We start from the raw sequence: 72,089 nt of genomic DNA, 5'->3' as shown, positions 1-72,089 counted from the left end.
AGCACATTATTTAATTTCAGGGGAAACATTATGGCCCATGGCTCTTGTTGAAGGGAGAGGTCTAGTGAGCAAGTCTAAGTGTGATGTGCAATGGTTTCCAACCCAAAGGTTCACAAAGGACCTGTGACATGACCTGGTATGCAAATAAGTAGGGATAAGCAGAACTTCCTTCATGGGAATTTAAATTAAGACAGGTAAGAAGATGATTCTAAGAAACAGGAAATTAAAGAAAACAAATAGCAGAAGCAGGAGATTGAATCCCAGCTTTGATGCACATAATGCTATGGAGGAATTATGAGGAAGAAGAAATTTAGATGTAATGAACAACAAACAAAACAAAAACAGAGAGAAACAGAAGTCTGATGGAGTACTTGTGTTGGGGGGAGTGGACACTAACAGGGGCTGGGCTATGCTGATATGGGTCACCAGTGTTAACAGACAAGAGAACTTTCCATTTAACTCCTAGCTCTGTGTGCTCAGGCTCAACCATGATGTGTGCCTCCCTTGATACTACACATGTGATATTGTTCACCAATGTATAATCCATGAGCTCTGTGGTCATGTTTTTTTTTACTCTTTTACTCAAATACCTAAACAAAACTTGATAATTCCTAATTGTTTCCTGATCAAATCAAAACAATTGAGAGGTCCTATAAATTCATCTTCACACAGAAATCCACAAATTCTAATTTATAAAATTGTTATTTTATAAATTGTGGAACATGTTTATTTCCCCCTTTTGTCATTATTATTAGGGCTTGGCAATAATAATTCAGCATAACTGGAGACAAGTATCAAAAGAGTTTAATCTGTAGGTAGCTGAATTTACTAAATGTCAAGAACTTATCAAAGATTGTTTCTACTGAAACACAAACAAAAAATGATTGAGATATAAGAAGAAGCAAGAGTGTATAATATTTTTTTCATTTGATTATTGCTTCACACCACCTGCTTTTCAAATGGAAGAAAGCCAAATACAAATTCACAATTTTTAAATGAAAAACATAAAAATTAGTATTAAAAGAGTCAAACATGAAAGTCTCAGGAAAATGCCAGAATAATTTCTTGGTAGTTTTGAACTCTATACAAATGGATAAAACAGAAGTACTAGTCTTATTGAAATTAAAGCCAGTTATTAAGTTATCATGCAGTATCTTCTTTTGACTAAATAATTTTAGCATCCTTAGCATTTTTAGACAAGTCCTTTTTCCTCCCTTGAGTCATTTGGTCAGTTTTTTATGAACCAGCCAATTTCTCCACATTCTTATCAAGTAAATTCTATGACTTTACAATAACTTGTGTTTAATGGCAGAGGGGACCCAAAGGATCAAAGATTTATTTGGCTCTTGTTGGCTTGTATCACAATAGCGACAGAATGTTCTGGCTTATAGACAAGGAGGAATCAATAAATATAGCATGTCTGACCTTCAGAAAAGTTTTGGATTCTATTATAAATGCTACTTTACTCAGAAAACCAGAAACCTAATTGTCTTCATTACACAACAGATGGGGGGTGGGGCGGGGCCAGGAGGCCTCAACTTTCCCTTTCAATTCTCATTACCCTGAACCAAATAGTTGAGCCCTTTTGAATATTTGGGGCAGGGACATTTCTTTCGGTGCTCTCTTTACATTGTGGCCTTTCTGGCTTATCTGTGAATGATCCAGATGTACTTTTCAGCACTGCATCTCCCTGCTGTTTTTCCAGATACTAGCATTTATTTTTATAAGTTTCACATAAGTTTTGCCCACAGATATATGGGTACAGGGTGGTGGCAGATGATAAAATAAATAGTTAAATTTTAAGACTATTAAGAAATTAACTCAGTAATTTAAATTTGCAACCTGATAATCAGAAAATTTGTCATTATCTTGATCTGCACCTAAAATAGTCCCCTTTGATATCATTGCTGGTCCAAGACAGAGTGCTGAAGAGAAATACAGGTGAGGGATTGAATGGAGACTTAATACACCAAGGTTATAATACTTAATTTGAATTGGTAACTAGGCAACTTTTCAGTTTTCAAAGTTTCATTCAATTGAACAACATACATGGAATAACACATGCACCATATAACTTCCTAAGCAGTTGACCTCAACAAATAAAGAAGTTGACTTTGAAGACTCCAAAGTTCTTTCTCTCTTGAAAAGTGCATGCTTTTTGGCCTTACTGATATTCAAGGCTAAAGAAGTTGCTTGGCATCTTCATTTTTTTTTTTTTGGTTATTTAATTCACTTTGCTCCTATTCTGAGGTGTTTCATTCTACAATAATCACAGATTCTTAATTGAACACATACTTCTAAAAGCTTACTCAATTTACATAGGTTCTCTTCAACTAAAAACAGATATGTGTCCTTTACCATATCCCAATATACCTTGCATTTTTATATTCTCTATATTTAATGATCATGGGTGTTATGGTTTGGATGTGAGGTGTCCTCCAAATCTCACATATAAGATGATGCAAGAAGGTTCAGAGAAGAATTGATTGGGTTAGGAGAGGAGAGCTTAACCAATCAGTGATTCAACTCTGATAGGGATTGAGTGAGTGGTAAATAAAGTGGTAGGTGTGGCTGGAGGAGGGGGAAATTGAGACATGGCATTGGGGTATATATTTGTATCTGGTGAGTGGACTCTCTCTGCTTCCTCATCATGTGAGCCATGTCCCTCTGCCACACTCTTCTGCCATGATGTCCTGCCTCACCTTGAACCTAAGAAATGGAGGTGGCCTTAGATGAACTAAGACTCATGAAACCATGAGCCCCAAATAAACTTTTCCTCTTCTACAGTTGTTCTGGTTGGGATTTTAAGTCACAGCAACAAAAAAGGCTGACTAAAACAAGTGTACTCCAAAAGCTCATGAGAAAAATTATTATATCTTACGTTATTTGACAGTCTGCCTATATACAGTCTATTTTGTATTGGTCCTATTCAATAATCTAGGGTACAACAGGATTTAAATCAAGGCTGCTAGGATAAGATTTCACAGCCTCTAAGGTGAAGGGTTAACCTGGGTTTTCACAAGTTAGTCTAGGCAATGAATGTTTCCCATATATAGGTACAGTAAAAAATTTTTTGCCCTATTATGTGCTGATGAATGAATTGAAACTATTTCAAAGTTAGTTTAGACGCTTTGTGCAACTTATATTACATGTAATTTGCAAGAAAAAGAGAACTTTTGGAGTCACAAAAGTACAAATATGATGGCAGAGATTGTTTGGTAAGTTTAGATTAGAGGCTGTTTGCTATACCACTTGTCATTTTACTTAAGGATATATTTAGTATCATGCAAAAAATGCATATCTCACCCTTTTGATGTAATAATATTTCACAAAAATTTGATTTGCATGAAATCAATACTGTAAATAAACCATGTATGTTCTGCTTCGTTTTTTTAAAGAGTGATGAATAGCTTTTCTTGAGCTTATTTAAGTTTCTTGAATTTAAAACTTATATAGCAGGATAAACTAGCATGATGGCAGATGTCAGAGAAAATTAACATTTTATGGGCATAGAAGAGAGCTCCACATATAGCATGGAAATAAGACAAACCACAGATTTTCAAATAAGTTGCTAATCTTATTCTCTGTTCATATCTACTCTCTGTTTATCCTGACCTGAAATGTTTATGAGGTTCCAGTTTTATGCTTCACTAAAACAAAGACTGGCAGTAATGCTGAATCTTACCATATTGTATTATATTTCATTTAGTTAGAAAAATGGTCATAAAGGACTAAAATAAGACGAATTCATATCTTAGAAAGCTACTATGAATAGGATTACTAACCTAAAGACCCAGAATGGAAAAGTCAAAGATAAATAAGTTTGTGTGTGTATGTATGTGAAAGAGAGAGAGAAAAGAGGAAGAGAGGGTGGGGGAAGACTGAGAGACAAAATAGGGCAGGGTGAATGTAGTAGAAGTATGCTTCAAATATACTTGATCTAGAGGTTCATAATGAGAGAACAATTAGTGATAGACAATAACTGCAGTCATGAATCTCATTTCCTTACTAGTTAATCAAACTGTTTAAAAACACAAAAAGTATTTCATGTGCCAGAAAAAAATTGCAAAAGCTAATAAATTTACAATTTGTGCGTATTAAGAAATATAGACATATACAAACACTTCATGTTTCAAAAAATTTAGAGAAAAATAAGTTCTGAAGTATATAAATATAATAAAAATTGTAGAAACCAGTGACTAAATGACTTTGTGAATCAAACAAAAAGAACTTTATGTCTCTTTCTCTGTCTCTTTCATATATTCATAACCAATGCTCTCTGACAAAGACACAAGCCAGTATAATTGTCAAAATGTCAATGATTACTTTAAACCAAGAAACAGTATGTTTCATTCATTCTAACTAAGAAAATAAATTATTATACTTAAAAAAATATAGTAAAGCCATGTGTAGTGGTGCACATCTGTAATCCCAGCAAATTGGGATGCTGAGACAGAAGGATCACAAGTTTAAGGCCAGCCTCAGCAATTTAGTGAGGTCCTCAGCAAAGTAGTGACACCCTATCTAAAAATAGAACATAAAAAGAACAAATAACAGAAATAAAACTAAGGGGATATAGCTCAGTATTAAAAAACACCAGTAACCCTCCCAAAAAAGTATAATGACAGAATGAATTAAATTCCCTTCAATACCTCATTTAATTGCTGAGGTAATTAAAGCTGGAATGTTGAGTAACTTATCAACTCACATAGTTAGTAAATGACTAGTGTAAGATACGAATTAGTGTTCTGTTATTCTGGAATTAGAGTAGCAAAGTGGTTGATCTGAGCAATTTGGTAAGAAAAAAAGCTCAAGTTGCCATTCAAATGTTTTAAAAGAATGAAGGCAGGTCAGTAAATACACTTTGCTGAATCCCTTCCAATTATTGATCACTACATTAAATATGACTTCAAAATGAAATTTCTTGAAATCATTGAACATTTTCTTTTGCTCACTCTTTTACAGATCAGAAGATCAGAAAGTGCTCATGTGGGTGGTCACCTCTTTTCCATTTGGCAACAACTGGGGTCACCTGATGATGGAAGATCAACTTCTGAGAAGGCATTTTCATTCTTATGTATAGCACCTTAGTTTTTCTTGGCTTTTCTATCCCTAATGTGGCCTCCTATCCTCCAGGTCCCTCCACTTAAGCTTGGGTATGGGTAGCTGCACTTGATATATGGTGACTACTTTATGACAGCCACTTAAGGGTTGTGTTCACCACTGTCAGTCCTGCATATTCTACCGGTTCAATAGACACTAGGCCATCAGAGTCAAATAAGTATAAAAATAACTTCTGCCTCTTGATGGGAGAATTGTAAGGACTAATTTGCAGATGGAGATATTTTGTGGTGACTTTGGAAGACATGCTGTCACAGGCCTCAAGCCCTGACATTCCAGATTGCTTTAATTCTAGCTTCTTCAGACATTTAATACACTTGCTGTCCACAAAAGGACTTAAGCTTCTGGTTATCTACAAAAGCGTATTTTAATATTTACTACTAATACATCTACTCCTAATTTTAAAAGCTAACTATGTTTGGATAAATCAACCTTGAAAATATAAATGATAAAATATGCACAAAATTACAAAACATTAAAACATGAAAATTACATTAAAAGATTACAACATGAAATATTAACAAATCATTAGAAGTAAAAAAAAAATTAAAGTTTTGGATACAGGGATAACAACAGATTAAGAATTGTAATCAGAAAAACCAAGAATTCTGTATTCTAAATGCTACTACTAGAAGTTTGAACTTGAATAGTGCCAGACTTTACTATGATGGAGGACCCATGAAGGAGATAGTACATACAAAGTTCTCATAGAGTGTCTAGCACAAAGTTAAGTTAGGGCCTAACAAATTTTAGTTATATTTACTTTTTCACGTGGAGGATGGTCTGATACTTTTCAGTTTTTTATGCAGTATTTTATATTTGTATATATAAACTTGTATCACCTAATTTTTAAAAATTTGTTCTAATTAGTAATATGTGACAGTGAAATGTATTTTGACATATAAACTTAAATGGAGTATAATTTCTCATTCTTCTGGCTGTACATGATGCAGAATCACATAGGTTGTATAGTCATACATGTACAGTAGGTAATAATATCAGATTCATTCTACTATTTTTTCTACCTCCATACCCATCCCTCCCTTCACTCCTCTCTACCTAATTCAGAGTGATGCTATTCTTCCCCCGACATGTGAATTAGCATCTTCATATCATACAGCCTTTGGTTTTTTGGTCTTCAACAACCAGCAAGCCAGGTCTACAATTCTTTAAGTAGAAGTACTGGGTTTTAAATTTCATGTCTACCTTTGTACTTACCTTACCCTTTATATTTAATTGGGCTCAGTATTAGTACTGAGAGTCAGACTTACATCTTCTCTGTCCTATCAATGAAGGCCTAGCATTTCAAATTAACTCAGGTTGTTATACTGAAGGTTGTACTTGAGTCAGGTATCAACCGAAAATATTATGAAGTTTACAAGAAAAATATAAAGTGATATTAGCAAGAGTAAAACCATATAGAGTTTGTATACTAGCTACAATGCAGAAGCATGAAGCATTTTTTTAAAAAAATATTTATTTATTTATTTATTTTTAGTTTTCGGCAGACACAATATCTTTGTTTGTATGTGGTGCTGAGGATTGAACCCGGGCCGCACGCATGCCAGGCAAGCGTGCTACCGCTTGAGCCACATCCCCAGGCCAGCATGAAGCATTTTTAAAATCACAAATCTTTACTTCAAACTTCAGTTTGAAGAACAACAGCTTGGTGATATACTCTTCTAAACCTCATATTTAAAAGATTGTATACTTGAGAGAAATAAATACATCTAGTATACCAAGAAGCGAGTAACAGCACCACAATTACACTAATGTTCTTACATTAACCAAGTTTAGATTTAAAGAAAAATTCAGAAAATTTAGTGTACTGTAATCCTCCAAACTAACAGTTGTTCTTTAACCAGAGTTGTAGAAAATAAAATTCTTAAGACTAGTTTCTCTAAATAATAAAACTTAACACAATAAATTATCTTGATAGATAAGAGCAGATTAATATTTTAAAAAATCCTTGTTACTTTGACAAATAGAAAATTAAACATTGTTTTATATCAGGTCATTAATATTAAACTTTAGTCATTAGCCTTAAAGAACTTTAAATGATTGTGTTAATTATATATAACCAACTTACATGCACACAAACTTTTTGAAATTTACCCTTCAAAAACCTTCTGCAACTCAGTTAGACAGTCTATAACATTTCACTTTACCAAAAAAGATTTGCTGATCCAGAAACATTCTTTTCTTGTACTTTCCATACTAAATATATTTCCATACATAGAACCTATTATATCTCTTCCCTAGTTTTTGCTCTTTTAAAATTCATATTCTTAAATAATATTTGTGAAATTTCTGAATTTAGACAAATTATTTGATGGAATTTAAGAAGTCAAGAGAACTTGATTTTATATTTAGCAGTTGCTGTTTTAGCACTGTAACTTTACAAGTTAATCAGATGTCTCAGCTAACCAGTACATTTATGACTAATCATATTGATGTTAAATCTAATTTACTCATTTTTAACTGTAAAAAACAAGATATTAGACAAGTGTACTTAAAAATATTAGCCTTCTCTTCCCTGTTGAGGAAAAATGCTAGAAGCAATGGATATTATATTCTAGACATTTTATTGAAAGCAACACTCTGTTAATTGTCTGACTACCTAGGAACTTATGAGTTAGTAATTTTTTTCTTTTTCTTTTTTTTAGTCATAAATGGGCACAATACCTTTATTTTATTTGTTTCTATTTTTATGTGGTACCAGGGACTAAACCCATTGCCTCACACATTCTAGGCAAATGCTCTACCACTGAGCCACAACTCCAGCCCCATGAGTTAGTAATTTTAAAGACATCTTTCCTCTCATTGGTTTACCTAATTTAAATTGAACTTTTTTTAAGTCTTGTGAACTTAAAGGTATTTGGATCCATCTTTCTTTTTTATTTTGATTTATGAGCACTCATTTATCTGTATTCCAATTTGAATACAAGGTACATGATGTATGAACACACACGCATATGTAGACACACAATACAAAACACAAGTGTGCACATATGCATAAAACAGACAGGAAACAGAAATCTTGTATTTTTGTAGGAGATCTTCACAGGTAGGAGAGAATGATACAGATATTTATTAAAGCTTCTTTTAGATTTAACCTGTTAGAAATTAAAAGCTTATCAGACATTTACATTAGATCTTAAATTTAGGGCAGGCCTGTACAGTTGGCATAAAGTCTGACAACCATGGTGGACACTGAAATCAAGGGTTCAGGTGGCCATCTGTTCTTTAGGGCTACCAGATTTACTGCCAATATCACCATGTGTATGTGGGGGCAGAGGAAGTTTGCTCACAGAAGTCACTGGAAACAGCCAGAGCCCCCATTCTAGAACCTCTCTGATGTCACACTTGTCATCATGGCACTGTGGGTACAGACCCAGAAGAGCCATCTGGTGGCTTTCATTTGTTTGAGAGCAGGTGACCGAGCCATGACTGTCTCAAATGTTTTCTCACCCCCACCCCAAACACCAGCCAGACATGTCTGGCTTTTCCCAAGCCTTTTGGTTTCATCTAATATGGCAGCACTGGTCACTTTGAGTGGCATATTTTTCACATTCCCTTGAGTATCCCAAGCAAGCTGTCAGGTTTCTTTCAAAGAGCTAGAAGAGAGAATTGACAGTGATAGTGAAGAGGCAGGGAAGTGGAGAGAGAGGGTCAGGAGTGGGGAGAAGGATATATAGTCAGAAGCACAAAGATCTAGAGAACCTGATGCATTTAGGAAACTATGGGTAATGCTAGTGACATTTGGTGGAATGTCTGTGATGTGTCTCTAGCCTAGATGTTTAAATCTGTCCTTAAGGTGTGTGAGTCCTATCTCAGATGGGCCAGGTCTCATGGGGCACTCTGGGTTGCCCCAGATTAGAACTGAGTCTGGCTCTGTTTTCAGCTGCCGAGCCCTGGCCCAGAGTGGAGAATGGGCCTTTCCAGTGACCACAGGGCTTCTCTGTCTCCTCACTTTCTACAGCCTCATTTCCATGAATATATTGGACCCAGGCATTTTGCACAGAGGTAAGGCCTCAGAACCTGGAGAAGGAGGTGGAACCCCCAGGGCTGAGGCCTATAGGGGTGATTTCTAAAGTGTTAACTCCACCTATGGCCTCAGATTCCCTCCTCTCCATGTCATCATTAATTAGGCCCTAGAACTTCATTTCCCAAGCCACTGAGGTATGATAAAATACAGTACTGAAAGTGTTCCAGTTGCTTTAGAAGCAAGGACTGGGCAGGCTGGCAAGAGAGGCCAGCTCTTCCAAACCACGCAGTTGACTCTTCCTCCTTCCCATTTCACATGTGACTGCAATCACTGATCCCTATTCCAAACGGTTGAGCTCCATACAGAGCTCTTCTGGCTGGAAACCTCCTTCTCTTTTACTGCCAGTCCATGTGAGTGGTCAGCTTGCTCTACAAGGACCAGGATTCCTGTGTCCACCTCCTCCCCACCCTCTTGTTGCCCAGTGATGCTATGGGGCTTCCTCAAGCAGCAGAGTTCTGGAAGGGGCTCCTGCCACTGCCCAAACGTTTTCCCATGCCAGGCTCTGTCCAGCAGGACCCAGAGGCACCCTATATGGCACAAGTGAACAACAAATCTTTCCCAATGCCAAAGTGTACCAAATGTAATTTCTACTGCCTGCCACGAATCTACCACTGTAAAACTTCTGACATCTGTGTGGAAGTGAGTACTCCTCCTCCCTGTCCACTCACCAACCCATCTATAGGTATCTGGTCAGGACCAGGAACCCTCCCATAATAAGGGGCCAGGTGTCAGTATGAGACCATCTTCCCACACTGCTAAAAGTAGCACTTAGACACTGTTGGTCACTTACATATGTCATCAGCTCTATGTCTGCACCTGTCCTGACAGACTGGCCTTGCTTGTGCTGACATGCAAAGGGCATCCCATCCGTGCTGACCTGGTGGAGTCAAGGGGAGGAAAGGCAGAGACTGTCCCATCCCCTGGTTTGCTAATACTATAGACCCCGACCTTTAGGCCAGATGCTGGGTGTGTCCACCTCTGGGTGTCTTTGTATGTCCACCTCTGTTTGCCCCAGCTGGAGGATTTTCTGGGTTCTGAGTGCTTTTCTGTCATGTACACACCCTGCACGGGTTTACAAGTACACAAGGCTGGCTGGACAACAGTTTTCTTTCATCCTTATCCAGTATCTGCAAAAATAGAGGCCCAGATTTATTCTACTTCCTGTTCCAAGTGACACCGGGCAGGTTTGTCTCTAAAGACCTCAGTCATGACAGGTGACCTGATGAGCCACAGAATTCTAACTGTTCTCTAGCAATGGAAATGCCGCTTTCTCCCTGGAGATGGGAGCCCATGTATAGGGCCATGAGCAGGCGGCCTAGAGGGCTGGTTTGTGGGAGGCCTCAGGATTTGGGGGTGCTGGAGGCCAGGTCAGATAGACCCTCAGTGCTGCCTCCTCTCCCCTAGGAATTTGACCACCACTGCAGGTGGGTGAACAACTGTGTGGGGCACCGCAACATCAGGCTCTACATGCTGCTCCTCCTCTCATTGTGCCTCTACCTGGGTGCTGTGCTGGCTAGCTGTGTGGTATTCCTGGTACACAGGAGGCACATGACCTTCATGGACCGAGCCATGACGTATCCATGCAGTCCCAAGAGCCCACACTGGGAGCAGTTCTGGTGGAGGGGAGGGAGGGGCTGACAGCCAAAGGACTAGGTAACTGAAGGCGGAGCTGACTGGGCAGGGGTATAGGGAGAAGTCAGTTGGGAGGACCCTTGGTGGACACCCTTGAAGACCAGTGGGAGCGGGGCAGGACATGGCCTGTGGAATTGAGAATCCAGAGGGGAGGGTATGGAGTGGGGGAATGAAGGTTGAACAGGGACAGGAGGGACCACAGTGAAGTGGGGCGAGGTTCAGCTTGCGTGTACTGGACTAAATGTCCAGTCCAGGGAGTAAGAGCAGGTGGGCTTGGCTAGGTGGTGCGCAACAGGGAGGGAGGAGTAGGTGGAAAGGCGGGGCCAGGGAGGAACTGTCCCCTGGCCTGGCTTCTTAGCCTATGCACAGCTTCATAGTGGCTGTACCTTCCACAGGTCTCCTGCTGCCACTCCTCCTGCAGCTGCTCATCAAGACCAGGGCAGTGAGCACTGCAAGGCGCCCCTATGAGGACCAGGTAAGCTGGATCGGTGTGTGTGCCCTGATACCTGCCTAGGAAGTGACATCTTGCACCTCTGCCACTAGGCACTATCTGTGCTTTCTCCACTGCCCTTGGCCCTGGTGGTTCCCCCGAGTCCTTCCTGACCCACCTCTTAAGATGCAGCTCAGATCTCTCCTCCCCCTGGATCTGAGTGGCCATGCTCCCTCTTAGGCGCATTGCATTGAAAGCCTACTGTGAGCTAGGCTGCATGTTATTTGAGGGATGGGTATAGAGGTGAGTAAGTACATCCTGCCCTCGTGTTGATAAGCAGCTTGCAATCAGAATGACACCAGCAGACACCCAGGAACACTCGAAGAGATGGGGTTGGTCCTGAATGTTGTAGCATACAGGAAGAAATTGGGAGTTTGGCGAGGCATGTGCTGGGAGGGAATGTGCTTACACTCTGTGTGACCTAGGTGTGATTTTGGATTGGCAGAAGGCTGGATGGCATTGCCTGTGAGAGGCACACCTATGCAAAAATGCATGGAAACAGGGAAGTAGGATGTTAATAGAATGATGAAGAAACGGATCTAATTCAAGCACAAGGTGGCATGGGCAATGAGGTTAACCCATAGGGTTAAAATTAGAAAGGCCCAGAAAATCAATCTTGGAATTTAGTTTTGATGAAGTACAAACCTGGAAGTCATGGTAAAATTTTGTAAAGATGTCATTTATTGAGGAATAATTTGCAAACAGATTTCCTTTTTAGACTATAGTTTGGGAATTTGACAAATGCATACCATTGAGTACACCTCACCATGATCAAGGTTAAACCAGTTTCATTATCCAGAAAACCCTTTCATCTCTTGTCAGTTTCTCTCCCTACATCCTTGTGGGTTTTTGCTTTCCAGAATCATGTATATATGGAGTTGTGTGCTTTTTAATCTGGCTTCATTCATTTAGCACAACACATTTGAAATTCATCTATGGTTGTTGGTCATATCAGTAGTCTATTTTCTTTTATTTCTGTGTAGTAGTGTATGGATGCCCTACATATTATTATATATTCACCATTGAAGGACTTTTACAGTGTATCTAGATTTTGGAAGTAGTTTGTTGTTGTTGTTGTTTTGTTTTGTTTTGCCTTTATACATGTGCTTTTTTGGGGGGGAGGCATTACAATTCTTAATACACATATATACCACAATTTTTGTAGTTCTGTTTGTTTGTTTGTTTTTGCACCAGGAATTGAAACCAGGGGCACTTAATCACTGAGCAACATTCCCAGCCCCCTCTATTTTTTTTTTTAAATTGTTAAATTTTTGAAACAGGGTCTCTCACTAAGTTTCTTAGGGCCTTGCTAAGCTACAGAGGCTGGCTTTAATCCTCCTGCCTCAGCTTCCCAAGCTTCTGGGTCTACAGGCATGGACCATTGGGCCCAGCTAGTTTTGGGGCAGTTATAAATAAAGCTGCTACAAACATTAGTGTCCAGGCATGTGAACACAAATTTTCATTTCTGTTGGGTAAAGTTTTAGGGGTTCAATTGGTGAGTCATAAAGTAAAAGGTGGAACTTTATATGAAAAAAGTGTGCAATTTCTTCTTTCTACCAGCAATGTATGAGAATTCCAGTTCCTCTGCATCTTCATCAACACTTGACACTGTCATTTGTTGCTATATTTTGTTTTCAAATGGTAACCCTTCCAATAAATGCGTAGTCATATCTCATTAGGGCACCAATCTGTGTTTTCCCAATGAGTAATGATATTGAGCATATTTTCATGTCTTATCAGCCATCTGTATGTCTTTGGTAAAGTGTTTTCTCCAATCATTTTCCCATTTAGAAAACAATGGGTCGTTTTCTTATTGAGTTTCAGGAGTTCTTTATACTGGATTGAGATCCACATCTTGCAAATCTTTTCTCATGGCTTATCATTTCATTTTCTTCATAGCATCTCCAAAGAGCAGGCGTTCTTAGTGGTGTTGTTTTTCCAGTACTGGGGATTGACTCAGGGGAGCCCGACCACTGAGTTTCTTCCCCAGGATTTGTTGTTGTTGTTTCTCATTCTACATGGAACATCATGTCACCTGTGAGGAGCAGTTTCATTACTTTCTTTCCAATCTATGGGTCTTTATTGCTTTTTCACTTGGGGGTTGAACAGGAATGAGAAGGGTGGTCATGACGGCCTCGGGACTCCTTTAGTATGACAACAACTCCTCTAAAGGCTCCTTCAGGAAGACTGGTGGGCAGTACCAATGGGGGAAGGGGAAAGCTGCAGACCCAGAGACAGCTGAGAAGACAGAGGAACCTGTGGGCTCAGCACTTCCCATCCTTAGTCACCCTTTCACCACAGCCATATCTGGTCCCCTCCCCCCTATGACTCCTCTGCTTAGCCCTTACTCTTCAGCCCTGTGGCCTGCCCCCCTCCTCCTCTCTCCAGCTTCAGTTCATCATTTAGTTAACTTGGCAGCATTTTCCCTTCCCCCATCCTGTGGTTCTTCTAGTTCCAGGTCAGGCCTTAGGCCATTGCCCTTTCTCCTCTGCTCTGCTCAGAATGAGGCCCTCCATGTCCAGATTTCCCAGTCTCAAGGGACCTAAATGTGGCCTGCACTCTGGGATTCACCAGACAGGGCTCTTTTCCATCATTTGTAGCACCTGAAATAGGCACTAATTCCATGCTCCAACTTCCAGTCCCTCCCTACTCCATTCCCTGACCAGAGCTCCTCCTAGAGCTGTGAGCTGGGTTGCCTACATGGGTCCCATGATACCCTCTTGCAACACTAGCTTGGCCACTCCCCAAGGTGCCCAGGGCCTCATGTTGAAGCTGCCCTCTCGACCCTGAGTGTACGCTGGCCATGCTGTTTGTAGTGTGTTTTCAACACCTGCTGTAGTAACTGGAGTTTATTTTTTTGCTATTGGGTATTGCACCCAGAGGCACTTTACCACTGAGCTACATCCTCAGTCACTTCCATTTTTTATTTTGAAAAGGGGTCTCGCTAAATGGCTGAGGCTGGTCTCAAACTTGTGATCCTCCTGCCTCAGTGTCCTGAGTCACTGGGATTGCAGGCATATACTAAGATGTCTGGTTTGACTGAGGCATTTTTGATGCCCTGAAATATTTCTGGCTGGAGTGTATCTGAGTGTAGAGCATGTACTTAGGATTCACAAGGCCCTGGACTCTTCAATCCCCAGCATACAAAGAAAATATTTAAATAAATGAGTGAATCAACAAACAAAAGAATCAACATTTGAGATGGAAGAAAAGAGATAAAGGAAGAGAGAATCCTGATGCCCTGAGCCCCCAACTTCAGGGGAAGAAGCAGAGGGAGCACAAAGTTGGGCAGAAGATAAACAACAAGAAGATACCACTTGATTTTGGTCCTGTTGATTGTGAGGTCTTTTGAGACACAGAATGTGATCAGGAGCCCAGGAGTGGAACCAGCATGAGAGGCTGCTCTGCCTGCCTCAGAATTGTTTGATTCTCTTCATGTCTGATAGTATTCCCTGGGGTGGGAGTGGGGGCAGTAATTGAAATTTAGTGCTCAGTTCTTAAAAATGTATTATCATTCCATTCAACATTTTTCTATACATTTTGTGCAATCCACTTTTTCTATATTTTATCCATATTTAATTACATTTTTCTCTAAATTTAAAAATTCTGTTTTTTTAATACTCTGCCTTTTTTTCCAGCAAGAAATATTACTTTAATGCAAAGGATTTCTTCTTTCCTACATGGTGGGTACTATAACATTCCCTGGCAATACAGATATAAATAAAGTATGTTCACTTCCCTCAAAAAGTGAATAGACTGGTGGTGGGGAGTAGTTGTTTAATTACGATAATAGCTACAAAGAAAAAGCCTTTTTTAGAAGGCTTGTCTTAATTGATTCTTATAGTCTCTCACCCTCTCATCTGCTATCTGTCTTTTTTCTCTTCTTTTAAATTTTATTACATGAGCTTTATTATTATTATTATTATTATTATTATTATTATTATTATTGCCTTACAATTCTTAATACACCTTTATACCACAATTTATCATATCTCTGTATACAAGATTATGTTGACACCAAATTCACATCTTCATACATGTATTTTGTATAACAATGAGGGTCTTATTCCACCATCCATACAATTCCCCTTCTCCCTCCCTTTCCCTTCCACCCCTCTTCCCTATCTAGAGGTAATCTTCTTCCCATGCTCTTCCTCCCTACCCCATTTTCCCATTTTGAGTCACCCCCCTTATATCAGAGAAGACATTTGGCATTTGTTTTTTGGGGGATTGGCTAACTTCACTTAGCATAATCTGCTCTAATGCCATCCATTAATTAATTTATTTTTTCTGGTAGTACAGTTTGAACTCAGGAGTGCTTTACAACTGAAGTTACATCCACAATTCTTGTTATATCTTGTTTGAGATAGGGTCTCACTAAATTACTGTGGGCCTTGCTAAGTTGTTGAGGCTGGCCTTGAACTTGTGATCCTCCTGCTTCAGCCTCCCAAGTAACTGGGATTACAGGGATGCACCACTGGGCCTGGCAGGATATTAATTTCTTTAGTGCTGTGACTACCTTAAAGGAGGCAGAACTTCATAAAGCATGATGGTCCATGTTGCTGTTTGGACACATTCCAGAGGTGTTCTGATGTGGAATCCTCTTTCCTTCTTGAGCAGAATAGTGTTGAAAACCAATGTCTTCATGTGTGGGCAATGGAAATTTGGGGGTGGACAGAGGTGCTGCTGGGCCATTTCCCATTGTTCCAGAATATTTGCTAGCTAAAGCTCTTGAGGTAGGGATGAGACTCAACCTGGTCTTGGAGCAAGAAGGGGTGAGGCTGATGGATAAAGTCAAGGGAAAGAGGAAATAGAATAAGGGAGAGTAGAATCCAGTGAATGTCCAGGGGAGGACTTGACTTTGAGCTTGCCCTTTACTGCTTTGAGTATTGAAGGCCTTCAGCCCAGGTTTTCCTGGACCATCTAATTTGTGACTAGGAAAATATGATTGAGCGTTCCTGCTAATACCGCCTTTTCAAATAGTGAAATTCAATGAAGGTACATTTTTAGAAAAAATCAAGAGGTGAGAAAGTAAAGTAGAAATGGGGTGGAGAAACCATCTTTGCATCAGTTGAGCAGAGCAGCACTAGAAATGTCTTGAAAGGTATCTGGAAGGACATGGTGGGAGGACATATGTGGCCAATGGACCTAGAGCAAGGATGTGGCAAAGGGAGGTAAAAGGTGATGAGGGAGCCCTGAGAAGGCAGGAGATGTGGGTGCAGTGTCAGCACTGGTCTGAAGAGAGCTGCTCACAAGTGGGTCAAGGGAGGTCACTCTTCCTACGAGCCTGGGAAGGCAGGAGACCCTTGGTCACTCTTGGGCTCCCCTGCTCTTGAAGTCTTGCCACAGGCCTGGGTTGAGTCCTGGATTAACTGACCACATTAGGGAGGGTCACTGGGAGATGAACTTGCCCACTCCTGCTGATTCTGAGCTCCTCTTTCCATCCCCATCTCCCTCCAGCGTGACAACCCCTTTGACAAGGGCTGTGTTACATCACGATGTGTATGCCACTGGGACCCAAGTAAGTTTCTAAACCAGGGGCTCAAATGGTGGACCCTGGGTTTGGTATGGTAGATGAAGCTGGGTCAATTTCCCGTGGTCCTTTACCCTAGCTCCCAGGTCGTGACACTCATGATCCTTTCCTTTGGGGTTTCTACAGGGAACTCTGGGAGCTTCTGGGAGTTTTACTACTCATTGCCTTTATAGGTTCTTGTCCCCAAAGATGGAGTAGAGGGGAACCGCAGCCTAGATGAGGCTCCTGGACGAGAGCCCTGGTCTCTGTGCTTTCCAATCTGAGGTGTGAGGGTGGTCAGGGAGACTAGGCCAAGGTGGATAGTGACCCCTTACATTTGGCCTCTTGTTCCACAGGTACATGTCAGAAACGGTGAGTCTCCAGATAGAGCTGAGGACTGAATTGGAGCCAACAGAGGTTTCCTCCCCAGCACAACATTCCATAGAGACCCCTGCACTCAGGTCTCCAACTCAGGGTCCCCCAAGGGGTGTTGAGGCTGCACCTTTACAGGAGGTAAGGAGTAGTGGGTGTGCATTGAAATATGGGGTGCCTGTGGGCTGTGCATGTATTAGAAGAAGCCATTCAGATTGGGCTGTCCCTGAAGCTGATGCACTTGGAGCATAAGGAGTGGGACTGTGAACCTGGTACACGGTCAAGATCACAGGGCTTCAGAGCATAGGAACGTGTCCCTGGATAGACAAAGAGAAAAAATGGAAGCACTTTCTGATTGGCTTTGGGCCAGTCCCTTACCTTTCTAGACCCCATTTTTCTAAGCTATTACTGAGGACTGAGACTAGTGTAATAGTTGATGCTTTAAAGAAGATTCTAATTTTTTAATGGAAATATTTACCTGATGTACCATGTGAAACATTAGAGTGGAGCATTAGGAATGCATTGGGATGGGTAATATATAGTAACACCGCCCCCCCCCCCATGGGCCCTAGTATTGACTTATGTTCTAGCCGTTTCTTTGTTCTGCGTCCAGGCACCCAGGGACATGACTCTGAACTGTGAGGTGGACATTATGGAGAGCCCTTATGTACTGACACTGTGTTTAGCTTCCCATCAGTCCAGTGCTGTAGTGGGAAGCCCTAGGAGAGGCTTGGCCTCCCATTCATGCTTAACACCCAGCAATGCAAGGATGTGCACCAGAAGTTCATCTCCTGAGCCTCACATGGGAGCCTCTCGTGCCTGAGTCCTCATTCACTCTCCTGGTGAGAATGCCAAGACCCCATGACTGTTATATACTCATGTTTTTTCTTCTTCCTAGGGCTACTGTGCCTGTCTGCCCTAGATTCAGAGAAGCATGTTTCCTGGGAGTGGGGGAAATGTCTGGGGGGATGAAACAAATCCCTCCTGGAAGGGAAGATCATAGCTTCCTGGATACCCAAGCTCCTGAATCAATACTGCCTGACTCTTTGACCTTGGACCAGACATTTAGCATTTCTCTGATCCTAAAAATGTGGCAACAGTAATAATTGCAGTGACTGACCTTTTTGCCTTCCTGGCAAGGGCTGGAGAGGAGAGGAGAGAACACCCAACAGCCTGAATAATACCAAGTGCACCTGAAACTATTCCATAAAATAGAAAGGGAACTTACTTATTATTAGTTCTAATAGGCTAGTATATTAGTCATAAATTACAAAGTTTCAGTTAAACATAAGTAAGTTTTATAGAGATGATGGTCAGTATGGTAGCTGGAATTAATGTATGGCGTACTTGAAAACTGACAATAGAGTTAGGTGCAGAGGTGCACATCTACAAGCCCAGCTACTCAGGAGGCTGAGGCAGAAGGATCACAAGTTGAGGATCATTAACTTAAAAGAGAATTGTTTTGTTTCTCCAAATGAAAACTAAAACAAACCTTAAAAGTCCTGGGGATGTAAGTCAATGGGAAAACACCCTTGGATTCAATCCTCTGCAGTGAAAAAGAAAAGATAAATTGACAATCAGTTTTGTAGGATTTTTGTTTGTTTGAGGTGGAGATCCACTATGTTGACCAGGCTAGTCTTGAGCTCTTATGATCATGCAATCCTCATATATAAATGTCCTGAGTGCTGGAAGGCAGGTGTGTGCTACTGTACTAGCTAGAAAGTAGATTTTAAACTAGGTTTGGTTAATTCCAGCACCTCAGGAAACTGAGGCAGGAGGAGCACAAGTTTTAAACTAACCTCGACAATTTAGCAAGACTCAGTCTCAAAATAAAAAAGGGCTGGGGATATAGCTCAGTGGTAGAATGTCCTTGGGTCAACCACTCAGTACTGTAAATATATACGTACACATATACGTATACATATTCCATATATATACCATTGTATACTGGATTTGGACAGTTGTTTAGATTTCTGCTTTTGGGCTACTAATATGAATAAGGATAAAAACTTATAGCTTTGAGCATGCTAGGCAAGAGCTCAAGCCATTGAGCCCCACAAACATCCCTATGTATAAATTTGGGAAATTTTCTCACTATTGGTTATCACAGTACAGCACTTCCCACCCGCCTTTTGTTTTGAGTCTTTGGTGGGGATTCCTGTGATGCTCAGACTGGTCCCATATTTTTTGGCTCAAGTGTTTCTCCTGCTTCTGCCTTGTGAGCGGGTGGGAGTACAGGTACATGCCACCACACTTGGCTGTATAATCTCATATTGATAAGACACTTTACATATCACAGGACATCCAGAATAAAAAACAGCAATTTAAGATGACTGAGCATAGTGACATATGCCTATCATCCCAGCAGCTAGCTCAGGAAGCAGAGACAGAAAGATCATAAGTTTGAGACCCACCTAGGTAGTTCAGTAAAACAGTATCTCAAAATAAAAAGGGCTGAGAACGTATCTCAGTTTTATAATATTCCTGCCTTCAATTCCCACTACTGCAAAAAAAATGATAATAATAAAATTAAAAATTGGAACATAAAAGCTTGATTTGGTGACACATGCCTGTAGTTTCAACTATTCTGCACACTGATGCACAAGGATCTCTTGAGTTTGAGTTTGAGGACAAGCCTGGATAAAATGGTGAGACATTAGGTCTCAAAAAACAATAAAATAATAATAATAATAGTAACAATTGGTGAAGTCAGGCACTGTGGCTTACACCTGTAATCCCAGTGACTTTGGAGGTTGAGGTAGGATAATCACAGTTTTGAGGAAGGCATTGGGGTCTTAACAAGGCTCCTGTCTCCAAATTTACAAAAGAATCAGGGGAAAAGGATGAAGCTTGGTGATAAAGCACCTCTGGACCTCTGGATTCAATCCCTTTTACAGAGGATGGGGGTTGAAACAAACTAATTTGACTCCATAACATTAAAATCTTGGGACTGGAGGTATAACTTATGGTAGTGCTTAGCATGTGCTTAGTGTGCTTGTGGCCCTGGGTTCAATACCAAACAACAACAACAACAAAAATAAAAACCAAACAAATTAAAATAAAATCTTTATGTATATATCCCAAGTCACAAATGAATTTGTTAGTTGAACCTGTATACCTTTTGACTCCAAAATGCAATTTTTAACAAGTGTGTAGAACAGCATAGATTAAGGTTTTGTCTCATTATTTAGATAGCAAAAAGTAGCAAAAAATCAACTTAAATGTCATTAGCGGTAAATTGGTTAAAATATGGCATGACCATGTAATGGTCTACTAGACTATTTTGAATGGATTTAGGGGAAAAAACTGTAATGTGTTGCTTGGCACAATGGAGAATGACTATAATCCCAGCAGTTTGGGAGGCTCAAATAGGAGGATACCATGTTCAAAGCCAGACTCAGCAACTGAGCTAGACCCTAAGCAATTTAGTGAGATCCTGTCTTAAAAAATAAAAAGGGCTGGGTATGTGTCTTAGTGGTTGAGTGCCCCTGAGTTCAATCCTTGGTTTCTCACCCCTCAAAAAGATAGGAAACAGAAAACACTGTATAAGTTGGGTTCCTAGTTTAGAAGCCTTACCTACATTTTTAGTTCTTGAAATGATGAAGTTGAAATGGGACTGCCTTCCTGTGTTCTGTATTTGTCTAAAGCCTAGATCAGACCCAGACAAAAGCAAGCATCCTTTTTCCTGTGTACTGTACCCTGACTTTTGCTCGTGGTTTAAACCTTTTAAATTAGGAGCTACTCTGATGGGTGAATAACAGGAAGACATACAGGTTTTACACTTTGTCCCTCTCCCCTGCAAAAACCTAGCACTCCATTCCCAGTACTCTGTTTTGATCTTTCCTGTTCATTTGCAAAATAGATACAGAAAAGTAGACTGGTTAAAATATAGTCAAATCTAAAATTATGTATATTGGTTTGTTTCATGTATTTTGGTATTTATCTCTGAAAAATTGATTTTATTAGAGCAATTCAAACCATAACACATTTATTAATTTCTCTTTATTTTAGGGTATGGCCAGGACAACAGGCTCGATTGGTACAGATCTCCAGTATCACCAAACTAGAGCAAAAGGAGAATCCTCAAGCTCTGCTGGATGTCTTAAAATTCTATGACTCCAACACAATAAAGCAGAACAATCTAAGTTTTACTTCTCCTGGTAAGACATCAGACAGTGGTAAAAGACTGAATCACATGGAAAATTGTGAAGGACTGCAAACGAAAAAGATTATTTCTGGAAAAATAAAAGGCTAAGCTACATTTTTTGGTCCCTACTTTCTCCTATATAGATTCTGCTTTTTGTAAACTGGTTGATCTTGAACATCATTCCGAGTCTAAGAATTAGATTGATCTCATGGTTTTCTTAGAAATGGAATTGGATGTTTTAATTTTTTTCCATAATTTTTATACATTATAATTAAACATGATAGTGGGATTTACACTTGTTATATGTTGTTACCTTTATTTGGAGTTTTTTTCTTCCTCATTGCTTTAAATGACTTTCAGTTTAGTAGGAAAAAGTCTGGATTTATAGGTATGTTTACGCTAGAGATATGTTTATTGTCAGTGGCATAAAATGAAGTTTTGCTATATAAATGCATTCACCTTGGAGTAAAAAATGTTTTTCTACTCAAAAATGAACTAAGAGGATTTATATCTCAGAATTAGAATATCTTTGGGTAAGAATTGGAAAACAATGGATTTTCTATAAAAAAAAAATAGCTTGTGTAAATCAGCATCAGAATCAAATCCATGTTTTTCAATTGGTTTAGCAATCTCTAGGATGTCTTTTGAGATATAGAGTCCCCTTCTCCACACTGGTTCTCATGCTTTCTCTTTCTTGCATTGTACTTTAAAGATGCAAGATCTTTTGTCCTGTTTACCTCAGTGTAGATTTTGCCAATTACATCTCCCAATGTTTCTTTTATTTAATGTGTTTCTCTGTCTCTAAAGTCATATATCTAGTTTCTAAAAATAATATAATTAAGGGATGGGGTTGTAGCTCAGTGGTAGAGCATTTACTTGGCATATGTGAGTTTGATTCTCAGAACCACATAAAAATAAAGTAAAATACAGTTCTTGTATCCATCTACAACTTAAAAAATATTTTTAAAAATGTAATTAAATGAAAATCATATGTATCTTGAATTAATTGTATTTTATATGTTTCCATCATCACAGAAACAAAGGTTGTGTTCAAAGAAGAAGTAGACTTCTTTGCCAAGTAATACTGATCCTGAACTTTTTTATTTTAATCTGGTATCCTTAGGAAATCAATTCAGGTTTTATCCTTAGACTTTTACCTAAAACTTTTGGTGTCAACTAGTAAGTAATTTACATTTTAGAAAAAAGAAACTTATGTTAAAAATAATGCTTTTTACATATGCCATGTTTGGTGACTTTATATCCCCTTGTTCCTTGGTAGGCAATTCACTGGAGAGAGTATCTTAAACAATGAATGTTTCATTTTAATACAGATTTATGGGTATAGTTTCCATTACATTTTTGGGGGTGTGGTGGGGTGGGCACTGGAGATTGAACTCAGTGGCACTAAACCACTGAGCCACATCTCCAGCCCCATTTTGTATTTTATTTAGAGACAAGATCTCTCTGAGTAGCTTAGTACCTCACTAAATTGCTGAGGCTGGCTTTGAACTCAAGACCCCCCTGCCTCAGCTGCTGAGCCAATGAGATTACAGGGATGTTCCACCACACCAGGTCTCCTTTACATTTTAATAACTTTATTGAGGTAAATTTTGCAGACCATAAAATTCAGCCATTTTAACGATCAATTCAGGTTTTATAAAATGTATTTTTAAGGTTTCATTACGTTTATAGTGTTAATAGCTGAGCCTCTTTTGAATGACATCAAGGCTTTCAGAGAAATGTAGAAATGAGAAATAAAATAAGTAATCTGAAAAAGAGGAAAGATCCAAGTTTTGGGTGGGGTGGATATTGGAGATTGAACTCAGTGGCACTCAACCACTGAGCCACATCAGGCAGGGGGATCTTGAGTTCAAAGCCAGCCTCATCGATTTAGTGAGGTGCTAAGCCACTCAGTGAGATCTTGTCTCTAAATAAAATACTAAATGCGGCTGGAGATGTGGCTCAGTGGTTGAGTACACTCTCCATTGCCCACCCTACCCATTCAAAATAGTCTTAAACTATCATTTATTATTACTCTTACTGTCTTTTTTCTAAAGAGGATTTTTCTACTTAAAGTGAAATCAGTTTAAGAAATTTCATTTGCTCCTCTTTTATAATATTTTTCTTTCTTTCATGAATTATTATCATTCTTTTTTTTTCATATTCAGAGAAGGATGCCTTCCTTTCTGGAGCACCAGTAGTAAGTTAAAAATTGATTTCTTATACTTCTTGCTCTAATTTAGGTTCCTGAAAACAAATCTGTTGTTATCTTGCTTTCTAAAATAAATTCAGCTATCAGAGGTAAATACCTATTTAATATATTTCTAAAGAGTATTTATCAAATACATTTGATAAATATCAAGAATATTTATCAAATATCTTTATTCCATGTATTTACTTTTCCATATTTTATAAAATCACCTTTGTTTTTAATTTTATATTGGATCCAGTGAGGTTTAATCATTTAAAAATTAGCTGTTAAAAAAAGAACTTCTTAAAGTATGTTTATAAACAGAGAGCTGTTCACATTTTAACCTTTTAATTTTACTGGCTTCTCTTCTTTTGCTTGTGTGATGAATGCAGCTGAATACCAATGGCTCAGAAACATTAGCTGTAATAACTGAGGAAGTTGATAGTGATAAAGAGGCTGCCCCTCCTGTCATTGGCCCAGGACCAGATCATACAAAATCAGTGATTGACTAATGACCCATGTGCTTATCTGTGCATGTGTGTTTCTGAAAACAGCTGTTTGCTTTTGACTTTCAGTGGCAATTTCAATTAGCCTTCAAATTTAAAATATTTTAGTATGAGAAAATTAATTCAAGATGAAATTAAGATTTTTACCTAAAGAGGACTCATCAAAAACTACTCTTTCAAAAATAAAAATCTAATGGTCTCTTTAAAAGTTAGAATACTTACTAGGTTTTTGCTTTCCATATTTTTCCCTCTTTTCCAGAAAAGTGATCTCTTTCTCTGGTTTTTCTGTTTCATAATGTGGATAACTATTATACCTACAACTTGGATCTTTCCTCTTGTCCAGATTACATATTTTATTTCTCATTTCTACATTTCTCTGAAAGCCTTGATGTCATTCAAAAGACAGATGAGCATGAAATTTCTCACCAGCTAAAGAGAATTTTGATAGTAATGACCTCAGGTGGAGCCAGGAAGGGAGAACTACTAAAGAAACTTGCAGAGGACTGTAATGTGGTGGCACACAGTGCATTGCACAGGCAGAGCTTTGAGGACTGCCATGGGATCCTCATCTCATGATGGATGGCTATGTTGTTTTTTTTTTTTTTTTTTTTTTCATTCCTCACAATTGGCTTGTTTAGGTGAAAGGGAGGGTAGGCATTATATTTGTATAAAATGTTTTGTGAAAATTAGTAACAGTTATCTCAACATCAAGGTTTCTCATTTTTGCATTTTATCTTTTTGTATTAAAAAACATTATTTTTGAAGTGTGCTACTGTTTTACTATGTTGTTATACTATTTTTTAAAATTTTTCTTACATTTAAAAAATGTTTTTAGTTGTAGATGGGCACAATTATTTTACCTATTTATTTGTTCTGTGGTGTTGAGGATCAACCTAGTACCTCACATGTGCTAGGCAAGCACTCTACCCTGTTATACTATTTTGGATCTGGGCACACATAAATTTTATTTATGGGCCTGCGATTTTGGCAGTTAAACTTGTTTTTTTTTTTTTTTTTTTTTTTAGCATTGTGGACTGAAGCCATGGGCACTTAACCACTGAGCCACATTCTTAGCCGCCCCCACCCCTCCCCGCTTTTTTTTTTTAATTTTGAGACAGGACCTCACTAAATTGCTTAGGGCCTCATTCAAAGCCACTGAGGCTGGCTTTGAACTTGGAATCCTCCTGTCTCACTCTCTCAAGCCCCTGGGATTACAGGCACACCACCACTGCATGCAGCTGCTAGTTACACTTTTAAATACATTCATGCTATGGCAAAAAAAAAAAAAAAAAGTCTCACATTTTTTTTTAATACATGTTTTTTTGTTTTCTGAAAGTACTGTGTGTCCTTTAGAACAATAAGTGAGATAACTTAGTTTTGGTTAAAAATTAAGGAACTGAATAGTGTGTCAGTAAGAATATCTAAAAATAATGAACTATATCTCTGTAGATTTCCACACAGTCTGTAACTGACCCGATTCCTGCACCTCTTGGTGATTCAAATGTTGACAATGGTGCCAAGTCTTCAGAAAAACAGAAAAAGAAGACAAATTTGACTGATGAAGAGATTATGGAGAAATTAAGTATGTTACCTACATTTCATATTATTCATGAATTAATATTTCTTAAAACAATTGGCCCAAGTCTGGGGATATGACTCAGTAGTAGAGCACTTACTTAGTGTGTGCGAGACCCTTGGTTCTATCTCCTGCACTGCAAAAAAGAAAAGAAAATATCCAGTTGGATTGTAATATATGCCTTTTATTTTACCTTAAGTCAGAAAAAAAAATTGTTTCCCTATAGGAGTAATTACTTCCATTAAAATGTAGTGAGCTGGGCATGGTGGCACATGGCTATAAGCCCAGAAATTTAGAAAATTGAGGCAGAGGATTTCAAGTTCAAGGTCAGTCTTGGTAACTTAGTGAGACCTTGCCTGAAAATAAAATATAAAATGGGCTGGGGGTATAGCTCAGGGGTAAAGTGCCCCTGAATTAAACCCCCAGTACCACCCCAAAACAGTGAAGTCAAAGTAATATTTATTTTGTTTGTCATGGCATTTGAAACGTAGTATGTATTCATAGTGAAGTCAGTTTCTTTGGGAGCAATACTTCTTTCCTATGAACCAAATTTCAAGGATATGTACATGGGTGTAGTTGAAAAACTTATCAAAGAGGTTTGTATATATTTGTCCAAACTGACAGATTTTCAAAATAGAAATTTGTAGTAATAGGATATATTCCAAGGAAAAACATGTTTTCCTTGTCTCTTTTAATTCATTTACTGTCAGTGGCCTGAATCCAGCATTATAAATAATGTAAACAGTTCCATGAAGGGGTAACAATAAGGTCTGTTTACAAGGCTCCAGTAAGTATAAAGAACAATGTGACCTAGAAGGCTCAAGGAAAAGTACTTTATACATGGGTTCCTACAAGCACTTACATGCTCAATATTTATTTGTTCTTGATTCCTCAGTGCTTTCCAATATGAAACTGCTTTGACTGTGGTATCCTACATATATTTGTATATAATATTCCTTCTCTTAAGAGGGATGCTGCTATAAAAAATAAACCTGAATATTATTTTTGACTATTCATTTGTTACCATAGTTATCACATCCCATATCTTTATGCCCTTAGCTTCTTGGCTGGCACCTTAGTAGCTAATTTGAGGTTAAGAACCTAGATAAGATTATTCATGGGAGTTTCCTTGATATTGTCCATGTCTTCTTTGGTCTTGAGTAAGTAAAAATTTAATGTGATTTTCTTATATTTTGACTTACTGGTCATAATAATTTACATTATGTTTTTATATCCAACCTCCTAATTTTAGCATTTCTTGGTCTGATGTTGAACATTCCTAAAATAGGTACAGGATTAATTCTTATTAGAGTAATCTCTATAGTAGGAGGTGGTTTACTAAATATATTGAAAGGAGAAATACTGAAATAGCCAGAAAAACCAGTTAGAGTTATTCATTTGGCTATCATTTATTTATTACTACCGATTGGAGTTTCATAACTTATCACTAGTGTTAAGACAGGTACTGGAGAAGAAAAATAGGGTGAGGAATTTCCCATGAATTTCCAAGTTTTTGTTTATTTCTATTCTTGGGGTTGAACCCAGGAGTGAGCTATACCCAGCCCTTTTTATTTTTTGGTTTGAGACAGGATCTCACTGAGTTTCCAAGACTGGTCTCCAGCTTGTGAATCTTTTGCCTCAGCTCCTGAATAACTGGGATTACAGGCACATGACACCACATCCTGCTGGAATTGCCATTTCTTCAGTGTTTTGTTTGAAACAAATTATTGTTGAAACTTTTATGTGTTTGAAAACCACTGTTTTAAAATCAGTAGAGTTTATTAAGAAGGGTTAATGATACCAAAATTAATTTGTCTTTAAAATGCTTGAGTGAGCTTTTAATGTTTTGTTGTTATTGTTCTTTAAAATAGGAATTATTGTGAGCATTGGTGACCCTAAGACAAAATATAAAAAATATGAAAAAGTTGGACAAGGGTAAGTATTTCTGATTGTATTGTCATATTGTTCACTACTTACTGGGTATTCAGAATGAGCTCTCTTTTTCCCCCTGACATTGAGCACTCACTGTATTCTATGGGTGATACCTTATTGGATTTGTGTAAATACATAATGCAGTTATTAAAAATTCAAAACTCCTACTTGTTAGCAATGACTTTATATCATTGCTTCTTCTTGAATGTTATTTCTCATAGATGGCAAAGGATTATGAGATGGAAAAACTTCTCATGATATATTTAAGAGACAATTTTATTGCAGGGTGATAGGCCATAAGTCATTGATTTGGGGCTGGTATGTAGTTCAGTGTAGAGCATTTGCCTAGGATACATGAGGTCCTGGGTTCCATCCCTTACATTGCAAACAACAAATGCAAAGCAAAGCAAAAACCCATACATTTAGCTTGTGTGGTGGTACACACCTATTATCCCAGCAACTCAGGAGGCTGAATTAGGAGAATTGCAAGTTTTCAGCCATATCAGCAATTTAGCATTCATTCTGTACCTTTTACTCCTATATTTTTGTAGGTCTGAAATATTTTAAATAAAAGTTCTGGCTACAAGGATTGCCTACTCCTTTCCCTCCCTCCCTCCCTCCCTCCCTCCCTTCCTTCCTTCCTTCCTTCCTTCCTTCCTTCCTTCCTTCCTTCCTTTCTTTCTTTCTTTTTTACTTTCTTTCTGTTGTTGTTTTAAGGTGCTAAACCTTAAGTGTTCTTTGATCCTTTTTCAATTGTGAGAAGGGCAAAGTCTTTGGATATTATAAATGGTTGTGATTTAGACATCATAATTCTGACTGTGTCTTTTTCCCCTAGGTGTTCTGGCACAGTTTTTATTGCGATTGATGTGGCTCTGGGTCAAAAGGTAGCAACTTTTTTCATACTTCTAGATGTGTATATTGGATTTTTGTTTAGGAGAAAAACTAGATAAAGCTAAACATATTCAATAGAAATGTATTTTTTAAGTTGGATATGTTGTAAGAATTAAGCTATGTAATTTTATAACCATTCTCACATTAGGGGGAACAAATAAGGAATCATATCATGAATGTGCAAGTATTTAAAAAATATTTTTCCAGGTTGGAGTGAAAAGAGGATGAATTCCTGGCACTGGACTGAGCTTAGGTTGGTTAATCAACTTCTAGAAAAATTAGAAAATATTAAGGTTCTGGGTAGTATAAAACACTGTGTATAGTCAGTGTGCAAGTAAAAATATTACTTTGTCAGTTATAATCTCATAATTTCACTATGTAATAAATATCATGTGGTACTATAAATTCTTAACTGGTTGGTGTTTGTTACTTTCTGAGAGAATGAGGAAAATCATTGATTTGTTTTTCAATTCCATTTCCATTATAAGTTGCTATTAAACAGATTAATTTACAGAAACACCCACAGAAGGAACTGATCCTTAATGAGCTTTTGGTGATGAAAGAATTAAAGAAACCCAACATAATTCACTTCTTAGACAGGTAAATATGTTTGAGATTCTTTTAATCATTGGGATTAAAAACATGTAAATTTGTATTCTGGTGGTTCAACAGAGGCTAGCCACTTTGAAGTGTCAATACTGAGAAGTTAACTTAAAAGAGAAAGAGAATAGGTGAAAATAGCATATTCCAAATCAGAAGGTGCTTTTGCTACAAGGATATTACTTGGCTGCTGAGAGAAGGCAGGCTAAATGAAGGACATTGCTGATGGTGTGTATATTCATGCAAATGATCAGAAGCAGAAACATTAAGGAATGATTAGCTGAGATTCATGTCTTAACCCACAGAAGTGACTACACACAATTCTTAAATGTTTAGATCAGATTTTATATCAAATTCTGTTCTTTGTAGGCAAATTGTACATGTTTATAAGACACTCCTGTAGGCCAGGTATGATAGTGTAAGCCTGTAACCCAAGTGACTACAGAGGATGAGGCAGGAGGATCATGAGTTCAAAGTCAGCCTCCATAATTTAGCAAGGGCCTAAGCAACTCAGTGAGACCCTGTTACTAAATAAAATACAAAATAGGGCTGGGAATGTGGTTCAGTGTCTGAGTGTCCCTGAGTTCAATCCAGGGTGCAACTCATGAAGTTTACAAATTAATGTTTAAACAAAATGATAGAATGAAAAAATAAGTATAAAATTCAATACTCTACAAAAGTGGTTACACACATGAATGAAAAAATGATACTAGAGGTTGTGTTATAGGGTTACAGGTGATTTTCTTCCACATATAAATTTGTTTAGAGTGATGAATTGGTAATATATTTTGAGATTTTTAGACCTATTATTGGATCTGCATTCATGGAAATAAATTTTCAGGTACATTTATTTGCTTTCTAAAATAATATTTCAAGTCAGCATGGAATGCTGATTAAAATAAGCCATAGGCCTTGGAATCATTAGAACTTTAGAAGCTGATTCTGTCACTTATTATGTGATCTTAGATTAATTAGTTACTTAATCTCTCCAGCCTCTGTCTCTATATTTGTAAAGCAAGACCAATAATCTCTGCATTATAGGGTTACTTTGGTTGGAAAACTTCAAAATATATGCCTAGACTACTATTATGGCAATCTATGAAGTAAAAATCATAATGAAAATCATAATGACCCTCAGACATTTTTTGTGCTGTTACATAATATCTTTCCAGTTTTCTTGTTTATTCTCAAAACTATCATCTCTGTCATTTTATTATTATGGTGCTTGACATTTGCACTCTTCAACATAGAGTGTCATATGTTCAAAAAAATAGAATGTCAGTTTTGTATGTTCTATTTTTAGTTACCTGGCAGGAGATGACTTGTTTAATAACAGAGTACCTTGCTGGTGGACAACTGACTGATGTTGTTACAGCAACTTGCATGAATGAGGCATAGATTGCTGCTGTGTGCAGAGAGGTGAGTTTGCTTTCATTGGGATAAAGTAGGATGATGTGGGGTTAGCAAGAGATGCCTAAAAGGAAGGTTTTCCTACAAGGGGAATTGCACACATTCTCTGCAAGTTATCCCATATTATTTCATCTCAGATGAGAGTGCCAGTCCTTCATATATAAGATACCTTTGGAATGAGTTATGGCACTTTTTTATTTTTTGTAGTATTGGGGATTGAATCTAGTTTGCTGTACCACCTAGTTACATCCTCAGCCCTTTTTATTATTATTATAATTTATTTTAAGACAGTCTTAAAAGATGCCTAGGATGGCCTGGAACATATAATCCTCCTATTTTTGCCTCTGGTGTTGCTGGGGTTACACACATTGCTGGTTAAGACTTTGAAGAATAAAATTCACCAGCAAATCTCCTCATAGTCATCATAATAGTTTAGCATCCAAATAGGGCACTTCTGAGAATAGATTGGGGTACTTTAAAAATATTCCACTCAGCCAGGTGTGGTGGTGCATGTCTGTAATCCCAGTGACTCAGGAGGCTGAGACAGGAGGATTTAAAGTTCAAGGTCAGCCTCAGCAACTTAGCAAGGCCCTAAGCATCTTAATGAGACTCTATCTTAAAATCAAAAACAAAACCTGCTGGAGATGTAGCTCAGAAGTAAAGTTTCTTCAACCTAAAACCCCAGTATCTTTCCTCTTGTACCCTCCCCTTCCTCCTGAAAATTGGGAAATAAAATTATCACAGGAAAATCAAGACACATGTCTAACTTTAATATCAGTAAGTCTGCTTCTAGATTCATTGAAGGTGAAGAAATTGATCATTTCTTTATATTTTTAAATGGATTTCCAGATGTTCTGTTTCCTATGGCTAGTAGAATTTTCCAAATTACCTAAGCCTGAATCAAAAACAAGTGTTCCACCTGTCCATCTGTAACTTTTTCTATAGAGGAGACTTAGGTTACTAGTTTTCTCATTATCATTGAAACTGATATTATGCTCTCCTGATGTCACAGGGATCATTGTCATAATTGACAAAATTATAAAAGTTTATGAGGAACTATTGTATAATACACAGTGAATTATAAACTTGTATACTACATAGTGAATTATTTTTATTCAGGTAAAATTCTTGAAAATTTAATTCTAAGTTGTGTTCCACCTAAGAAGGAAGGAAATAAGAACTTTTCATAGTTCTGAATATTATGTCCCTTAACAAAGTAGGTTTGGTCATCTAAAAATTAATCAAAACTTAACAAGAATTTATCTATTTAGACTTAATTTATTTTTTTCATAGTTGATATAAAATCAGTTTCAGGAGTTATCCTAACTGCAATCACTTGGGTCTTCTTTTCTGTGCCAAAATTTTTAAATTGTGACAAGTTAATTTCTACTTATTTGTACAATACTTTTTATCTCCTCAACAATTGATTAAATGCCTCTAAATATAATATGATAATACCATATATATTAGTTTTTTCTTTGTATAATAGTAGAATATTTTGAATCATAATTTTAATAGTTACAAATAATGTGCAGACTTTGTTGTTCTATTCTGATGGGAATAGGAATAAAAATACTACAACTTTTCCCAAGTGTATGACTTATCCTTTCAGTTTATATTAAAAAACCATGGGGCAAAGAATTTTTTAAAATCTCATTCTTGTTTTTAAGGAAGGGAGGAATTTATTTTTACTTTTTTCTTTTAAATATTTTTAGTTGTAGATGGACATAATAACTATAGTTATTTTTAATTGTGGTGACTTTGTTTGTTTCAGTTCTGGGGAACAGACTTAGGGCCTTGCACATGCTAGACAAGTGCTCTACCACTGAACTCTACCAGTAGCAATTCTTTCATTGTTGATGTCAGATTGTGGATAGAGCTTGACATAAAATCTACCAGAGAAGAAATGAAGAAAACATGATACATTCCATTGACAAACCCCTGGATGCAACCAGATCACCCTCAGTTCTACCTGCTTTTCTCGGTGGCTCACATTGATCAGACTTCTGGGTACCTGAGGTTTCAACTGCAAATAACCACAAGTTTATTCTCTAATATTGAAATAATCTCTAAATAACTTATGTTTATTTACCTGCTGTGTACTATTAAGCATTTAAGCCTGAAAAGGCCTAGAAGTATATGGATTTATCCAGTATTTTATAAGAAAGACCATTGAAGTCAAAGTTTTAAAAATCCATGGCAGAGACTGGGGATGTAACTCAGTGGTCAGTGGTAGATGGTCTGTCTAGCAGGCACAGTGCCCTGGGTTTGAGGCCCAGCCCTGCAAGAAAAAAAAAATAAAGGAAGGAAAGAAGGAAGGAAGGAAGGAAGGAAAGAAGGAAGGAAGGAAGGAAGGAAGGACAAGCAAGCAAGGAAAGAAGAGAGGGAGGGAGAAAAGCAGAAATGAATCAGTGATAGATGAGCTGGACATGTGGCAGATGACTGTAGTCTTAGCAGCTCAAGAAGCTGAGGCAGATGGATCAAGTGAGGCCAGCCTGGGCAACATTGAAAGGTGCTGTCTAATAATAATAATAATAATAATAATAGTAATAATAGGAAATAAAGGATTTAATAAGACATTATTTAATGATGTCTCTAGATGAGATCAGTGTGTGGGAGGAGATCTTCTTACTAATTAAGGGATTATATTTTCATAATATTGCTTATGAGATTGTTTTTTTATAAATGTTAAGTATTGCCTGGGTCTTTGGCTGAATACTACAGGCAGTGCTCAGGCCACAACTACTATTATAATGATCCTGTGAACTAGTGAATGGGACTTTCAGGGACTGCTTCATTGATACCTGTTTTCTTTTGTTCAGTGTTTACAGGCATTAGAGTTTTCACATGCCAATCATATCATTCACCGGGACATAAAAAGTGACAATGTGCTTTTGGAAATGAAAGGAGAAGTTAAACTTAGTGAGTAACAAGTGAAGAAAAAAAACATTCATTATTTTACTATATTTTCCCACATTTTATATATTAAAAAACCGTACTCTGTTTATATTTTTGAAAATTAATATATAGAAGGGGAAAGAATCTATTCTAGAGGCAAAGACTACAAACTGGGAACTAGATTGGGTTTAAATAACAAACCTGCTATTACTTACTTAGTACTTTGGGTGATTTAATCTCTTTGTGTCTCTTTTCTCATTTATTCACTGAGGAAGATAATAGTGCCGATCTCAGGATTCTTTTTGGAGGTTAAAAATGTAAAGGACTAAGAAGCAGTGTCTAGGACTGTCCTAGTGTTGATGCCATCTTAAAGGGCTCAAGTTGAATTTGTTTATGCCATCTGTTAACACTGTTTTTTTTTTTTTTTTTCATTGTACTCTTCAGAATTCTCTGAGTTCTATAGAGTATAGCCTAATAAGGAGAAGGTTATATGACCCTGCCCTCAGAGATGACAAGAAAAATATCCCACTTTTCTGATGTTCTTCTGTATGAGACACAGTAGGGTCATAAAAAACATCCTGAACTTCTTTCCTCTGTGCCCATAATCTTCGAATACCTTCCTGCCCTCTGGAGAACTCAGGCAGAGCTATTAAACTACATACTGTAAAGGTTACTCAATCAGGTCATGAAAATATAACATTCTATATTTAAATGATTTTAGTGGGCAATTGGAAATAGATAATCACATACATTTTCGGTGGAGACACATGAAAATGAAATTAGACATATTGATTAATGTTTTGTGGTGACTCTGACACTAGATGAATACTCTTAGGTAAATGAACTACAATATATATGCCTTGGACACCCATTTGTAAATGAGAATAATCTTAATAGTAAGCATACCTGGGGCTCGGTTTAGTGGGGCATGCCTGTAATCCCAGTTGTTTGGGAGGCTGAGGCAGGAAGATTACAAAGTCAGAGCCAGCCTAAGCAATTTAGCCAGGCCCAAAGTAACTTAGGAAGACCCTGTCTCTAAATAAAATATTGAAAAAGCCTGAGAATGTGGCTCAGTGTTGAAGCACCAAGGTAAATTACCCAGAACCAAGTTTTAAAAAACTACCTATCTCATAGGGTTATCATGAGGATTAGATGTTTTTACAAGATACTTGGAACAGTATCTGGCTTTTATAAACACTGATTTTCATTATAAATATTATTTTACCTAACAGTTGCTCTTTTCTGTATTCACTCCTATAGAATTACTAAATTTTATCTGCAATATGGTAAAGAAAAACTAAATTATCTTAAATGTCAAAGAGTAAAGAAATGGAAATTAGGTGTTTTTATGTACTACAATATTTATAGTTTTTAAAATGAAGCAGATAATATATTAATATGAAATGATATCTTCAATGAACAGTTTACAAAATCTCCTAGTTAGGTAAAACAGACAGGAGTTCATAGCTATTATTCATTCTTCTATAAATACAAAAGAGTCTAAAACTTACAGACCTGAAACCAATAGTAACATAAGTAGTTGAATGGCTTTAACAATAGAAGTGAAGAAAAGATTGTAAGTTCTCATCCTGACCTTTCAACAAAATTACCATCAAGTACTAAAGTAGGGTTTCTGTTCCTCAGTTACAATAGAGGCAGGTGGGGTAGATTAATGCTAGTGAGTACCTTGTCAGTACAATTGCACTCAACTGTGTTCTTTTTCTAAGCTCTCTGCTCAGTTGTATGCTTAGGGATTCTAGCTTCTCTTTATTTTATTCTAAAGTAGTTTCAGTGTCTTAACCTTTGCCTGATTTACTGCATTTAGATTTGGTGTCCAACTTTGGTGATTTTCCTCCCTTTCTGGTAAAACATCTTTCAGTTTTACTAAAACTTGAAGAATAAAATGTATTATTAAGAATGAAAGCCCTTCTACTAATTTGTACTCTGTTGTAGGAAGAAAAAGCAAAAGTGGCAGTATGTAATGTCTTCTAAATATTTTAATCCCAGTCTGGATTACTTTATTGTTAAATTCTTCTTTTAAGAAAATAAAAGAGCCTGAACAGTCAAAATGTAATTATAGCATCTGAGGTGAACTCTTTTATAAAACCTTCCCTAGAAACTATTAACTCTAAATGTTTTGGTTTTGTTTCTTAGCTAAGTTTAGTTTTTGTGCTCAGATCACCCCTGAGCAGAACAAACGCACTACCATGGTTGGAACACCTTATTGGATGGCACCAGAAATGGTTACATGGAAAGCTTATGGCCCTAAAGTTGACATTTGGTCAACTTTAACACTAGCTTTATTTTTTTCTCCTTAAAGCATAGTTCAAACTTCCTTGTGTTGTTCACTGGTCAAAAGTTTACAGTCAAAACATGACAAAACCTGAACTCTGCCCTTATTATGTATCTACAAATCACACAGCTTTTGAGTTAGAGAGCTGAAAGTATTAGCTGAAGAGTATAGATTTTTACTGGTCAGCAGTGTGGTTTCTTGTTTTGGGTATAAGTAAGAACATACTCAGCTTTTTACATAGTTGAAGTACTCTAGTTAGATGCCTTTATCTATAGAGTTAGGGTATTTTTCTTACACATTTAAATAACCTGGATATAGAAATCAGGTTATCCACTTTGAATGTCAGCCTCTGAACCCCAAAGTCCAGAAAAGAGAAAAGTAAGGTCACACCTCTGAGAAAGGTATATAACTGATAGTGTTCAAGCCCATTTTTAAACAGAGTAGACTTTGAACAAGTAAACATTCTTGCATTTGAGGTGAAGAATTTCAACCATCCTCCCATCTCCATTTATATTCCCATATGTGACACAAAATCATTAGTAATTAGGGACATACAAATCAAAACCACAGGACACCACTTTCCACCTCATTTCAGACAATAATCACCACTGATGAGAATGTTGTAATATTAGAATTGTTGTTGAGGCACAGTGGCGCACAACTGTAATCCTGGGACTTGGGAGGCTAAGGTTGGAGGGTTGGAAGTCTGAGGCCAGCCTGGGCAACTCTGTAAACTCCATCTCAAAATTTAAAAAAAGGCTATGGATGTAGCTTAGATGTAGCACACTAATGAATTCAATTCCTAGTACTACAAAAATGAAAATGAAAGAAAAGTTTGGAATTCTCATATATTGCTAGTGGGAATGTATTATGTTGCACTGCTTTAGAAACAAATTTGACAGTTCCTCAGAAAGTTACTATTAAATTACCATATGACCTAGCAATTCCACTACTAGGTATATATCAAGAGAATTAAAAACGTATGTCTATGGAATGGAAAATATAGATCAACGGTAGAGTGCCTCGCATGCACAAGGCCCTGGGATCAGTCCACGGATCTGCCAAAAGAAAAAAGGCAACATGCCCACAGAAAACATGCACAAAGTGTTCATAGAAATACTATAGGCTAGAGAGAACTAGAAACAACCCAATTATCTGTCACCTGATGAATAGTGGAATATTATTTGGCCATCAAAGAGAAGGAAGTGCTAACACATGTGCAATATTGACCCTTGAAAGTATTATACTAAGTAAAAAAAAAAAAAAAAAGCCAGACAACAGAGGGGATTGGATGTAGACATTCTTTGCTGAATGCTTTTTCAGAACCCTCTACTTTCATATATTTATTCAGCCAATATTGAGTTTAAAACCAGCCTGGTGCTAGGCAGTGTTTAAGTTACTGCCTAGAGAATCAACAAAAATTCCTGCCTGTGTAGAACCTACGTTCGGATGAGAGGAAAGAAACAATAAGGTAAATCAGAATAATAAATTAAGCATGGACTCTTTAAGTGCTAGATTGGCAAGGAGAGAGAGAGGCAGGGGAGTCAGGGATTTGCTTTTAAAAACAATGCTTTTGGAGGGCATCACTGAGGTGACATTTGGACACAGATGTAAGAGAGTGATGCTTATTTACCTAGGAAAGGCATGACAAGCAATTACAAAAGCCCCAAAGCAGGAATATTCCTGGTGCATTCAAAGATCTTGAAGGAATTTAGCAGAGTCAGAGTGCATTGAGCAAACAATTGGCAATAAGGTAGTCAGTGAAATGAGGCCCTGTGTAGTGCTGTGTGGGGATTCTGACTTTTTATCTGAGATGAGAATTCTGGCTTGTGTTCTAAGATGGGGAAAACACTGGAAAGTTTTGAGCAGAGGCATAAAATAGTCTTACATAAATTTTAACAGGCTCACTCGGGTCACTTTGTTAAGAGGAGATTCTCAAGGAAGGCAAAGGCAGAAGCAAGAAGACCAATTAGGAAGCTGTTGCAATAATTCAGGCAAGAAATGACAGTAATGTAGACTAGGCATTTTAAGGTTAATACACCTACTAAGATGTTCAAGTGGATTTGTTGAACAGGCTGTTGGGAATGCAAGTCTGGAACCCAGGTTAGAGAGATCAAACTGAGGCTCCTTAGCTACAAATGTTTTCTAAAGCTATAAGGCAAGATGACATCACAAGGTCAAGGGGTTATAGACTGACAAAAATTCAGCTGGTACCCTGACACAGTCCATAAATAAGAGTTGATCAGGCAGACCAGCAAGGAGACTAAAAAGGGATGGCAGGAAAGAGAGGAAAAACTAGATAAAGATATGCCCTGAAATCTACATGCAAGAAGTGAGGGACAGATCAGCTTGGCAAAAACTGCAGTTATTTCAATTAAGATGAAGACTGAGACTTGATCAATTTAGGCATAATGTTGGTGAAAACTTGAGGAATGGAGACATCTGCTTTCTGTCAAAATGAAGTAACACAGACCAGATTAACCCACCTTGCCTGAATCAACCCTCCAAAACAAGATTCTGTGAACCAGTACTTTTCAAGACACTGTATCAGACAATGAATGAAGAACAATAAGGAACAACTAAAGTGAAACTTATGGCTGCCACAGTTGCCAGGCCATGTTTAGAGAGGGATGACTGTGATGGGACATTGCTGGAAAAGCTGTGAAAGAAGAAAAGATGAAGACTTTCAAGATCTGTGTGGAGAGGCCCCCCTTCAGCATTCAAAGGAGATTGGTGTGAAGAGCCAATGTAAGTAAGACTAAGATATAATTGTCTGACAAGATTGGAAAGAACTGGGTTGGGGTATGGTTTAGTGGTAGAGTGTTTGCCTAGCATTTGCAAGAACTTGTTTCAGTCTCCATCACTAGGAGCAAACATTGGGGCTGGGTGTAATGGTGCACGTCCATAGTCCTGGATAGTTAAAAGGTTGAGGACTATTTGTATGAGGAACATAGTGAGACCTCCAGCTCAGAAAAACATGTGAAAGCTTGGGAGTAGTACCTGTTTCTCTCAGTCACTGTGGAAAACCTTATCATTCATAAGATGTTGAGTAGAGACATTGAATCTAATCTCAGTGACGGGAAATAACTACCATTAAGTTAAATACTACTTCAGTTCCACCTAACAAATCTTACAAATGTGACCCAAATAGTTTAAAACTGCATCCCAGAACAAAGCCTAAGAATATTTACAGGGCCACAACCATAACCATGGTTATACTCAGACCTCAGAAAAGGCTTCTTCAGCATCCTCTGTCTTGGATCTGGTTGGACCCAGTGAAATCAGTCATTTCCCAAATGTCATCACCTATCAGCAGATCCAGAAGATGATCAAAGGAGGGATTTTCAACTGTGAGCTTGAGACTGTCAAGGCTCAATCTGGCAAAACACCATGGCCTGCAGAAGGGGAATCATATGCAGCATACATTAGAGAAGGAAACCTAGATGATAACGGTGAGAATTGTGCACCAGCTGCTCAGATGATATTACAAATCTAAGAAGATTGACATTTGTACCAGAGCCTGTACCTGAAGATAAAGAAACATGGCCCAAAACAAAGCAGATTCTCATGGAACATACCCAGAAGCTGAAGGCAGACAAGATTTGTGATAATCTTGACTGACCTGTCTGAGGCCCATGGGTCTGAAACAAGGGAAGACCACTAGTTTTGTGCAAAGCACCTCCAGGCCAAGAAAGACATTAAAATAATGTTTATAGTTGTATAAACATTAAAAAGTATTAAAAAGTCAAATATATCTTTAAAAGACCCAAATTGAACTTAGTCATGTGTTGTGGTTTGGATATGAAGTGTCCCTGAAAAGCTCCTGTGTTAATGCAGGAATATTTGTAAGTGAAATGATAGGATTGTGACAGCTGTAACCCAATCAGTCTATCCTAGTTTGAATGGACTAGGTGGAAACTGTAGGAGTGCTGCTGGAGGAGATGGGTCAATATAAGCTGCCCTCGAAGCATTTGTTTTCCTCGTATCCCTTTCTTCCTCTATGTGCTTTCTGGCCACCTTGAGCAGAGCAGCACTCCTCCATCATGCTCTTCTGCCATGACGTTGTCTTCACCTTGAGCCTAGAGTATTCCAGTCAGTGCACCATGGATTAGCAAAATGCATGTTCCTCTAAGGTTTTCTTGTCAGGTATTTTGGTCATAGTGACAAAAAACTGATGAACACATTATGGAAACTAACATCTGAGATTGGGTTAATAGTAGATTATTATAGAAATAGAGACTAGCCACAGTGAAACATAAAGATAGGAGTGAAATAAACTAAATAAAATCAGTGAGCTGTGAGATCATTTCAAGCGTTTTAGTAATATATAATGAAGTTCTAAAAGAAAAAAATCAACCCAGAAATCTATCTTTCAAAAGCTAAATAACAGCTTTCTCAAAAACATTACAGTTGAAAGTACTTGTAACTATTTGGGTAAAAAATAATAACAGTAGAGGCAGGAGATATGCATATGTAAAATGACAATAAAAGACTCAGGGCTAAGGGGAAGAACCCTCAGAAATTTGTCCTATGTTGCATGTTGTGTCACTTGATGGTAGAACACGTTAATTAAAAAATGCAAACATGAAATAATACAAGACAGATGTGTACCTAATAAGTAAGGAATCATTAAAAAAAAAAAGGGTGGGTGGGTGGGGTAGGGATGTAGCAGAGTTGGTAGAGTGCTTGCCTCACAGGCATAAGGCCCTGGGTTAAATCCCCAGAACCACAAAAGAAAAAAAAAAAGAGAAGAAGAAGAAGAAAAGAAAAAAGTGCTGGACTGGAAATATAGTAGTGGTAGAGTATTTGTGTGTTAGTGTGTATAAGGCTCCAGTTCAATCTTAGAACCAGAAAAAATAATTAAGTAAAAGGCATAGAGCAATGTATACAAATATCAAAACATCATACTGTACCCCATACATACATACAATGACTATTAGTCAATTAAAAATAAACATTAATTTTATTAAAGGCCACATTGAAGGAGATATATTATAAGGGGCAACTGAAAGAGCTCCCAATAACCAAAGCTGGGACAATTGGAACAACAAAATAAAGTAGTTAGTAATTAAAACTTGAAATTTAAAATAAATATTTATGAATTTATGCTGACATAAATGATTGAATAAATAAATGTGAGAGAAGAGACAGATCAATCACCTATGCAGAAGAATTCTAAAAGTTTATGTGTCTACTCCACCTGCAGGAAGTAGAGTATAACTCAAGTATGGACTGCACAGTGACTTCCAGAGAAGTATGGGAAGGGAAGAGGAACTTCACAGTAGGCAAAGTTAACAAGCCCTTGGCCAGGTGATTAGGTTAACATCAGCAGTCATAAACCATGTGGCTAATAGGTACCTTTAATATGATGTAATGAAAATAGTACTGTTGCCAGGCATGGTGGCCCAGCTATTTGAGGGTCTGAGTCAAGGGGGGGTCACAGGTTGGAGTCCAGCCTCAGCAACATAGTAAGACCCTATCACAAAATTGAAAATAAAAAGAGCTAGAGCTGTAACTTTGTGGTAGAGCAATTCTGGGTTCAATCCCCAGTACTGCAAAGAAGAAAAAGAAAGAAAAATTTGTGACCTTCTCCCAAAAACCCATTATTTTGATATATCCTTTTAAAAAAATTCAGTAAAGGAGTAATCCTACAAAGTATGATATCTTACCTGACCAGTACTCCTCAAAACTTTTTAGAGTCATCAAAAACAAGGAAAGTCTGAGAAACTGTCATAGCCAAGAGTCATCTTAGAGACATGACAACTAAATATATATGTCTTAGAACAGGAAAGGATAGCAGGAGAGTAAATAAAATAGGGAAATCGCGTATGCTGCTGAAAGCACTAAGAGCCCATATGAGGTTAGTGGATCTCAATCTGTAGTGGTGCCAGTCGTTGTAGATGAGTGGGGTTTATCCCACTACATTCAGCTGCATGGATACAGGAAGGAATACAGTTTTAACCACAGTTAGCTGGATAAATGCTGTAAAGAGAGTGGGAAAGGGACATGGAAGTGACATGTGAAAGGAAAGATGGACACTAAAAGACCCATGGGATTTTCCGTCCCAGTGGAGTCATAGGATTAATGACTTTGTAGTGCTAGGAGTACAAATGATAGGAGGTAGAGCGCAACAACAACTTAAGAGTTGCAGTTGCTGGTGGCTGTCCTGGCAGAGGGAAGGACATGGTGTATATGTTGAGAAAGGCAAGTGCGTAAGCACATCAGAGAAGAAGACAAGGAACCATAGCATGCATCTGTGTAGCTATTAAAATAGCCACGAATTATGAGAGGAGTAATGGTAGGGATGACAGTGCAAAGAGCTATGATCTGAAGGAGTGAGGGGGGAATAAATAAAATAAAGGGCAAAAGATCTAAATAAATAACTCACCAAAGAAGATACACAGGTGGCAAACAAGTATACAAAAAGAGCTAAATATATATGTAGTTAGGGAGAGTCAACATAACAATGAGATACCACTGCACACCTATTAGAATATTTAAGTTCAAAAAAATCTGACAATATGAAATATTGAATGAGGATGTGGAGCAACAGGAACACACATTCATTGCTAGTGGGATGCTCCAACCCTGAAGACATTTTTTTAATTTCCCACAAAACTAAACATAACCTTACCACATAACCCAGCAATGTGTTTTTAGGAATTTATCAAAATGCATTGAAACATGTCCAAAAAAACTTATACACAGTTTTTATAGTATCTTTATTCACATTTTATTGTTTTATATATATACATGTTTTAACCACATACACACACATACACACACACACACATGCATACACACACACATACATACACACACACATATATATCATTTAGATTAATAGAAGCATATCCATATTTTTTATTTGTGGTAGAGTGCTTGCCTAGCATGCACAAGTCCCCAAGGCTCAAGCTCCAGGACCACAAAAAATAAATACACACACACACACACACACACACACATTTTGGTAGTATGTGTATACACACACACACACATATCATTTATAATAAGTACACTGTTCTATAATGCAAAATATCAATAATTAGAAAATAAGGGACTAATATGGGATATTTTAAGATCCACATTTTGAGATTAGGTGTGAATTTGGAAAATGCATTTGCAAGGCTATATAGTTGTCTTTTCAGTTTAAAGAATGTCAGCAAGATCCATTAGTTCCTCCTGTCTCAGAAGGCAACTTGGTGATGGCCTCTATTGTCTGCTTAATTTCAAAACCTAAAACTTCTACTAAAAAGTCATTAATTAGAAATAATTTAATTTCTACAGACTTAAATTTAATAATCAAAAACTTAAAGAATATAAGATTTTCTAAGGGTATTTGTTAAATTATGAAAACTTCCACATTATAAGGTACTATTTAATTTAGAATAATTCGTAGGAATTATGAAGCTAACATATAGCCAGTTAAGGAAAAGAGTTATAGTAAATCCAATTGTTTTGAGATATGACTTTTAAAAAGCTTGTGAATGTTTAACAGGATTATACACATTAATACTAGAATTGTCATAATTTTTCTTTGTACTTATATGTCACTCAGGTGGGGTTTTTTTTGTTGATTTTGTTTTCTTTAAGCAATATATTGTTGTTACACTTCGACACAGAAAAGATGAAGCTGCCAGGCCTCGTGGCACACAACTGAACTCTCAGATTTTGAGAGACTAAGGCAGAAAAATCCCAAGTTTGAGGCCTACCTGGGCAACTTAGAGATACTGTCTCAAAATAAAATGAAAAGAGGGCAGGGGGTATAGCTCAGTGGTAGAGCACTTACTTGCCTAGCATATGCCTGGGTTCAATTCCTACAGCACAACTCCTCAAAAATAAAAGAGAGAGAGAGAGAGAGATAGATAGAGAGAGAGAGAGAGAGAGAGAGAGAGAGAGAGAGAGAGAGAAGAAAAATAAAAGAAGGAAAGGAAGGAGGATTCAAAATCCAAACAGGTAGAGATAATGAAAACCTCACTTTACTCACTTTAGTATTTATGTGAATGCCTTTGAAGTATTAATAGGGGATAGAGATGTTTTTCAGTGCAAGAGTGCTTTCCCAGCATGCACAAGGCTCTGGGTTTGATCCCACCACCACCACACACACACACATACACACACACACACACACACAAAGAGTTCTATAAACTTGATAAAGCAATAAAGTACATTATAACTTTGCTGAGATACCTTAAGAATGTCAAAAATATTGTACCAAATTGTTGCACACTTATAATCCCAGTGACTCAGGAGGCTAAAAAAGAAACATAACAAATTTGAGGACAGCCTCAACAATTTGTGGAGATCTAGTCTCAAAAATAAAAAAAAAAAAAAAAAAAAAAGAAGCTTTAGGGATGTAGCTCACTGGTAAAGCAACCCTGAGTTCAATCCTTGGTAACAACAACAACAAAAAAAAGGTCACAGATGTTATTCAATTTTTAGGCCTTATACCTGATTACAACAAATGGAACTCCAGAACTTCCAAATCCAGAGAAACTTTCCCCAGTATTTCAAGATTTCTTAAATCAATGTTTGGAAGTGGATGTTGAGTAAAGGGGTTCAGCCAAGGAATTGATACAGGTAAATTTGGAAATGATGCCATTATTGAAAAAGGTTGACTCTGTTTGAATAACCAAGAGAAAATTTTCATATGAAACATTTCACTATTCATTGGTCACTACCAGTAAGGCAGCTGCTACATTTTAGAGTTTCATCTGTCAAAAATAAAAATTTAATATCATTATAATACATTCTTGTATATTATTGAATATTGTATTCATTGAATGCTGGCATGAGTATATTTATGGACTGCTTAACTGTAGATATTTAGAAAGTAGAAAAACTAAAACAAAAACAACTCTGTTTTCAACTATGAAAGTTACATACTGATTATGAAGAGTTTGTGCAGATATTAAAGTATGTGTTGTTTAAGAAATTGTATTCTTAAGTAGTCTTCAGAGCTTAGTTGAAAAAAATGTTTTGCTTCTAAATTATGCACTTCTATGTTCCCTCTTTTTGGTAGCACCCATTTCTGAAACTGGCAAAACCATTATCTAGTTTCATACCACATATTCTGGAGCTAAAGAAGTATGAATAGAAACCGTTGACTTCATTGACGTGGTTTCATAGTTTTCTTCCATTTTCTGAAAAAAAAATGAAATGTAATAAAGTGTTTGTTGTTTCAAAAGTTGTGTAACATAAAATTTGCCATTTTAGCCATGTTAAGTAGACAGCTCAATGGCATTAATTACACTCACAAGATTGTATAACCTTCTGTTTCCAGAACAATTTTGTTGCTCCATACAGAAACTCTGCCACCATTAAGTAATAACTCTTATTTCTTCTCCTCCACCCCCTGGCAGAAACCATTCTTTTTTTCTGTTTTATTTGTTCTAATTAGTTATATATGACAGTAGAATGCACTTTGAAACAGCATACATAAATTTAAAAAAATATTTTTCTGGTTGTACATGTTATGGAATCATTTAGTCATACATGCACATAGAATAATGATGTCCAATTCATTCTTTCTACTACTATACTTTCTACTATTCTTCCTACCTCATACTCCCCTCCCATCACTTCCCTCTGCCTAATTTAAAGTAACTTTATTCTTCCACCCCTCCTCTTTATTGTGAATTAATGTCCACATATCATTGACAATATTTGACCTTTTTTCTGATTGAGTTATTTCACTTAGAATGATATTATCCAGCTCCATCCATTTACCCACAAATGCCATCATGTTATTCCTCTTTAAGGCTGAGAAATATTTCATCCTGTATATAAACCACATTTGCTTTATTCATTCATCTGTTGAAGGACACATACGTTGGTTCCATATTTAAACTATTGTGCGTTGAGCTGATATAAACAGTGATGTGGCCCCTCACTGTGGTATGCTGATTTTAAGTCCTTTGGGAATAGACCAAGGAGTGGAATAACTAGGTCAAATGGTGATTCTATTCCAAGTTTTCTTAGCAATCTCCATACTGCTTTCCATAATGGCTGCAACAATTTTCATTACCATCAGCAATATATTAGTGTCTTTTTTCCCCTACATTCTTACCAACATTTATTGTTGCTTGTCTTCTTGATAATTGCCATTCTGACTGAAGTGAGATGAAACCTTAGTTTGGATTTTCATTTCTTTAATTGCTAGAGAAATGAACATTTTTTCCATATATTTTTTGATCAATTGGATTTCCTTTTCTGTGAAGTGTCTGTTTAGTTTCTTAGCCCATTTATTGATTGGGTAATTTGATTTTTGGTATTAAATTTTTTGAATTCTTTCTTGGAGATTAATGCTCTATCTGAGGTGTGCAGGGCAAAGATTTTTCTCTCATTCTGTAACCTTTCTCTTCACATTGGTGATTTTTCCCTTTGCTAAGAAGATTTTTAGTTTGAATCCATCATATTTATTGATCCTTGATTTTTCTTCAAAAGCTTCAGGAGTTTTTTTTTTTTAAGGAAGTCAGATCCTAAGCTGACATGATGAAGATTTGGGCCTACTTTTTTGTCTATTAGATGCAGTGTTCTAGTTCCTAATTATTTAATACACTTTGAGTTTTGTGCAGGGAGAGAGACGGGGGTTTAATTTCATTTTGTTAATATGGATTTCCAATTTTTCCAGCACCATTTGTTGAATAGGCTATCTTTTCTCTTGTAAAAGTTTTGGTTGCTTTTCTCTATTATGAAATAACTGTATTTGTGTAGGTTTGTCTCTATGTCTTCTATTCCACCCAATTTATCTACAAGTCCCTTTTGGTGCCCATACTATGCTGTTTTGGTACTATGGTTCTGCAGTATAGTGTAAGGTCTGATATTTTGATGCGTCCTGCTTCACTCAATTCTTGACAAGAATTGCTTTGGCTATTCTGGGTTTCTTATTTTTCCAAATGAATTTCATGATTGCTTTTTCTAGTTATATGAAGATGGTCATTGGTATTTTAATAGGAGTCACATTAAATCTCTATAATGCTTTTGATACAATGGCAATTTTGGCAATATTAATTGTGCCTATCCAGGATCAGAGTATGTCTTTCAATCAGGTCTTCTTCAATTTTTTTTCTTTAGTATTCTGGAATTTACATTGTAGAGTTATTTCACCTCTTTTGTTAGATTGATCCCTCCCCTTTTTTGTGGCTTCTGAATGGGGTAGTTTTCCTAATCTATCTTTCACTAGATTCATCACTAATTTATAGAAATGTGCTTGATTTATATGTATTGATATGATGTACTCTTACTTTGCTGAATTCATTTATTCTAGAATTTTTTTAGTGAAATTTTTTTGATCTTCTAAATATAGAATCATGTCATTGGCAAATAGTGATAGTTTGAGTTCTTTTCCTGTACATATTACTTTAATTTCTTCCTCCTGTCTTATTGCTCTGGCTAAATTTTCAAGGACAATGTTGAATAGAAGTAGTGAAAGAGGATATCCTTACCTTGTTCCAGTTCTTGGAGGGAATGCTTTCAATTTTTCTCCATTTAGAATAATGTTGACCTTGGGTTTAACATAGATAGCCTTTACAATGTTGAGGTAGTTTCCTACATTTCCAATTTTTCTAGTATTGTAAACATGAAGGGGTGCTGTATTTTGTCAGATACTTTTTTCTGTATCTATTGAGGTGATCATATAATCCTTGTTTTAAAGTCTATGATGTGATAAATTACATTTGTGCATTTCTGTTTTTTGAACCGAACTTGCATCCCTGGGTTGAACCCCACATAATTGTGATGCACTATCTTTTCAATATATTTTTGTATTTGATTTGCCAAGATTTTATTGAGAATTTTTATATCTATTCTCATCAGGATATTGATCTGAAATTTTCTTTATGTGTCTTTGGTTTTGGTATCAGGGTGATATTAGCATCATAGAATGAGTATTGAAGGGTTTCCTCATTTTGTATTTCATGGAATAATTTAAGGAGTATTGGTATTAATTCTTCTTTGAGGGTCTTGTAGAGCTCATCTAAAAAATACATCTGTTCCTGAGCTTTTCTTGATTGGTAGGTTTTTGATGGTGTCTTGTATTCATTGCTTGAAAATGATCTGTTTAAATCATGTATATCCTGATTCAGTTTTGATAGGCCATATATCTCTACAAATTTGTCAATCACTTTAAGATTTTCAATTTTATTGGAGTATAAATTTTCAACATAGTTTCTTATGATCTTCTATATTTCAGTAGTATCCATTGAGATGTTTCTTTTTATCACATATTTTAATAATTTGAATTTTCTCTCTCTTAGAGTAGCCAGAAGATTACCAATTTTATTTATGTTTTCAATTAACCAACTTTTTTGTTTTGTCAAATTTTTGAATTGTTTCAATTTAATTGAGTCCAGATTTGATTTTAATTATTTCCTGTCTTCTACTGCTTTTGGTGTTGATTCATTTCTCTTTTTCTATAGCTTTGAGATATAATATTATGTCATCTACAGGAAAAGTACTTGTCTTAGATAAACTTTGTCTTACATCTCCTTTGTTCAGGGATGAATTTTAATGCTATCAGCTGTGAATCCAATGTTAATAAGCCCACAGTATACATTTTTAAATGTGTATGTAAATGGTAAGACACATAAAATAAAAGTCATATATATACTGATCAGTTGACGGAAAAGTGAACAAAGATTCACAGGAATCTATTCCTAAGAGTTAATGGTTTAATATTTATTCATAAAGTGTTTGTGGTAAATGTATAGAATGTGATTCCTGCAAATAATGATAATTGGCTGTATTTGTTCTTTAGATACACAGTTTATCAGGGGTGACTTACATAATATATAGTATACAATGCAATATACAGTACAATGTAAATAAGAGCCCTAAGAAAGATTGATTGGAAGACATAGTTACAAAATAATACATCTCAAGCCAATTTTCCAGGACTCAAATATGCTGTAATTTTCTGGAACATGGCCTTGAGGCCAAAATTAAGAGAAAAGAACTTTGAACAGCAGAGCTTTGTTGGCTCCCCTCTTTTCCCAGCCTGTGCCAGCTCACCAACCAGGGCTCTGCTTCACACATATTGTGGTTTCTAGGACATTAGAATGAAGGCTTTGAGTCTGTAGGATTGTGAATTAAGAGGCACCGAAAAGCAACAACTGAGTAAGTGTGAGTTTGTTCTCTTAAGTGAGGTTAGAAATCAGTCAGAGCTAACTTGTTTTGTCTGAGCCTGGAAAATTTCATGGTTACAAATGTGATTTTTAAACCATTTTATCATTCAGTGCACAAAAATCATTATTACTTTCTCATTATAGACATTAATGCAGAATAAGATAAAAATCAGAATGATCATCATTAACCTACTGAAAAAAATTCATTTTTCTTTCGTTTTTAAAGTGAGTGTCTCCCCCAAGCTGAAAGTAGTTTCCAGTTATTTGTGTGACATGAACTAAGTGCTTATTTTGTGTAAGCATTATCCTGGAGGTGAAGGATGAAAAGGAACTGCTATTGTTCATCCCTGGGAGAAGGGATGACAAACAGATACTCTCTCCCATCCTAGTTTTAGAAAGTAGCAGTTTGGGAATGTGTCTTAATAATAGAAATTGGAAAACACATCCTTAGACATGTTAATCAGTCTGAAATTTAACATAGTATTTTATATGTGAAAGCCTGTGAGAAAAAAAGGAAAGAAAAAGGACTTCATGAAAATAGAAGAGAGACCAGCCGAGTAGGGGAAGGGAACTAGGAAAGAGAAGAGGGGAGGGGGGGAAAGGAATGAAAAAGACCAAATTATGCCACATGTATGAATATATCAATGAGTGCCACTTTTACATACAATTACAATGTACCAATAAAACATGAATAAAAAAACGAAATGTAAAAAGTAAAAAAAAAAAATGCTGTTCTTAATACATCAGTATTGTGATTCACAATTCTAAAGGACCTTGTTTAAATGCAGATTCTGATTAATAGCTCTGAAATAGGGCCTGAGGCTGTGTATTTGCAACACTCAGGTATTGTTGATGCTGATTATCTATAAACCACTTATTGAAAATTAATTGATTCCTGAGCCCTATCCCCAGATAATCTGATCCAATATTCCCAGATTGGATGTGGCTATCTTGTTTTGACCAGCAATGCAAGTTGTTCCAATACAGATGGTATTCAGACAATACTTTTATATAGTACTGATTTATGAGCTCATAAAGATTTGTTCATTAACAGTCTCTCCTTCTAAGATTAACACATGTTTTCTAATTTCTGCCACCTGGACCTTTTTGTAATATACCTTGTAATATTAGGAAGATGAAAAATAAGTATTAAAAAATAACACGTTATACTCAAAATTAAAATGGAATTCAGGAAAAATAGCCAAATTTGCTTATTTGGAAAAAACATATTTAGTAAAAAATTATTATTAATTAATGCCTCAGGTGTTAAGTGCTAGGGTTACAAAGCTTAAGAAGAAAGTATCCCCTTTCTTTTACATAACTTTTTCAAATGAACAAATATGTACTGAATATTGTGGAAGCCACAGAGGCATCTTATTTTTTCTGGAAACTATTGCCTTGACAACTGAAATTTCCTTGTGGATCTCCTATTTCTAAATTTTATGTGTGCCAGACATTACTCTTTTTGCCCCTTTGAACTTTGACCACCTATATGCAAAATACAAAGCATATGTTCAACAAATCTTGGTTACATTTAATAGAACTGAATTTCTAAATTCCAGAAATTATTACTGAATTGCTTTTCAAAGATAAAATAACTTTGTACTGTGTGTAAGACTTGTCTTTAAGTATGCAGTTTGCTTCATTCCTGATAATCAAATTTCTATAATAATGCTGGTATTTTTCTCTTTTATATTAATAGAAGAATTAAGAATTAATCAATAAAGGAATGCAAATCCATGACAGTATTCTTCCCTTCCTATCTCTTATTTTATTTCTAACTCATCTCTATAAAATTAGAGCACCAGAGACTCTACATTTAAGATTGCAGCAGTCATCTGTAATAAGGCTTTGCCCAAACAATAATTTTTTTTTTTTTTTTTTTTTTGTCAGATAGCCACATCAAATAATGGGAACAGAGAAAACAATTCCAATAAAAATCATTTTAGTTGCAAATAAAGAACATAGTTTCTCCTGGGCAAAGTCTATGATCTGTAATATTGCTAGCTCAAGAAAGATGAAAACTATTCTGTTGTTTTCGTTTATGTTTCAAACATGATCAGTTAACCTTAAAAATACCAAGTAAATGCCACAGAAAAAGCAACTACCCCAAAATTCTTAGTGAAAACATTTTCAGGTCTATTTCTGTAGTTACCGAAAAAAAAAAAATGGATGTGGTGGATTTGGGGTAATATGTCACTGAAAGATGCTGGACTAATGAGAATTTAAAAGAAATAAAGCACAGAAAGAGAGCTGCAGCCATCCAAAGAAGCATAATTTGTAAATGTCGTTCCAGGCGGCAAATCACCCTTTGTTTTTACCCTGACATCTGCCTTACAGTCTGGAAATCCCCAGGCTGCAGGAGCTCAGATCCAGAAGGATTTTTCAGTCTCTGATTAGAGAAAAAAAGTTTTCTCTTTAAACAAGGTCATATAACAGTGCAAGTTTTAATTTTTGTTCAAACCTGATACATTGTTCAGCTCTAATCCAGGAAATAACCATGGGTTTGGAGAGGCTGGCTGTTTACATGTTCTCATCCTAACTCACTTGGGGGTAGCCAACAATTATTTCCACTTCAGTATCAATACTTGGACAAAGTAAGACCTATATACAAAATTTCATTCCATAAATGTAAATGTGTATTTTATATCATTTAGTTTTTAGTTGTCAAAATATAGGAGGATCATTTTGGTAATATAGCAAACCAAGTAGTAGCTATTTCAATGCATATGTATAAAACCTACAAAAGAATGGAAAATAATGTCTTAAAAATGATGATTCATTTCCACATAGATATGTCAAAATATCAATTTAAATATTCTAAATTTCAGTCCATATTTTAAGCAGAATAATTTTGTGACTTCTATTACACCCCCTATTTGTAGTAACAATTAGTGCTTCTGATATGTTTATTTTGTTCAGTGCATATTATGATAAATTATAGCTATTAAAATCCTTGAGCTTTTTAAAACTTGTAGCTATTTTCAATATGTAGAAATTATTTCATAGAACATTAATTCTTTCCCACATTTTAAGGACAAAAATGGGAACTTTTAAAACTGCTTACATTTTAATGTGAAAATGTTTAAAAGTAAAATTTGAAATATGGTAATATAATTATACTGACATCTTTTGTAAGTGATAACACATGATAACACATAATTAAATGGCTCCTGTACCAGAAGAATCACAACTAAGGAAAAAGACAAAGAGCCTAATTTATTCTGACTAATCAGGATTGATGTTAATTAAAGAAGAGTGCAAGATAATGACTTCTCATTACTACCTGATAGATGGAAATAGATTATTCTTCTTCTAGGTAAAATAGCAATTAAATAACTTTTTAAGCAGGATTTATTTTCAGAAGGCTTTCTCCTATAATTGTTGAAGCATTTGTACAAAGGTATTTTTGAAAAATCATCAGGAAAAAATGGATTTCATCTAAGACTGTTTTTTCTTTAGTATTTTGTCACATTTTGGTGGGTATGCACAAGAAAAAGACAGTATCTGAGCAAGTGGTAATCAGAACAAAACTGACTTGCATTATTCTGTGGAATGTTTTGCATTGAAGTACGTAGTCTAGTATAAAGTGATTAAAGTACAAGTTCAAATCCTAATTCTTCTATCAACCAGTTCTGTGACTTGCACCAAGTGTTTGAACTTCTGTAAGGTTTAATTTTCTCATCTTTAAAATTTTAAAAATAATAGATTCTGCTTCATAGGGTGGTGTATCATCCACAGCATGGAGCTTAGTACATACAAGGAGCTATATAAATGTTAGCAACCATATGAGAATGTAATTGCCATGTAAAAACTCACCACAATCTTGGTGGCTTAAAAGAACAAAATTTTATTTTATCACCAGTTCTATGAGTCATTAGTCTGGGTATAAATTAGATGTGTTTTTTGCTCAGATCTTCGGAGAATCAAGGTGTTAGCCAGGGCTTCAGTCATATCTGGAGCTCAGGTCCTATTCCCAGTTCACAACTTGTTGCAGACCCCAGGGCCTTGCAGGTGGAACACTGAAAGTCACCCACCCATTCCCTGACACATGGCCCTTCTGTGACATGATGGTTTGTTTCGTGAAAGCCAACAGTAATGCATCTAATGCTGCTTCTCTCTCCCTGCCCTCTTCATCTCTTTGAAATTATTGATGAAGAGCTCTCACCTCCTCAAATAATTTTATTAACTTAAAGGTAGCTGATAATAGACCCTGATTACATCTGACAATTGCCATCATCTTCACAATATTTTAATTTCTTGAGGATTCAGCACTTCCTTTTAGAAAAAAAAAATAACACTAAAAAGAAGCCACAAAATTTCTAAATATCCGAATACAGGCTTAGAAGACATTGTTTCTGATATAGTAATGAACTAAGCTTCAGAAGGTTCTCTGAAAACTGAGATTTTTTTTTCTCCAGAGAGTTAAATAAAATGATTATGAACTCTTCTAGATTGCCAAAGGAAATTATTACCTACAAAATAATTTTGTCTCACATGTATACACATATACAAATGGGCTTGCAAAAAATTAATGCTATTTTCAAAATGAAAGTAAAACATGAAAAAAAATGTTGGGGAATTACCTTTGGGAAAGGAATGTGAAAGCTTCAAAATAAAAATGGATTTGCTTATGTGAACCCCATAAAAAGTAAATAACAAGAAAGCTGGAGGTGATGAAGGAAGGGTTTCTCTGCATAATTGCCTGATAGTAACTATCACAAAAGATTCCACCAGCTGGGGTGCTGTGGTGCAGGCCCATAATCCTAGTGGCTCAGGAGGCTGAGGCAGGAGGATCAGGAGTTCAAAGCCAGCCTCTGAAATTTAGTGAAGGCAAAAACAACCCAGAGAAACCCTATCTCTCTTTATATAAATTATAAAAAAGGGCTGGGGATGTTGCTCAGATGTTAAATGCCCCTGGGTTTAATCCTCAGTACCAAAAAAAGAAAAAAAGAAAGAAAGAAAAAGACTCCACCAGAACCAGGATCACACAAAACCTATGGAACCCGTAGCAGCCTCATATAGAAAGTGCTTCCACAAGCAACTGTCTATGAGTCTTAACTGATGTCACTCATTATTAATCATTGTGACCAAAGATTATTGTTAGAAAATACCTGAGATGATTCTCCTCTTTGTCTTTAAACACTTCCCCTTACCTCAACCCTTTGAATGTGCCCATAGATTACCATGCCAGACATATTCCCATTGTAGTGTTATGCTATTTACTTTGAAATGCTCTGCTATTCCCCAATAAATATCATTATTCCTTGAAGACTCACTTGCTGATTGGCATCAGATTGGCATCTTTATGAAAATTAGACCTACTAAGAAAGAATGGTTAATTTATGCTAAATTAACGTATAACTGGAGAAAACTCTATAGTAATGTTTTGGAGAAAATTTTTTAAATGTATCAAATGGAGCCCTTTTATTTGTGGTAAGTACATGATGTGTATCACAATTAGTGCCTTTTATGGAAAAATACTTAGGTCAAGAAAATCATTTCAGAAATTCCTGCAGGAAAAGGTAAATTGTAGAATTGATTGGATGAGTTTTTTGAACTAAATAAGGAAAAAGAATCAAATAGCTAAGAGTTAAATTAGTTAAAATAAGAAGTTTAGGGAGGTATATCTGGGTCAAAACGGGCTTGTAAAAAAAATAATACAGCAAATGAGGAGAGAGAACACCTGCAAAAAAATTTTTTTAATATATTTTTGCTCCTATAAACTAAAGTAGAATGTCACCAAATAGAACTCCACCCTCAATAGCAGCAAGCTGCACATTTACCTTCTCACCTGAACTCAGTGGCAGGGTCTTTATTCCATGGTAATGATTTTTAAAGAGGGAAAAATCTCCTGCAAATGAGCTAGTTCTTAACAATAGAACCTGATCACACCAGGCTTAGGCTGAGAAAAACTTGGAAGGTTTCAGAGGTTTTGTGCAGCAAAAGAATGAGACAAACATGAAATCAAGAAAAGTGATATATGTATAAAATTAAGCTTGCATAGCTGTGAGATTCCAATTACTGAGGGGACTTAGTGATAGAGGCTTGGGCAGTACTATTGACTCAAATATTCTGCCACACAATGTTTTCCTTGTCTTCCTGTGAACTTTGCTTCCTTAAGGAACTCTGTCTGGGGAAGGGTGAGAGACCATTCTGTTTGTTACCACCATACATAAACTTAGATTGGTCACAAAGGTCCTTAAAAATAAAGAATCTTTCCCTGTGCCCATAGAAAGAGATGCGATGATGGGTTTGAGAGGAATAATATTGTTGGTTCTGAGATGGAGGAAGGGAGCCTCCAGCCAAGGAGTCTGTATGGCTCCTTTAAACTGCACAAGGTGAGGAAACATTCTTTTGCAGATGATCCAGAGAAAATCCCAGCTCTGCTGACCCTCTGACATTATCCTAAATAACCCCTGTGTCAGACTTCTCTCCTGCAAAACTGTGGGACAATAAACTTGTGTGGCCTTAGGCACTCTCTCTGTGGTCATTTGTAACAGCAGCAACAAAATACTAATGAAAATGTTGAAAAACCTATATAATTTGAGTAAAATATCATTCTTTCAGTAGAGAAACAAAAAATATGGTAGAAAAAAAGGGATAGTGAAAGCTAATTATTGCTCCCATCTGTTCTCCTAGTTTAACCAACACTAACTGCAATACCTCTTTAGGAGTATTTACCCTCTTGGGACACTCAGAAAGTCTAGAGAGGTAAGGCGTTAATAACGGGGAAAGGCCTATGCTAAAGAATAAAGAGCAAGCAAGCAAACAAATGAAAAAACATCAATCGAGGTCTGAATTCCAACTTTTTGTCATAGAGGACTTGGGATACTGAAGTGAGTATTTAAAGTTCAATTCTCAGTTGTGCTACCTTCATGATGAAGATAATTACATATATAAGGATTGTCAAAATAAGCAAATGAGTGAATATTTAACTAATAGCCAGTGCATAGTATATCATAACTGAAGGAATTTTACCTATTGATTACTAATTTCATTTCTGGTGATATATGTAAACCATAAAGAAGTTATATGACATGTCAAAAATTCACATTGAGGAAAACACAGGATAGAACTAAATTTCAAGCTCTCTGACCTCTAACTGCTTTTTCACTATTGACTGCATCCTCTTTTAGTCAAAAGGTAGGTTTTATTACATAAGAAATTTCCTCAAATCATCATTTTAAATATAAAACTTCACAAAACAGTTTGGACGCATTTCTATGCTTTAATGAATGAAATATTTTAGTATCCTTTATAGAATATGGGTTTACAGAGGCTATAGAAAATGATGTTTAAAATACTCTGCTCATTACTACTGTCAAATGTAAAACTCACCAGTATTCATAGACCATCTTGAAGTCTATATGAATGATTAATCCTTAAACTGAGCATTTTATCCGGCATCTCCCAGGTTGGGTTCCCAAAAAGCAGAGCATAAAATGGGTAAAATGGGCATTCTTGGGAAAGCAGTTTATTGGTTTATTAGAAATATACTCTCAGGAGAAGGGGAATATATATATACATATATCTCATATGTATGTGTATATATATATACATACATATGAGAGAGAGAGAGAATTTATTTTGTTTTCCTTTGTTTAAAGTTGAGGAAACTGAGGATCAAAGATGTTAAATTATCTGATCAATTCTCACTGGTATACTGATAAATGTTTAAAAATCAGCTTTTTGAGTGGAAGAATATTGAAGAAGCCTTGGCTTATATTATATATATATAACATATGTATTTAGTAGTGGAAAAAAAGCTAAATAGATGTGATCGATCATGGAGGCAAGTTTCAACCTGGTTAAATGGGGTTAAATAGGGAGTTATAGAGTAGGAATTGAACCATAGAATGGGCTCACCCTCAGGCATGAGTACATTTTGTTCCCCAATTTCACTTGGTCAAAATGAGGACATGTGAACTATTAAATATCAATAGGTTCAATCATCCCTGGGATGAAGACATTGGGACAGTCATATAGCATCCACTACAGTCACAACAGCAACCATTCATCCAGCATCAAAAAATCTGGATAAGAACAAGGTCTTAAATTCAAATTAAAGCACAATCTCTAGAGCAAAACATTACTTTTAAATCACACCCTTCCTGGGAGAACACAAATGCACTGATCTTGTTTATGAACAACTTCAATATCTGGTTGAGACTGCGGGCCGATCGTTGTAGGAGGATGAGTTTAGAACAAACCAGTATATCAACTAGTTAATTATCACTAATCATGATAGAAATCATGCTATGACACATGTTCCGCTAAGATATATCAATACTTTCTAGCATCTTATAAATCATTATATTGTGGTCCCATATGTGTAAGGTTAATTTTAAAATTTCCTTTTAGCAAATATGTATACAAAGAAATTTCTAGAACTATTTTGCATTGCTTTTTTTCATTGTGATGACAAGAATATACATCCAACAGTGAACATGGTACCCCAGATGAAGCCTGAGAGGTGAATCCTTCAAGCACAAAGTAACATAAAATCACATTGACTGCAATAATAAATATAAGAGTTACTAAAATACCTTCTTCTTAATAACAACACACAACAATTCATACATATTTATATCTTATTTTATAAAGGGCAATGAGCCTATTTTTGTTCTGCATGCTAACTCATACCAAAGAAACTGTCACCAGCCACTGTTTTTTGGTGGTTTAGGGTTTTTTTTTCCTTCCCCTAGCTTAAGAGTCTTTTTTCCAGATTCTCATTGGCATTTAGTTTATAGGAACAAGAGAAGTTTGTCTTTATCCATGGACACCTGTTACATTGATCTTTTACTTAATATTATTTTTTTCCATTGGCTCAAAGAAAGAAAATAGTTAATTTTTCTAAGACTGTACAAACTTATGGAAATAGCATTGAAATAAGGTGATCTTTCTTTTTTAAATCATTGGTCTTTTTAAATTAATTTAATTAACTTTATTTTAGCATAAAAAATAAATGACTCATTGCTAACCTTTGAAAATAAGTACATTTTTACTTATGAATTCATAACCCACAAAACTTAATTTGCTGACACAAATATGAATACAATCTCAGCATGTTGAATATTCTATTTCCAGATAGGACCATGTAATAAACAAGCACATTTTCTACAACACAGCTAGATTCAAAAATCAACCTGAACAGCAACATAGAGGGAGTTGTTTAATAACACCCAGAGTGCAAGACCCATCCTGGGAGTCTCCTTAATGAATCATCTCATCCCATATTCTTTGTCAAAACCTTAAATGAATTAAGTGTTTGGCTTGCTGATAAGTGGGATGCAGCAAAAGTAATTGAATGTGGTAATCAAAGATTTGTTAAACCTGTCACTGCACATCATTATCAGTTTTAAATCCAACACAACACAATTAGCTTACAATAGTTATAGTTGAATCAAGTCCACGATATGGTTGGATGAGTAATGCACACTCTTCATTAAATTAAATTAGACTCCAAGTAGGTGAACAGAATAAAGGTTGCATGTGTGAATGGTACAAATAAGGTAAAGCACAGGATTTATGGAGTGCTAAGCCTATTTCCTGAAGCAATGTGGGCTAAATAGCCTTCATTACTGCCTCTTAGCCAGCAGACATGCCATAGATCAGGCAAGAGCCTAAAAATTAAAATGTGCTTAACTCCAGCCCCTGCCTTATGATTGATTTACCAAAAGTAAATAATCTGATATGTACCCATTAGTAAGTGCTAGATACTTTCCTTTTTCCATTTTTACCAGTACTAAAAATTATAAGAGTGGAAATTAACAACCTTTTATTGTTTGAGGGAAGAAGGTATCATCCAGTTCTCCCAGCTGATTAGTAGTTAAAAACATTTTTTTAATGGCTAAATTCGTGACAAAAACCCTACTCAAATTTATTCAATAGTAGAAAATCATTTGAAGTTATTTGTAAAGATATTTGTTTAACATAAAAAAATAAAATTGTAATGGTTATAGGATATATTCACATATACACTCATAAAAGATTTCAGGGAAATAATGTTTTGGGAGATGACTATTTGGGAAGCACAGAGATAAGAAATGTAGGACAATTGTGCAAATCCTGGCTATAACTCGGTTACATTCTGTTAGACTAAAGTCTGAAAATTTTTGATATTCAAAGGTCGTCTGAATTTCTTATTGCAGACATGGAATTGCACAAACTTATACTAACTACGCTGGAGTGAACATTTTGATTAATTTGAAACTTTGAAACCTTATAAGAGGACTAGAATGGTCATAGTTCCTATGAAGGTCATCTACTTCTCAGTATCATGTTATCAGATAAATCAACTTAGTAATGTTTTCTCGGCAGTATATTTATGATCTTGGTGAATATTTTCTTTCATTAATACTAAGTAAAAATAGGCAGGTACTTTTGAGTTTCTAGAGATCAGACTGATTTTATCTTAGATAAAATATTTGGGAAATATTAAATACTAACCAATTTTTATTTCTGCCATCCACCCTTACTACCATTTCCTAGCTGTCCTTTATCTCTGACATTTCAGCACATTTTTACCACTTGTCCATTTTACAGTGTGTTCCATGGTTGCATCTTCATTTGTCATTTCCTATGGCCTTGTAACCAGCCTCCTTAAGCCCTTCAATAATGTGACTGTCTTAGTCAGTTTTTTTTTTTTCCCCTGCTATGACTAAAAAACTGACCAGAACAATTTTAGAGAAGGAAAAGTTTATTTGGGGGCTCATGGTCCAGGTACAGCTGGATCCATTCCCCAGGGCTCAAGTGAGGCAAAACATCATGGTAGAAGAGCGTATGGGGTGAGGGAAGCAGCTCACTTAATGATCAGAAAGCAGACAGAGAGAGAGAGAGAGAGAGAGAGAGAGAGAGAGAGAGAGAGACTCCACTAGCCAGATACAAAATATATACCCCCAAAGTTATGCCCCCAGTGACCCACCTTCTCAAGCCACAGACTACTGGCCCTTAGTTACCACTCAGTTAATCTCATAGGGGACTAATTCAAGGATTGGGTTAAGGCTTTCATAACCTCATCACTTGTCCACTAAACCTTTTTTTCTCGAATCTCACACATGAGCTTTTGGAGGACACCTCATATCCAAACCATCACAGTTTCAAACCCCAGTACAGACCAGAGACTTCTGGGAAATGATGCTGAACACATCTAAACTCATCCTTCTGAGTTTCCATGCTTTGCAATCACAACATGTTGGCTCTTTGGTGAGTGTTCAGGTATTTTTATGATTTGTAATTTAGGCATGTTTGGGGATTTTTAAATTAGAGCTCAGCTAACAACTCTGTGGCTTACTGACTTTCAAATGAATGTATAATTTATTTAATGGTCACTTTTATCTACTGATAAAGGGATCTTTTTTACCTGAGACATGACCCTGAACCGCTTATGTAGAAGGCAGAAAATTGTTCTGATAGTTGGGAAATTGATGCAGAACCTCTCATGCTTGTATATAAAATACTCTGACTCTGTCTCTCTCTTCTCTCTCTCTCTCTCTCTCTCTCTCTCTCTCTCTCTCTCTCTCTCTCTTTCTCTCTCATTCACTTACTTATTTTTAGCATTTCTACTAGCATTTTGAAAGGTGATATTTTAAGGGAATGTCATCACTTTGAGGCTGTGAGTCTGCATACAATTTTCTTCATTCATTGGTCATTGATGACATGTTATCTCAACTCTAGTTGTCCTTGGCTTACTAGATTTGGACACTTGGCTTCACCTGGGTTATGACCCTTCTTTGGAATCATTATGCCAGCCAGGTTAGGAATGTAGGAGGACCTTATATCTAGTAAACATATTAGTTATTGATATTTTTTCTTCTCTATAAAAATGCAATCAATACTTAATGTAAAACATTTTTTGATCTCTACATCACAGATTTGTTTTTAAATTAAAGATTTGTAGTTGAGGGCAAATACAAAATCTTAGATCTAGTGATTTTGAGTAAATTAGGCATTATTGTATGAGGGTCCTGGCCTCACCTGGGTATTTCAAAATTTTTCAAGTATAAATAATAGACACAATTATCATTTAAGTATTTCCTGAGTTTGTGGCACTGTACCATATTATCTAGATAGATGATGCAAAATAAATAAAAGGCAGATCCTACCAAGAAAATTACAACTTAATCAAGATGAACATGTATGAAATATAAAGCAAATAAATAAAAGCCATATGTACATTTGTTCTAGGTAGTATGGTTCAAGCCAAGCTAAGTTCTGTTGAAGCATGTTCGTTTCATCACACACAGCAAGACACTCAGCCATCACACAGGCCATGATAAACTGCAAGGAAAGAGAAGGGTTATAATAGTAAATCCAAGCCAGTCAGCTTTCCTCAATCCTTAACACTGGAAATATACCCATATTATGAGTGAAGCTACATAAGCTCAAAACAGACCCTCAGCTCTCAACATTCACACAGAACTAGAACTTCAATATGATAGCAGGCCAGGGAACGGTTTGAACAGTTTTAAGAGAAAAGAAGATTTGAAATGGTTGGATAACCTCAAAAATGTTTTCAATTTTTTTTAATAAAAATCTCCAAAAATTTAGTAAAGTTGAAAAATAAATTTGTTATCCAGTATCTTATCATTCAACTAATCTTAACAAGTGTATAACGTGTGTAAGCTAAGCCCTTATTTTTAAAGAGTTACTCTTAGAATTTTGGTGTAAAATATCAAATGATAATGTAGAACTTCATGGGGAAATTAGAGGGAAGCATATTCTATTGACTTAAGTGAGGCAGTCCTCAAACCTCCTGTTCCTAAGGACAACCACTGTTTTTAATAGTTTTTTAATAGTTTTTAATAGTTTTCCACCAAAAATTTTAATAGTTTTTAATAGTTTTCCACCAAAAATTAGTTTATCTGCTTTAGATCATAAAAATAAAAAATAGAATTGAATAGTATGAACATTTTAAGGTCTCTTTTGCAGTGTGAATTTTTGACATTCATCCTGTCATTCTTTGCAAATATGTTTTCTTTTTCTTTATCATGAGTGGTGTTCCATCCTATGAATATGCTGTACCTTGTTTATCCATGTACCTACTGATGAACATTTAATTTGTTTTCACTTTTGGATAATTATTGTTTCTAAGAACATTCCTATACAACCCTTACTATGCTTATATGTTTTCATTTCTCTTGGAGTAGAACTGATGAACCACAGAAAAGGCATATATTTAGTTTTATAAGATCCTAAGAGACTCCTACTTTATGCTCTTGCCATCAATAAATGAGAGTTCCAGGTGCCCTATATACTCTCCACATTTGGCATTTTTCTACACACACGCACGCACACACACACACAATTTTAGCCAATCAAATATGTACGTATAGTTGTATCTCTCTGTAATTTTAATTTACACGAATAAGCATATTAGTCCGAGCTCAAACAAGACATAGAAACCATAAAGCAGGTTAAACTACAGAATCTTAATAAAAAAAAAAAAATGTAAAACTATTACTGCCCCCCCCCAAAAAAGAATTAAAACTTAAATAAGAATTCTGTAGAGTTCCCTAGGACTGAGAGAGAGTAGCTCTAGAAGGAAAAACTTGAAAGGGGGCCCTCTCACCAAGGATGGAGCTCAGCCCTTGTCAGAAGGTATAGATTAGCCCACCTAATAAAAGAAAACTCCTCGGTGTGTTCAGGCTAATGATCTTCAAAACCAGGTCAGATTGGTAATTAATAGACAGCCATGAGTGGTGGGAACATGAGGTTAAGGGGATCATTCTATAAATGGAGTCTATTATGCTGACCCCCATATGTTTTCTTCTAAAAACTAATTTACCTGGGGCTGCACCTGGGTTAAGGCAATAAAATATGCTCAGCAAACCATCTATTGTCTGCAGGGGAAATGCAGGCCCCAAAGACTGCTCCCTGCTGATAAGAACAACAAGAGTTACTTTGAAGGGAGTGACTTTGACTTTTACCCAGACTGAGATTTCAAAACTGAGAGAAATAAAATAATCAGAAGCAAATACCCCTAACCATAAAATCTGTGCCCCATTAGTATGGGCCCAAATGACCCAACTTTGCCTCAGGTTTTTTTTTTTTTTTTTTTTTTAAAGAGAGAGAGAGAGAGAGAGAGAGAGAGGAGAGAGAGTTTTTTAAAAAATATTTATTGTTTAGTTTTCGGCGGACACAACATCTTTATTTGTATGTGGTGCTGAGGATCGAACCCAGGGCTGCGTGCAGGGATCGAACCCAGGGCTGAGTGTGCTACCGCTTGAGCCACATTCCCAGCCCTGCCTCAGGTTTTTAGCATGCCATTATAACAGTAACATTATAACAATCCCAGTGGGATACAACAATGCATACTGGGGACTAGCAACTCTGTTGCAATCCTGCTGGCTGTCAGTAGTCAAGATAAGGACCTGGGTAGCACTCCCTGGAAACTTCCCAGGGTCCCCTAAAAAACTGGAGAGTAGGAGGGGTGCACTGTTATTCTCTCTGAGAGGACTCATTCAGTTCCTCTAGAGTGTTCCCCCTTATCCCTTTTCTCCTATCCTTTCTAATAAATCCATTCCTTACAAGGTGTGTCCTATCCCCTCTAATAAATTCATTTGTGAGCATATGCTATAATGTACGAGCACCTGAAATTTTTCCTGTGCGATCACAAGAACCAGTAAACAAGGACTTCCGTGGTCACTTCATCTCCATGATGGACCCTTACTCTGTCAAAAGCACCCAGCAGCTCACCAGAGTCGGGTGGGGACTGCTTACCACCAGTAATCAGGACTGGCCATGCAGAAGGGTGGGAATCCTGCAGGCCCCAAATCATAGACTTTGGACCAGCAGAAGAAACATTAGCAGGGTGGGAAGTTATGGGTCTCAGAGGAGCCACACTGATTCTATAGAGGAAATCAGGGGTTTGTGCCAGCAGAATGTCTTCAGGGCACTGTTTCCCTGTGCAGCCTGGGGAAAGTTACCATCATAGCAGACTGAGGCCAGGCTTGGTGGTGCAGGCTTGCAATCCCAGAGACTTGGGAAGATGAGGCAGAAGGATCACAAGTTTGAGGCTAGGTTTGACAACTTAGTGACAACTTAGCTTTGACAACTGTCTCCAGATAAAAAGTGCTAGAGGAGCGCAGTGGCGAATGCCTGGGCTTGCCTGTCATCCCAGATGCTCTGGCAACTGAAACAGGAGGATCGGAGACCAAAGACAGCCTCAGCAACAGGAAGTGCTAAGCAACTCAGTGAGACTCTGTCACCAAATAAAATGCAAAATAGGGCTGGATATATGCTTCAGTGGAGGGTGTCCTGACTTCAATCCCTGGCACCAAAAAAAAATAAAATAAAAAGTGCTGGGGATATAGCTCAATGGAAGAGCACCCCTGGGTTCAATGCCTAGTAACACCAGAAAAAAAAAAAAAAAGAAAGAAACAAAGGATAGAGAGAGAGAACAGCTGAGGTTGCAAGTCTGGGCGAAGCTATGTACTCCAGGTCTGGAATGAGGTGAGGATCCACCTCTTGCCTTTCTAACCACTTTTCAACAACAAGAAACTGAAGAAGGAGCCCTTCTACTTGCAACACTCCAAGAGCGCCCTCTACTGGGAAAGCTTAACATTGAGCTCACTTTAAAGGAGAAATGCTTAAAGGAATCCTGTGGACACACAGCATATACTGAAGCGGGGATTTGGAGCTCAATGGCAAAAAAAAAAAAAAAAAAAAAAAAAAAAAAATTGATGACTGGTATAATAACCAATGATATACAATTTTCTGTGTACAGTGACTGTTCACCCCCCCCACACACACACACACCCCTTTCTCTTTTCAAGAACCCACCCTTCCCACTTGGTCTTGCTTCAGCTCTATCTGTGTACATGACAGCAGCAGTAGAGCGCCACCCCTCGTGCATTCTTCTGCTTCTTCTAAATGGTTTTGATTTTTCAAAGAATTGCTTCAAAAGACTTTGGTATGTAATCTCTCTCTCTCTCTCTCTCTCTCTCTCTCTCTCTCTCTCTCTCTATATATATATATATATATATATATATATATATATATATATATATATATAAAACAATGCTTACGCTTACTGTATAAAATACTTTGGGAGAATGTTATGGATTGTGAAAGTTGTCAGAATTCAAATGGTGTCACTTATGTCATGCCTGAACAAAGAAAATGATAATAATTAAAGCCTGAAGGATATGAAGGAAGGGCTGCCATGCATGAAAGCCCGAGGCAAAATGTATCACAGAAGACTCTACCAGAGGGCTGGGGGTGTAGCTCCGTTGGTAGAGTGCTTCCTGAGCAAGCAAAAGGCCCTGGGTTCAATCCCCAGCACCACAAAGAAAAAAAAAAGAAACCACAAACACCACCTTATAAGAGAGCCACACCTGTACATACAAAATACTTTTCTACAGGGACATCTGCCCATCTGTTTACTCTTATGCTGACACTACCCTTGTTATTGCTCCTTGCAGCCAGATAATTGTTTCAAAATACTTCATATAATCTCCTCAATCTTCCTTGGAAACTTTTTCTTATCTCAACCTCCTTGAATTCACAAGTTGTTTACTATGTCAGGAGTATTCATTGCAGTGCCACTCCCAAATAAATTTACTAATCTTTGGCCTCTCCCACTCTCCAAAGAGACTAAACTGTCTAAAAGACAATTGATATAAGCATTAGGAAAGCAGCATAATGAGCTGGGGTTGAGGCTCAGTGGTAGAGTACTTCCCTAGCACTTGTGAGGCACTGAGTTGGACCCACAGCACCACATAAAAATAGATAAATAAACAAAATAAAGTTATTGTGTCCGTCTACACACACACACACACACACAAAAAAAAAAAAAAAAGCATAATAATCTGACTTTGGAACCAGATCTCATGTATAGAAATACTGCTTCTATACTGACTATAAACTTGAGTAAATTGCTTAATGTCACTCTGCCTCAGTTTCTTCCACCATAAAATACAGGTAATGATTAGCCCTCATTTGACTCTTATGAGTAATAAATGATAAAATATAACAGTTTCCAACATATAATAGTTTTGTTAAGTGTTTAAATATGTTTTATATATTTCATATTCACATACTTATATTAATTATTATATTATTAATCTTAACCAGTATAGTACATAAAATATTTTAAGTCTGTCAGTAAGAGAAATTTGTCCAAAAAATGTATCCATACTTTCTTTATAGTCTTATTCTCAGGAAAACATCAACTTATAGAAACTCATATCCTAAAGGATCTAATTTATTTTTCTAGGATAAATTACAATTTGGACAAGACTGTCACAAAACTAGATGTTATCTACCATGTCTCTTACCATTTTTACAGAAGAGAACTTTAAAGTTGTTCTATCAACTTTGTATCAAGAGACTTAAGACAAAATTACAAAATATATTTCTGCATCAGTTCAGTGTTGAGTTCATAATATGTCTACTAGATTATATGTTGTGTGGATAGTCTCAAATTTCTAATAGTGTTTTCCTTTTTAATCTATATTTTACATCCATCTGAACTAGTGCTTCTTTGCACGGAGAATGGTATTTCCTTTTTGCCTCATGTAAGGTTAAGTTTCGAAGACTTATTGATCTCCTAGGGAGGGATATTGGCCAAATTGTATTGTTATATTATGTTCATGTACTATACACCATTATCTAGAACTATAATGCACCAATAAGAAATAAACGATTCACTGATTTCAAAGATTATTTGAACCGTGTCTTTATCTCTAGAGATTATCTCCAAATTAGTGCAGATTGATGACCAATTTTTGACATTTATGCTTGAATATATGGAAAATGATGCATACTCTGTCTTAGAAATAGATACTTACCTAGAGTTAGTAATGTCAAAGAAAGTTGTATCTGATGGAGTTAAATAGGCAAGAAAGACTTTATTCAAGACTCTTACAATAGGGGAGGAGATAGAACCCAAATCCATTGGATTAAAGTTGAAGAGTTTTTAAGCTCAGGGATGAGCTAGTGGAAAAATACTGTAAAACTTTAAGGAATAGGTTGGTCAACCAACTGGCACATAGTTAGGCTCCCACCCTCCCACAGGGACTGGGAGATAGGGCCTCTATCTTCCTTATGTTTACATTTCCAGGAGATGGCTCCCAGGTCCTTGAGAGAGATCCTCTTGGGTTATAGAAACTGGCCAGTGACAGGAGGAGTTTTACATCACAAAGAGACAGAGTACAGACTTTGTAATATTAAAAAATTTTTAAAGTAATTTCTCTATGAAAAGGAATGTAAGTCACCTACAATTAGGAAGAATGCTGTCTAAAATTTAGTCAAGTCAAAGGAAAATTTAGACCTTTATAGTTGGGAAAACACTCTAAAATTAATAAGTGATATTAGCTTAAATACATACTTAAGTCCATAGAAATGGGTACCTTGGTCTATTTAAAGATGTATCATAATTTGTAAAGCAAGTATTTTAATGATAGTGTGGAATTTTACAAATCCAGGATTCTCCTACCTTTTCCTGTATGTGTCCTGTTCTCTTCTGTAGTGATTATTTGTCTCCTATTATGAACACTGCTGATATTTTCTGGGCCCATCCTCAATAAACCATGCTCACATTTCGTCTCAGATACCTACTGAATTGTGAAGCTTCAGTTACTAAAGCTACCTAAATTGACAATTTTCTACCCAAGACACTCCTGTACACCTTTCCAGGCTGTTGTGAGAAATGATGGAAATAATGTATGTAGAAGCACGTTGCACATTCCCTGGAAAGTAGTTAGCATTTAAAAGATGCTTTTTTATTGGTTCAATCTTTTATGCATTTATTTCACACTTTTTTTAAACCATCCCTGCCCCTCTTCTTTTTCAACCTTGTTCCTTTCTCCAGCTTCCATCTACCTGTCTCCCATCCTTACCTGTGGGAGTTTATGGCCCCTGAAACACACCATTTGAAATTGAAGGAAACTTCCTGATAGCTGCTTCCTGTACACCCTATATGTCCATCCTCATACTGAGAATGGAGGCCACACTAGGAAGCCTGAGACTGACATTTCTGATTAGCCCAGCGAAATCAATCAATATATCTATCTATCTATCTATCTATCTAATCACCTGGCTTTGATTCTATAAATTTGGACCACTTATGTGGGATCTCAGAGAATGATCTACTTGCTTCTCCTTAGTTTGATCAAACTGCATAGAAATTATTTTCTTTTTCATCATTTGTTCATTTCTTATATTGGTGGATGGCTGAATCCAGCCAAGTGGCATACAAACAGGTTCCCTGATTGACTGCCCTTAACACCTCCACTGAAGACAGCTTGAGTCCTTGGGCCCAGCAGTAGTGATACCTTTGCTTTCATAGTGTGCTTCTGGTCTACCTGCTCACATGCACTCCCCAGTCCTGACTCTCTTAAGCTGTCTACAACATTTAACATTGAGGAGGGGCAAGGCTAACCTGTCTGATCAGTCACAATTGCAGGGTCATCACTGGCATCCATAGGTTGACAGAGCAGTCCTTGCATCCCTGGTACATCCTGCACCTGAACACTCACAAAATGTCCTTAAAATTTTGATTCTGTCTTAAAAAACCCAACAGGGTAAAAAATGGTTCAAAGGAACACAAATGGGGGAAATGGAATTTGTTTTAACATTGGAAGGAGAAAGGTTTTGTTTGTCTTTCGTTTCATTTTGTTTTTTGTTTTGTTTTGTATTGTTTTGCTTTCAAGGACTTGAGGATTAGAAAATGACAGCATGAGAGAAGAGCAGAGAAGACACTTGTGGGTGATGACTGTCTTGGGGAGTCACTGGAGAACCAACATCCCGATAGGAAAAGATCATGCAGCCCCTGACAATGGAAAGTCTAAATTGTTTGTTTTCTTCAGTTCCTGCCTCCACAGGCACCCTCATGCCAAAATAAGTCAACTATTGGTTTACTGATCAATGTGAGATCATTTAGAACATTTTAAATTTTTCTAAATTTCTTTTCATTCGCTCTTGTTCTTCTCAACTCACCTTCCATTTAAAGGAATATCCCATCCTTTTACTTGGGGATCTATTTCTTCAAACCTTCTTCATCTTCCATTCTTTTTCTTTTTGTTCAATTTTCTGTGGCCACAATTAGCATCCTTTCTCTTCAGAAGCAATACCCAGGATGTGTTCAGCAAAGTAAAGAATATCTGTAGGTATAACACATATTGAAACTCTATTACAAAAATTTGAGAAACTATTACATTTTTCGTGTATAATGTGTACTATGAAAAATTTAGTACATAAAAAAAGAAAAATGATTGAAAAAGAGGAGTGAAAGCTAAAAACCAGAGAACATTGTCACATTTCTTGTGCTCAGTCTGCCATGACAATAACTTCATGAATGTTTTATAATGAAGGATGGACTGAATAATGATCCAAATAAAATTTTAATTATCTTTCCTTTTAAGTCTATTGAATAGTTATTTTCTTATCCCTGAAAGAGGATAAAATAGCATTATTCTTTTATTCACAAAAGAATTTCATTCACGTGAATACTGTTGTGTAATTATTTTATAGATCTCTTCTGTGACACTCAAGGAATTTCAAATACAGTCAATATTATATGGAGCTTTGAATGTTGACAAAGCCACATAATAATAAACAGGGGTGGCTCAGAAAGAATATATATTAGTGGAGGACACTGAAAATGTGCTTACAGAAGAGATGAACACAGAGTCAAAACTGGCTTTTTTCAGTGGAATTGGTGCATTTCTCCCATTAAACTTGTAATAACTTGGATCCAAAGCATATTTAATTCATGGATCACTGCTGCAATATTGTATCAACATGTACCTAGGGAGTCTTCAATGCATGGATCACTGCAGTGATAGACTACAATGGCCCCTCACCTATCAAGTTAATGCTTGTTACCCTAGAACACTAACAAAGGGATTATTGATAAGATACTCCACAACCTATACATTTTTTAAAAAAATGTCCCAAAGCTTCTTAAGATTATTAATAGTATAATTAAGAAAAATATTTATAAAACATTCTATGATTTGATAATCATTTTATGTTAACGTTGAGCTTTTCCTAAACTCTATCTTTTTATGAGGTATAGTTAGTTCTGTATTTTTATCCCAGGACTTGGAATTGAAGTCAGTGTGCTCTACCACTGAACTACATCCACAACCCTTTTTATTTATTTATTTACTTAGTTATGTTTTGGGGGGTGGGTACTAGGAATTGAATTCAGGGGTATTGGCCACTAAGCCACATCCCCAGACCTATTTTGTATTTTTATTTAGAGACAGTGTCTCACTGAGTGCCTAGCCCTCACTTTTTCTAAGGCTGGCTTTCAACTTGCAATCCTCCTGCCTCAGCCTCCTGAGCCACTGGGATTATAGGTCATGCCACCATGCCTAGCTAACTCTTTTTATTTTTTATTTTGAGACAGGTTCTCAGCAAGTCTGACCTCATACTTGTAATCCTCCTGCCTCACATTCTCAAGTATCTAGGATCACAGCTATCCACGACTACGTACTGCTACTTTTAAAAATCCATTTATGTGACTCATTTTCTTAGGCTTTTTCATAGAAAAAAAGATATCAATTTGTATCTAGAAAAATGGACAATTTGGTAAATGAAAGAAGTCAAAGATAACTGTAGCTGATAAACTGAGATTGACACCCACCTCCCATCCCCCAAACAATGACAGAGTATATATTACTTTACATTAAGACTTTCTGCTGGCATATCATAATTGTTGACAGACATGGGAACTCTCCTTTTTATAAGAAAAGTGTAGCAAACACTGTTTTATAATGCATGTGAAACATTTAAAATTCTCCATAGAATTCAGTTCTGTTTTTTCTCAATTGACGGTTGTGCAAGAAAAAAACTTTACATTATTAAAAATGCCAATCAATAATAATCATAAAAATGATATGTTCATGAAAATGTATAATAATCACTCTTTCTATTTGTTTTCACTTCCATCTTATTTCTATTTCATGGGTTTAAGGTAAAAATCTATATTTATTATTCCTGTTAATAAAGAAGAATAGAAAAATAAAAAGAAACAACCAGTTCATACAATAACATTCATGGATATAGCATACATTTCTAAGTGAGAGAAATAAGATACAAAAGTATACATAGTTTATGGTTCTCTTTGTGTGCATATGCCATTACGGAAAAGGCAAGACTAAAGATTGATAACAAATCAGCAGTTGCTAGAGACTGTGGTGGGAAGAAGAGTGGGGAATAATATGAGAACAATTTCAGGATGATGGAACAATTGGGTAATACATTATCATAGTAGTAGAAGCATAACTACACATTTGCCAAAAATGAACTTTTCCAAAAGAGTGATCAATAAAGTGTACACATGTCATTTAATCAAGTGGTCAGGAGCTTCATCACCAGTAGTAAGACAGGACTGTGTCATGTATCCCTGATACGATGTGCTGTGAATGGGTACCCTTATCAAAGACCCATGACTTCATTCTAATCAATAGAAAACACCAGAAAAAAATCAGATCAAGGGAAACTCTACAAAATACTATCTAGTACTCTTACTTTATTTTTGGTACAGGAGCCAGAATCCAGGGGTACTTTACCATTGAGCCACATCCCCAGCCCTTTTTTATTTCATAATTTGAGACAGGATCACACTAAATTGCTGAGGGCCTCCCTAAATTATTGAGGCTGGATTTGAACTTTCTATCCACCATACACTGCTCTGTCAAGGTAATGAAAGACAAAGAAAGTCAGAGAAGGAATCACCCTTATAAAATTTGTATAAACTGAGATGAGACAGAAAGATTTAGAGAAATGTAGCAACCTATACATGAACTTAAAACCTTCTATTAAATAAAAAATTGCATTTGGTAGTGGAGACTTAATCAGGAAAGTTTTACGAGTGAGCTACATTACCAGTTATGTTTATTTTATTTTGGAGACAGAGTCAGGCTAATTGCTGAGGCTAGTCTTGAACTTGCAATCCTCCTGCCTCAGCCTCTCAAGTCACTGAGATTGCAGGTATGTGCAACATGCACAAAAGGGTACACTATTGATCAGTATATCATTTCTCTTTTCTAGACTCAGGAATCCTTAGTCAATTTTCTCCAAGTTTGTACCAGGTATTTGATCTTAGATGACTTGTTATTTCTGCCTGCTTCTGTTTTATTCTAAGTGATTGGAATTTTTTGGTGTTAGAGATGGGAGGGAGAAATTGTTTTAGAAATGAAAATCCTCTAACATGTTTGCATGTTCTCCCAAATCACGAAACTTTCTATTAATGCTTCTCCCAACCTCCTGTGTGCCTAGCTGCACCATCACACAGAGCAGAACTCTCTAAGCACATTGTACCAACAAATTGAAACCAACAAAGAGTCATTTCAAGTCCTGGATTTCTTCTTCCCACAATTAGATAATACC

General features: G+C 36.5%; 1 pseudogene; it reads left to right on the top strand.

Moving 5' to 3' along the window:
• The first annotated feature begins 16,692 nt into the window (after nt 1-16,692).
• Nucleotides 16,693-44,716, top strand: LOC143407863 (serine/threonine-protein kinase PAK 2-like; annotated as a pseudogene).
• The last annotated feature ends 27,373 nt before the right edge of the window (nt 44,717-72,089 follow it).

The sequence above is a fragment of the Callospermophilus lateralis genome, chromosome 10, assembly GCF_048772815.1.
Source record: "Callospermophilus lateralis isolate mCalLat2 chromosome 10, mCalLat2.hap1, whole genome shotgun sequence".
NCBI lineage: Eukaryota > Metazoa > Chordata > Mammalia > Rodentia > Sciuridae > Callospermophilus > Callospermophilus lateralis.
The sequence above is the reverse complement of the archived record's forward strand: the minus strand, read 5'-3'. Positions and strand labels throughout refer to the sequence as shown.